The sequence below is a fragment of the Rhinolophus hipposideros genome (assembly GCF_964194185.1).
Source record: "Rhinolophus hipposideros genome assembly, chromosome: 6".
In the NCBI taxonomy this organism is placed as follows: domain Eukaryota; kingdom Metazoa; phylum Chordata; class Mammalia; order Chiroptera; family Rhinolophidae; genus Rhinolophus; species Rhinolophus hipposideros.
The window spans coordinates 57,063,136-57,124,083 of NC_138052.1; the positions used below are offsets into that span (position 1 = coordinate 57,063,136).

The 60,948-nt window shown below is 35.6% G+C and overlaps 1 protein-coding gene across 2 annotated transcripts; it reads left to right on the forward strand.

Annotated features, from left to right (window-relative positions):
- The first annotated feature begins 11,873 nt into the window (after nucleotides 1-11,873).
- DNAJC10 (DnaJ heat shock protein family (Hsp40) member C10) lies at nucleotides 11,874-60,708 on the forward strand. 2 transcript variants are annotated; one of them, XM_081050911.1, is made up of 23 exons: nucleotides 11,874-12,352; nucleotides 14,119-14,467; nucleotides 15,854-16,019; nucleotides 17,808-17,858; nucleotides 22,778-22,860; nucleotides 23,079-23,210; nucleotides 23,988-24,081; nucleotides 25,531-25,608; nucleotides 27,249-27,292; nucleotides 27,972-28,109; nucleotides 31,937-32,026; nucleotides 32,798-32,911; nucleotides 33,449-33,563; nucleotides 43,091-43,218; nucleotides 43,525-43,641; nucleotides 46,863-46,964; nucleotides 48,210-48,365; nucleotides 49,309-49,442; nucleotides 49,837-49,890; nucleotides 50,163-50,310; nucleotides 56,503-56,622; nucleotides 58,891-58,995; nucleotides 60,111-60,708. In XM_081050911.1, the coding sequence occupies exons 2-23, from the start codon at nucleotides 14,264-14,266 to the stop codon at nucleotides 60,120-60,122; spliced, it is 2,385 nt and encodes a 794-aa protein (XP_080907037.1). In that variant the 5' UTR covers nucleotides 11,874-12,352; nucleotides 14,119-14,263; the 3' UTR covers nucleotides 60,123-60,708. The 2 variants fall into 2 exon arrangements, with proteins under 2 accessions (XP_080907037.1, XP_080907038.1); XM_081050912.1 differs by having other exon boundaries at nucleotides 11,874-12,286.
- Nucleotides 60,709-60,948: the final 240 nt, after the last annotated feature.

The following is a 60,948-nucleotide window of genomic DNA, read 5'->3' on the forward strand; positions in this document are numbered from 1 at the left end:
CAAAACAAGCTTAATAAATTTAAGAAGATTGAAATTATATCAAACATCTTTTCCAACTATCATGATGTGAAACTAGAAATCAATTACAAGAACATAACTGGAAAATTCACAAATATGTGGAGATTAAACAACATGCTCCTGAACAACCAGTGAATCAAAGAAGAAATCAAAAATCAAAAAAAAATACTTAGCACAAATGAAAATAGAAACACAACATACCAAAACTTATGGGATGCCACAAAAGCAGTTCTAAGAGGGAAGTTTATAGCAATAAATGCCTACATTACGAAAAAGAAAGATCTCAAATAAATAGCCTAAGTTTATACCTCAAAAAAACTAGAAAAAGAAGAACAAATTAAGCCCAAATTTAGTAGAGGGAAGAAATAACAAAGATCAGTGTGGAAATAAATGAATGGAGACTGTAAAGATTAATGTAACTAAGAACTAATTTTTTTGAAAAGATAAAATATACAAGTCTTCAGCTAGACCTGCCAAGAAAAAAGAAAGGACTCAAATAAATAAAATTATAAATGAAAGCATTCATTACACTAACACAGAAATACAAAGTCTCATAAGAGACTACTGTAAATAATCATATGTCAACAAAATAACCTAGAAATGGATAAATTCCTAGAAACATACAACCTACCAAGACAAAATCATGAAGAAATAGAAACTCTGAACAGACCCATTACTAACAGTAAGAAAATTAAGTCAGTAATAAAAAAAAAAACTCCCAACAAAAAAAAGCCAAGGACTAGATAGATTTACAGGTGAATTCCACCAAACATTCTAAGATGAATTAACATCAGTCTTTCTCAAACTCTTCCAAAACAGTAAAGAGAAGAGAACACATCCAAACTCATTTTGCAAGGCCAGCATTAACTTCATATAAAAGCGAGATACAGACACTACAAGAAAATTACAGATCAATATTTTGATAAACATAGATGCACAAATCCTTAACAAAATATTAGCAAAACAAATTCAACAGTACCCTAAAAGGATCATACACCATGATCAAGTGGAATTTTTATCTGGGATTCATGAATGTTTCAACATATGCAAATCAAAATTTTAATATGCCACATTTTCAAAATAAAAGATAAAAAATCATGTGATCACTTCAATAGATACCAAAAAATCATTTGACAAAATTCCACATCCTTTCATGATATAAACTCTCAACAAAGTGGGTATAGAAAGAACATACCGAAACATAATAAAGGCCCACATATATGACAAGCCCACAGCTAACATCATATTTAATGGTGAAAAATCTAGAAATTTTCCCTCTAAAACCAGAAAAAAGACAAGGTTGCCCATTCTCACCACTTTTTTTCAGTACTACACTTCCTAGCCAGAGCAATTAAGCAAGAGAAAGAATAAAAGCATCCAAATTTGAAAGAAAGAATTAAAATTGTATCTATTTTCAGATGACATGTAATGTGTATATGTATATGTATATATATATATATATATATATATATATATATATATATCCCTCAAGACTCCACCAAAAAAAAAAAAAAACTATTACAACTAATACAGGAATTCAGTAAATTTGCAGAATACAAAATCAATCAATATACAAAAATTACTTGCATTACTATACACCAACAATGAAGTATTAGAAAGAGAAATTAAGGGGGATAAATTCCATTTAAAACTGCATTAAAAATAATAAAATATCTAGGAAAAAACTGAACCCGAGGTCAAAGATCTATACCCCGGGAGCTACAAAAATAGGGCCAAATTCATTGACATAAGTGCACTCACTCAGGATTTCACATTTAATATTTTGGCTTCAGCACCTGAAGTGGTGTTACTAACCTGTTAGGTTAGCTAAATAAAACAGTAATGGCTTGCAGTCAGTGAGATCAAAATGTCAGGACTTTCCTGTAATACTGTAGAGGAAGACATCTAAAGTCTCAAGGGAAAGGGTAAGTTGAAATGGATCTATTACATTCAACTTGCGCTGTCACTCCCAGATCATCCCTTTAGGAGGACCAAAGAACATTACCTTCACCACAGGACTAATAAATGCATTGGGAAGAGGGGCAGCAATCACATTAACCCAAGGGCCTCTGAGGTGGCTATCTTCTATAGACCAGAAATGGTGGTGGGGACAGTTGCAGTAGAAATGAGTTGATTGATTTCATTGGGAACAACAAGATCCCAGAATTGTAGAGACCAAGTGGTAAGGGTTCACCCAGCAGATGTAGGAGGGTGCAAGTATTATAGAGATGGAATGAAAATAAAAGTATTTTGTCTGCAATGATCTGTAACAGTAGCTAATTGACTACAGGGTCCAAAGAAATATGAGAGCTAGGCAGTTACTATGGTGCTTTTTGACATATAAAAGGAAAACTTCTAGGTCTGCTGGACAGAATAACAATAGGGAGTCACAGACTCTTAATGTAGCTCCCAGGCCTAACCAGCGCCCAGACATAGAGCCCTCAATTGAAAGAGAGTCCTGCAACATGACAACAGGAATATATTGTGAATTATCCCCTTGAGCTGTTCCCACAGGGACCAGGGCTCTTTTGACAGACTGACATTGCCCCTGGGAAACAGAAATAACCAGACCTTCTGGGAATGTTCAGATACCAGCTCTGAGTTTTTCCTGAAAACTCAAAATGCCACTATGAAACACTAAGCAGAGTAGGAGCCACGGAGTTTTGGTCTGAGTCTAATATTATAGTAGGCCCAAGAGGAGGTGGACTATTTCCCCAGTCCTAGAATGTGTAGTTTAACTAGATATGTCTAGTAACTAGCAGAATCTCAGCATAGGTTCCTTGAGAAGAAACAGGCTTTTATCATAGAAAGGGCCAAATGAAAGATTCAGAAATTGTTCCACACAGACACAAAGAAAGTAAAGGAAAAGCAAGATCACACCTTGGGGTGAATCTCAGACATCCATCCACCAGCAAAGGCCTGAGACAAACAGGGCTGGCAATTCCTAACATATCCTCATTTAACTTTCCTTTTTGCCTAGGGCAAAAGCCATTGGTTCTTGGAGAATAAAATGGTGATGCAAAAAGAAGTTACATTTTCAAATATGTTTTCTTAGCTGGAAAAATCTAGCAGTCTTTGGTACCTGCTGCATAACTATTAACCCATTAAATGCTATTTTAAGTTGGATAAGAGGAACCGGAAGCAATTTGCATGTACCTGGTATTGACAACAATGTATCTTTATTACCTTATTCCATGACTATGTCAAACGTCTTACTGTCATAATATGGTAGACCATCATACTGATCCATATATTTATGTGGAACAAATAAGAATATACCATGCCTTGCTAAAGCATACATAGGCCAGAGAATTGGAAAGAAACTTCAAGAGCCTGACAATGGTAAGGTTTCTAGAGGTCCAGTGGTCTAGGACATGTTGGAATATCTCTTTTAAAGTGGTATAACAGTATGAATTGATGTAGGTTGCAATAGAAGTGGTATAAAAGGCATAATGTATGAGTTGCTTCATCTATCTTAAAGAAAGAGGTTCAATATTTGGTGGCTTTTTGAATTTTGGAGGCAATATCTATAATATTTAGATATGCTACTCTACCTCATATGCCCAGTAATTAATGAGACTGGCCATTTTCAGATGGATCTAGATGAATGAAGAAAGGGTCTGAAATAAGTAGATCTAAGCTGTAATGCAAATGGTCTTGTTACTTGGACTTTATGACCAAAAGACCCAATGATATTGAAAGAGCCTTTGGCAGGCAGAGATACTATAAGGTGTTTCTGATGTGCCCCAATGGAAGAATCACATCCTAGACCTTTAGAGTTTTCTTATATGGCAATAGTATCCTCTTGTAACACATATTATTAACATGAAAGTGGCTCTCACCTTTCTACTAGACAGTGGCAAATACTGGATACCTGACCTGGGACTATCATGTGACTATGCAATGCAAACTGAATCATAAGCTGAACCATAAATCAATTTCCCTGGGATCTAGGACAGCCCCCGTTGCCACCACACTCTCACCCCTATCATAGAGATAAGAATGAATACACGTATTCATCAGAATGATAAACACAGCGTCCACACAACACAGTGCCTGGAAGTACAGTATTACAAGGAACAAGGTAGAGAATTGGCATGGCCCTGGTTGTGTGGCTACAACAGTGATTCAGGATATATGAGTGCCTTCAGGTTGATGTCCGACCACCCATGACACAGGATGCAGTCTAGGCTTCCTGCCTGATTGATAAGTCAGGGTAGGAGAGATTGTGGGAAGTCATATCTAGGCTTGGGTTCTGCATTGTATTTGTTCCACTCACTCCAGACACTTCCATGCCCCGCCACCCCAATTATGTGGTTGGATAAAATATGGCTAAGAACAGATAAACCCTTGAGAAGATGTACCTAGGGCAGATATAGCATTTGGAAGGAGGTTCAGCCCATCTACCAAGGGGATGGTAAGCAACAGACTGGTGAAATGTGTCTATTTTAGGGACTGTTCCAGCACTTTATTGCCACACACTGTGCCGGTGATATGTGCATGTAATACCTATAGGATCCTACGCTAGGAGGCTCAGTTTATTTTCTGGGCCATGAAGTATAGTATATAATCCAGTGTCTGAGTGGAGGGTCTCTGGACAGCCCAAAAGGAAACAGCATCATACCTCCAATGTTATACCTGCACATGTGAGCATCTGCAACTGACACCCAAAGCCTCTGCTTTAATATATGAATTATGAAATGACAGTGGGCTCATGGGGCTGTGGGGGTAGGTTGGTTAGCAACTACCCAAAGGATACCTACCTTTTCAAACAAATGATTTTATTATTTAAATGTCATAGGAGGGGATATAATTTTGGTTCCTCCTTGTTCTCATCTTCCTGATGGTCTGGCCCTCCCCTAATAGTTCCTCTATCTCACACACTAAGCACTCAGTCTGGTTATCACGGGGAGGGGCCTCTACATCCTCAGCGATCATAGTTAGGGATGCCTTCAAGGTGTCCATCGGGCTCCTTTATTTAAATGCCGTAACTACCTAGCCTTCCAAGAAGCAGCCACCCAGCAGTTCTGTCAGTTCCCTTGGTCTGATTTCAGGTTATCACCTTCATGGGAGCAGGGAGGGGAACGGTGAGCATGAGGGCCACACACTTTATACTTCTCCCTCTTCTTGCTCTACATCGTGCCCTAAGAACATTCTGTGTCTCATATTTTGTAGTGTTGACAGAACACTATATACCCTGGTATATACATGACAACCTACAATGCTCTGGTTATGAAAGTGGATAGGGGAAACAGTCCGTTTATTTGGTCTCACTTTATCTAAAACGCTCTTAACATTCAGAATATCCAACCAGCAGATTCACCTGCAGTTCCAGTTCATGCTTCCCCTTCTGCTTCATCTCCTGTACAACTCCCCCGAAGGCCTTAATAACAGCCATAGAGTGTTGGCAATCTGTATCTCCTCAGGTCTTGCCATTCTTAGCAAACGTATTGCTTAAGAAACCTGGGATTTCAAAGGCCTAGATTCTGCTACCAGTTGGTAATTATTCCTCCCAGTCCTTGAAACTAGAATTGTCTTATTTGGGCTTTTCCCAATTCCAGAGTAGGTTTTTGATCTGTGGTACCTTGGTATTCTGGGCCAGATGCCCTATTTTTTTTTAATTTATTGGGGTGACAATTGTTAGAGAAATTACATAGACTTCAGGTGTACAATTTTATATTACATCATCTATAAATCCCATTGTGTGGTCACCACCCAGAGTCAGTTCTCCTTCCATCACCATATATTTGATCTCCGTTACACTCATCTCCCACCCACCCACCCCCTTACCCTCTGGTAACCACTAAACTATTGTCTGTGTCTATGAGTTTTTCTCATTTGTTTGTCATGTTCTTTTGTTGTTTTTGGTGTATATACCACATATCAGTGAAATCATAGGGTTCTCTGCTTTTTCTGTCTGACTTATTTTGCTTAGCATTATACTCTCAAGATCCATCCATGTTGTCACAAATGTTCCTATATCATCTTTTCTTACCGCCGAATAGTATTCCATTGTGTATATGTACCACAACTTCTTTATCCATTCATCTATCGAAGGACATTTTGATTGTTTCCATGTCTTGGCCACCGTAAACAAAGCTGAAATGAACATTGGAGCACACATGTCTTTATGTATAAATGTTTTCAGATTTTTGGGGTAGATACCCAGGAGAGGGATTGCTGGGTCATATGGTAATTCTATTCGTAATTTTTTGAGGAACCTCCACACTGCCTTCCATAACGGCTGCACCAGTCTGCATTCCCACCAACAGTGTATGAGGGTTCCTTTTTCTCCACAACCTCTCCAACACTTGTTACTATTTGTCTTGTTGATGGTAGTCATTCTGACTGGGGTGAGGTGATATCTCATTGTGGTTTTTATTTGCATTTCTCTGATGATTAGTGATGTAGAGCATTTTTTCATATGTCTATTTGCCATTTGTATGTCCTCTTTGAAGAAATGTCTCTTCAGGTCCTCTGCCCATTTTTCATTTGGGTTGTTTGTTTTATTGTTGTTGAGTTTCATGAGTTCCTTGTATATTTTGGATATTAGCCCCTTATTGAAGGCACTGTTTGCAAAAATCTTCTCCCATTCAGTTGGTTGCCTCTTTATTTTGTCGATGATTTCTTTTGCTGTGCAGAAGCTTTTGAGTTTCATATAGTCCCATTCGTTTATTTTAGCTTTTACTTCCATTGCCTTTGGAGTCAAATTCATAAAATGCTCTTTGAACCCAAGGTCCATAAGTTTAGTACCTATGTTTTCTTCTGTGCAGTTTATTGCGTCAGGTCTTATGAGATGCCCTATTTTTTGTGCCAATTGTTGAGGGAACAATGTCAAGTGACCAGGCACCAAACACACCAGTCCTGTGATAAAAGTCCTGAGAATAAAGTAGTAGGTGTATGAGTTCTCCATGGCCTATCACATCCTTAGTTAGGACCCAGGCATCTACAAGCCAAACATTACACTCAAAAAGAGCATCCTGGCCTTTGTGCTGTGGGGATTTTGATCGGGAAAATACTAGCAAATCTTGGTCATGATCAGGGTTCTGGATCTAAGCCTTGTGGCTGCAGGTTTTGGACCAATCGTTTGATGTATCACTTCAGAATTCCATCCGCACTGAGGTCTTTAAAATCTCAGCTGTAGCTGACTTCCATGGAGCTCAGCAAAAGGCCTTATCGCTTCTGAGAGAATAGTCTGCAAGGAATTTGTCTTAGACAAGTTTATTCTAAACTTTCACCCTGCTTTATTTCTTTGTATATTTAAAGTCCTTCTCATGATGCTTAGATCTTCCATTTCCTCTCATGTAAAATCTTTCATTTTTGGATTTATTGGCTCTTTCCTAGGAAAAAAAAAAGTTCTTTAAATGACAAGAATGGCGCACTGTGCCTGAACTCTAAAAACAATGCGGTTTGTGCTACACATCATCTACTTTCCTTCTTGGGATCTAGAATTTTGGTGTCTGCTAAGTAGAGGATGCCTACTTGTCCAGCTCCCAGTAAAAACCTTGTCAGTTGGTCCCTAATTAGCTTCACTTGTGCACAACCCTTTGTACATCTTGTCACAACTCCAGCAACATGTCATGTGTCCTGTGAGGCTCCAAAGGGAGAGGATTCTTCAACGCTTTCACCTGATTTCCTCCAGATTCTTCCCATGCACCTTTCCCCTTTGCTGATTTTGCTTTGTATTCTTTCCTTGTAATAAATCCTAGCATGAGAACAATTATAGTCTCAGTTTGATGGGTCATTCTGGTAATCATCAAATCTGGGGATGATTTGGGGGACACCAGACATAGACGCCAACCTGCATAGCTACTCTCAATGCAATGCCTCAACCAGCAAACATCTCCAATTCCCTCATTCCCATGGCATTCTCTTCTTTCATTATAAACATGCAGAGCCATTCTCACATTTTGCAGCATTCTTCTCCTTTGTGCTTTGCTCAGTGAGTTCTTCTGTCAATCCAACATTTTCTGTCTTCCACATTTCAGGGATTCCTCAAAATTTCTGGTCCATTGAGGCCACTTGTTGTTCTGCAACAATGATGTGGATTTATTTTTTTAAAGAACAAACTTCTCTATCATCTTTAAAGATTTGGAATGTGGGTATGCTTGTAGGCACATTTTATCAATTTATAATTTGATCTCCTGGTCTTCTGTTGTTTATTCAGTAAAACAGAAAGAAAAACTATTCCACTAGGACTGTAAACATATATTTACCTTCTGTTTGCTTTGAATTCAATTTAGCAAGTATTTATTTAGGAATTAGTGCCAAGAAAAGCCAATGTATACTATATATGTATATACTATACTGTATACTATATATATAGTATATACATATATAGTATATATTGTATATATACTATACATATACAATACATATATGTGTATACATACATATGTGTTTGTGTGCATACATTCCTATGACTGCTTGATTTTTCACTTTTGTTAGTTTAAATGTTTAATTACCACATAACATTTTTGATAAAATGGTAATGTCAAAATAATTGTGATGTAGGTGAATAAGCACAAAAGAAAGGTCAGTTACAGCTAAAGGTATACCTGTGTATTGGAAATGAAAATATAAAATTACAATTATCATAGAAATATAAACCACTGCAAATTCAACTGATTTAACAGAAATTGAATGTCAATTCCATCAGTAGGTGCTGTAGGTGATTTTAAGACATCAACCAATTTGTCTTTACAAATTAAGTCTGATCTAATAAAATACTACAATTTACCACCCAAAATCAAGTACTTGTGATGGGTTGTTATATGATTGTTTTTTAAATATATGAAAATAACACCATTTATAACTTAAATACTGTCAAAAATATTTCAATTAACTGATTGTAATGTTCCTTATGGACTCTGTATCTAGACTATCCAGGTTGGAATCCAAATTCTACCATTACTAACTGTGCACCATTGGGCTAGTAGCTTACCCTCTCTTAGCCTCAGTTTCCTCATCTGTAAAATAGACATAATAATTGCAGTTATGTCATAGAGTTATGACAATTAAATGTGTTAATATAATAAAAGTGCTTGATATAATGCCTGGGAATATAAAGCATATGTAAGTTTTAGTTATTAAGTTTAGTTATTTCACACTGGCTAAGAAAACAGGAAATGAGTTATATTTCTATTTCAATCATTTACATTTGTGTGTCTTTGGGCAAGTCACTCATCAACTTCTCTGGGCCTCAGTTTTCTACTCTATGAATTTAAGAAATTAATTTCATGACTTCAAAGATTCTACCTGATTCTAAAATTTCAAGCCTATTAAGGAATTCTTTTTTTGTGTAGAAACACACATACTCTCCTCTCATTCTACTCTGAGCACTCGATCCCCAAATTGAGTCTCTATGAAACATTGTTTAAATCACTTATTCAACACTACCATATATTTCTACATGTGAATGTGTATTCTTCATGCCCCTCACCCAGGACAGACAATAAGGACTTTAGAAACAAAGGGCCATTCTTTCTTCTTTACACATAATAAATATTGATTCTTCATTCCATTGTAATGCATGTGTTGAATAGACTCCAAGTACTGTTCTAGCCAGGCATTGAGGGGAAAAGTAAATAAAATTTGATTCCTGAGCTCAAATTCATTATAGAAGACTAACCAATGAAATGTAATTACAATATGGCATGATAAATGCTATAGTAAAATATGGAGCAATCAAATATGCTTGAACGGCTCACAGAAAATTATTTTTAGGAAGAAACATGAACTGGGTCTTGACAGATGAGTTGCAATTCCTCAGATGGAATTAAAAATGAAACAAAACAGTCCCCTTGTTCTAAAATATCTCACGTATATATCTGATCAAGATGTTGTTTCAAGTTTTATTATACTGAGACTGGTAAGTCCTTGGTTTCACTGAAGTGGACATCCCTGATGTCAATTATCTGAAGTAGAGACATGACTTCAAATATCTTTGTCTTCCCCATCATGACCAATTTATCACCAAATTCTATAAATGTATTAGCTCCAACTTTTTTTCTTGAATCTGTTCATTTCTCTATATGTGAACTAACTGCACCCTAGTCCAAGCCATCATCATTACTTGGCCTATTGCAACAGTCTCCAAGCCAGTTTTCCTATATGTAGTATTGCCCTACTACAATATTCTCTTCGAAATATAGCTTAAATGATTATGAAAAAATAATCATGGCCCATCCCCATCCTGAATAATTCAGATCAAAAGCCATTAGGTGGGGCTGGCACTGTCAGAGTCCAACCAAGGTGAGGAGTGTATCCATATTGGGCTGGGGGTGAAGGTGTTGGGGAGGAGAAGTATGAGTGACTGCACATTGGAGCCTTCTCAGGTTGTGTGTCCTTGTGCGAGGGCAGCCTGACATAGGTTGGAACCTGAGTAAATAAAAAACCTGAGTGGAGCATCTGCTCAGGAGAGCAGCCCAGTACAAACTGCACAGCAATTGGAGATTGATTACATATGGGGATTGAAAGTTAAGTACATATATATGTCAAGGATAAGGGGAACCACGTATCTCGTTGTCAAGAAAGGAGCTAGACATGTAAAGAAGAAAAGTAGAATAAAATGACTCCTTTGGGGACAAATTCCCAGAGAGCAGTTTACAAGCTCTCGGCCTCATGTGGAAAGGTGCTGGCTGAGGTAGTAGATGGACATCAGCTGTGACTGGTTGGCCATCAGCTGTGACTGGTTGGCCATCAGCTGTAACCAGTTAGCCAATTAGCCACTGATATAACTGCCATGACTGCGTTGGTTGGTTGATTGGTAGACAGAAAAGTGGACGGCAGATTGCGGATCATGTGGATCCTACTTCCTGTGTGCGTCTCGCCCGGCTGCCAGAGATACTGGGGTGCAGAAAGACCCCTTGTTGGGCTACTGGAGGATATTTGCTCCCTGTGTCTCCAACCCAGCCACCAGCGAGAATATAGTGGTAAGATCTCACCATATCCTGTGTTCTTGTGCAGGGAGTGGGAGCTGAAACTCTGCATGACACCCTGCATGACAACTCCTGAGGCATTATATTGGAATTGGAAGTTTTGGTGTAAGTGCTTAGTTTTATATATGTAAATGTGAACGCGTGTGTACATGTGTATTTCCTTTCTAACCCTTGAAAAGGCCTAGAAGTAACAGCATCCCTAAAGCACAGAACATGTCCAGCACCTAGATCTTGCTATGTAAATATCATTCTCCAAAAGATCCAGGGCTTCTTATAGAAATGGCTGAATCAGGGCTGAGATGGGAAAAGTTGTGGGGACAGAGTCCCAGAGCAGTTTCTAGGATCTCGGCCTCACGTGGAAAGGTACTGGCTCAGGTAGTAGATGGGCATCAACTGTAACGAGTTAGTCACTAGCCACTGATAGAACTGCCATGGCTGAGCTAACAAGCACGGACTGCAATTAGCACAGCGGATTGGGAGGATTGCTGTTAACAAGTGGGGTTGGTTGGCAGAGAAGTGGACGGTAGGTTTCGGATCGTGTGGCTCTTGCTTCCTGTGTCTCCAACCCAGCCACCAGCGAGAATATAGTGGTATAACTCCCCTATCTGTGGCTCCGTGGGTGTTGTTCCCTTTTGGCCTCACCAAATCCTACATTCTCATGCCAGGAGCAGGAGCAGAGACCCCCGCATGACAAAACTACTACCTCTTCAACCTTCTAGTCTCACACTGAAATCAGTATCACTTCATTCCAGCTTTCCTTTTTCCACAAAATTTCCCGCTTTGTGTCCCACGCACCAACCAACCAGAAAAATCCTGTATAGCCCTCCCTTCCCTCTAAGAAGAGGGTCACAGGAAAATCGCAAGCCTAAACCCGCCCTCCGGGTTTCCCCGTCACCATAGCAACGGGAGCAGGAAGGGGCGGGCCTTGTCGTCCTGCCTTCCGCCCAGGGCTTAGCCCAGCTCCAGAAGGGCGAGGCGTGGACTTTGCTGTTAAAGCATGTCCCTCAGCTCCGGGTTGAAACCGGAGCCGGATTTCGCGGGGACGGCCACGTCAACCTAAACCTACACCGTCTTCCCCACCCCGCTGCACCCGCAAGGCCTGCGGCCGTTCCTCCCGGGTGGTGCCATCCACGCCTTTCCCACAGTGCCCCGCGCCAGACCCCGCCCCGGCTCGCCCTGGAGACCGGCGTGCGAGGACCCGACCGGAGGTGGCCTCACGCCCTGCTGCGGGCGCTGCTCGTCCTCCCCGCTTCCCGAGTGCGGCGGCCCGGCCCGGTGGTCTGAGAGTGCGTGCTTCCCTGCCGCACGCACAGCTTGCGCTCGGCGGGGTAGGGTACACCGCCGGGGATCGAGGATGGGGGAGTAGCTGCAGGAGGCGATCCCGCAACACCGAGGTGGGCTTGGGCCGGGGCTCTAATGGAGCCGGCGACGTCCCTGGGCCCTCCGAAAAGGCAGGGCCGAACTAGCATACGCCTGAATTGGCCCTCTTCTCCGCTCGGCGGCTGGTTTACCGTGTCCTGGCTCCCCGTCTTCCTCCCTGTTAACTTGTACCACCCTATCTCCGGCCAGCGGTTCCCCCGTTTCTTGCTCCAGTTTCCCATTTTAGCCTCAGTTGCTCGGGCTTCTTGTTCCCTCTTCCGGCCTGAGACTTCACACACCGACAGCACTTGACCATGTCTTTCATCCAGTGTGTCCACCTCTACCCTCTCCCTGCTTCCCGTTCTAGAGCGCTGGCTGCAAGAAGGCGTTCGTGTTGCCTTTACCTGCAGCGTCTCGCCACCTGCCCGCGCAGCTCAGCACAGAGCAAGGCAGTCACACCCACGCGGAGAACAACTGCTAGGCAGAGAACCCACTTGTCCCAAAGTGGTGTTTGAGAATACCACTTATCTGTTATCTGTTTTTCCCCAATCATTTTCTAGTCTGGAGATTAATATCCATCACTATATTTTACAAAGGTGTTTTGTTTTGGTTTTTTTTTTTTTTTTTTTTTTGGTGGCATGAAAAAGGGATTAGAAATGAGCCCAAGACCACAGGTAAGGAGGAAAAAAAAATTAGACATTTAGAATTAAATGAAGAAAGCAGAAACAGGATGCTAGAAAGGTTAGATTTTTCAGAGCATTGAGATCTTTGGAAGTATGCAAGTTTAAATGTCATCAGATAAAGTGGAGCTCAGTTTTTCCCTACACAGTTGAGCATGTCTAAATAACTGACTCCGTTTTTCTGTATTTATACCAAATGTAAACTGTGCAATAAAATTACACTGTTAACTTGCAGTTATTATTCTGGTAGTCTCTACTTAGATATAATGTAATCAATCACCTGAGAAAAAACTCGGGTAAAAAAATGGCCTTTGTAAGTTGTCTACTGTAACAATATAAATTCACTGTCATTTTTGGAAGGGTTATATGAAAAATAACCTTTGGAACGATGCTGTGCTTCCCTCTAGTCCTTTCAAAGGATATTTCCTGAAGTGAAATCTGATTAAAATGAAAACCGGATAGCTTTAAAGATTTTATTGGGGAAGGGGAACAGGACTTTATTGGGGAACAGTGTGTACTTCCAGGCCTTTTTCCAAGTCAAGTTGCTGTTCTTTCAATCTTAGTTGTGGAGGGTGCCACAACTAAGCTCCCTCTGTTCAGCTCTAGGTCCAGTTGCCGTTGTTAGTTGCAGGGGGCACAGCCCACCATCCCTTGTGGGAGCTGAACCGGCAACCTAGTGGTTGAGAGGACACACTCCAACGAACTGAGCCATCCGGGAGCTCTAAAACCGGATAGCTTTAAAGCGGTGAAGAAGTGGCCCAAAAGGAAGCCAGTGGAAACGGAATGCTTAAGTTGGGTAGAAAAAGGAAGGAAACCCCTCCCTTGTGTTCTGGTGCTGATCAGAACAAATTGCTGACTTTGTTTTTAAAGTGTTCTAGCTAGCTATAACACAACCACACACTCACTACCTTTTGCTTGCTACCCTGAGTGATTTCCCAAATCTGGATACCTGGGTATGGAAGAAGTGAAAGGGGCCCTCAAAAAATAAGAGCCTGAAGCACTCACCCTGATTTGACATTTGGTGGATATTGTACTGCTGACCGTGTTATTTAATAAATAGTGTTATTACTGGATTTGTGATTTTTGAAATGTACTTTAACTACTTGGTTTTCTCTCTTTAGATTAACACTTGGGAGAAAGTTTCATGATGTTCAAGTCACCATTGGAGTAATGTGGACAGAAATTCTCAAAGTTGCATATTACATCAACTGGAACCCGTGGTGTATCTTAATGTTCACTTAAATCAGATCTCCTATAAGAAAAAGAATGGGTGTCTGGTTAAATAAAGATGACTATATCAGAGACTTGAAGAGGGTCATTCTTTGTTTTCTAATAGTGTCTATGGCCATTTTTGTCGGCACAGATCAGGATTTTTACAGTTTACTTGGCGTATCCAAAACTGCAAGCAGTAGAGAAATTAGACAAGCTTTCAAGAAATTGGCATTGAAGCTTCATCCTGATAAAAACCCGGTAGGTAAAAATTTATTTTTAAACATATCTGATTAATGTTTTAGTAATTTTTGATATCTGTTTCAGTTATTTTAAAGTTAAGTGCTCAAAATGTTTAAGAACAATCACATCAAAAATTGTAATTTAATTTCTGTACTAAAAACAGAAGAGCAAAAGGTTCTGGTTTAGAACAGTATGAATGAATGTCAGTACCAAAAATTCAATTCCCTCTTAATCTGAAAACTAATTTCCAACAGTTCTGTTACAGATGTTATTCCCAAAGTAGACAGTTACTTTGTGTCTGAAGTAGTTGAAGTAGTTTTCTTAGTAAAGTAATTTGAGATCAAGTATTTGGAATAGTAACAAAAATTATTTCCTTAGATCTTAGAGAATATGGCTTCCTACAAATGGCAGTAATAGCATGCTAATAATAGAGTGCTTCAATTTTCACCAATGCACAAGTCTAAGATCAGGGTCAGGAAATATTATAAACTTGAGTGTGGCCAAATGCAGTTACTTCCACTTATAAATAGTATGTACACAATAATAAAAATTTTCAAAACTAAATTAGTTTTAATTCTTACAGTATTTTTATAATTTATCTAATTTTTTCATATTGAGATTTGATACTTGTCAAGGAGAAAGATATGGTTATAATTTTCTATTTTCTAGGTAGAATTTTTAAAATAGGATTATTTAATTTTGAATGCATAAAGCTAAGCACTAGAATCAAAATTTTTCTAAGAGTCTTGTTGATGATCTTTCCTTGAAATCTACATTCTGTTGTTTTTAGGGTTTTTTTTTCTTTAAATTTTAGAATGTGATTTTTTTAAGTTTCCATATGAAAGTTGTAGACCTTGTACAACTAGATGTTATTTAGATGAAAGCATTCTTCAAAAAACCAATTCTTTGAAACAGTAATAAATAAGTATTTCCAATGCAGTTTTGGTTATTAGTATGATACTAGTTCTTATGTAATTATCTGATAGATTGAGACACACACTTTTGTGTTAATATGTTAGTTTTGCCTCAGATAGAAAAATAACATACAAATTTCTTTGTATTTGTTTTATGGGTAACAATACTTAACAATATTGAGGTTTTCCAATTATAAGTTTTTTCTCAGTTGTATTTCTTAGAAGGAATGACTTATGTTGTATGACCACATTTGTCAGCCTTTTGTGTCATCAATTCTCATTCCTCTGTTACTTTTCTTATTTTTTTTAAGATTGTAGTTCTTTAAAAATCCTTTTTTATTTCAACCCATGATAACCTACTTCATATTTTACTACTGCTCCTTATCGTGATTCTCCCAGAATATCAGGAATAAGTTAACTCTACATATAGGTTCTAAAGAGACTTGATTGTGTATCTGAAACAGATGTTATATCTAATGTTTTTTAATAGAATAATCCAAATGCACATAGTGAATTTTTAAAAATAAATAGAGCATATGAAGTACTCAAAGATGAAGATCTGCGGAAAAAGTATGACAAATACGGAGAAAAGGGACTTGCAGATAATCAAGAAGGAGGCCAGTATGAAAGCTGGAATTATTATCGTTATGATTTTGGTGAGATATGATATTCCTTATGAAATTCTTCTTTTTTATTTAGGTAAATTTAGAAAATTGTGTTTTACCACTTAGCTCATGTAGTTAATATGTGCCACCTTAACTCTTTAACATGGGAGTGGAATTCAAAAGGAAAGTCAGGTGGTATGTAGATATTATCTGCACAGATGTGAAGGTGTTTTGGTTATAATCTTGTTAAATACTTTCAAAATTTAATTTAAAAATATTTAATTAAAAATATTTGCATTAGAAGTTAAATATTAAAGCCTTTCAATATATTTAGAGCATCATGTTTTCCAAGAAAGGCTAAAATTTAATCCTTTAAGTTTAATAGCGGTCACTTCAGTAGAAATGCCATCCTTAATGGTTTAAGGTATTGACAGGAATAAGAAATGAGGCGAGAGCAGGAGTAAACTAAACCAAGGGAGGGGTAAAGTAAACACATGTACCTAGGTAAAAGGGAGCATTCAGGTACCTACTATTTCTCTTAAGTCATTAATTAACCTTAAATACAAGATAATAACTGAAGTATGCTTTTATGTTAGACTGAATAAAATATTTTCAATTTATAACTGGAGTTATTTGTTTCTCAAGACTGACTTGCTTTTCAAAGAAGTATTTTCAAGTATATTCACTACACCTTGATAGTCTGTATAAGGTATCAGCAATCTGCATTTCACAGCTTAAATCTAGCCTGCCATCTGTTTTTTTGTAAAAAAGTTTTGTTGGATACAGGCGCACCTTATCTCATTTTATTGCACTTCACAGATAGGGGTTTTTTTTTGTTTGTTTGGTTGGGTTTTTTTTTACAAATTGGAGGCAAAACCTCCACCAGAAAAAAGATTACAACTTGCTGTATTACAATACTGGCTTTATTGCGATGGTCTGAAACCAGACTCACAGTATATCTGAGGTATGCCCATAGAGTTATGTTCATTTATTTACATATTGTCTATGGCTTCTTTCACACTTTAGGAGCTAAGTTAAGTAGTTGTGACAGAAACCGTATGTCCCACAATACCTAAAATATTTACTAACTGGCCTCCACAGAAAAAGTTTGCTGACCCCGGGTCTATATCTATCATTAATATTATTTGGGTATTTTATATAGTAATGAGAGAGAAATTGTCTCACGTTGATTTTCATTATTATGAAAGTAAAATTTATATTTACTTAATAAATTTGTCTCTACCTCTGCAAATATTCTAGGATTTGTGGCCATAGAAAATAATTTTGAATAATACAATTTACTAAAAACATAAATGAAAAGTGAATGAGGTTTGTAGTCTAGTTGTGTAATGTACCAGTCCTAGTTTCCTGGTTTGTTTATTGTACTGAAACTATATAACATGTCACCATTAGGGGAAACTGGATAAAAGGTACATGGGAATCTGTACTATTTTTACAACTTCCTGTGTAATTCTATAATTATTTCAAAATAAAAAGATTTAAAAAATTATAGAAATTTTCGTGGAGATGAAATTATGTGAACATTAGGAATCCCACAAATACACCTATGATGGTCCATATAGAAAATAAAAATCTTTCGATTATTCTTTAAATATATCACCAATGGTTTTATGTACTGTTAGCTTTATTCTTAGTTTGTTGCATATTTTTCAACTATGAGATTTAGCATAGTAATCTGATTTTTGATGATTAAAACAGGAGTGAGTAACCTATTTTTAGGTAAATTATTTTTATGATAAAAATAATTTTTATGATTATTTTTATGGTAATTTTTATGTTGTTTTTAATTTTATAATTTTTACATACTTTTAAAATTAGGTATTTATGATGATGATCCTGAAATCATAACATTGGATAGAAGAGAATTTGGTAAGTCTGTGGGCATACAATTTTCCAATACTAATCTGATACCAATCTCTTATATAAAACACTTGAGGACAGATGTATTTAAAATTTAGAAATTTTTTGGATTTTTGCAAAGTTTATGGTATATATTATATATTAAATAATGTTCTACAACCATAATTAAGATTTTCACAGTTTCTTTTATCATCATCAACTTTCCTTCCATTGTCTTAATGAACTTTTATGATTTTCCTGACCACAATTATTCCTCACATTTTGCAGATGAAGAAATTAAATCTCCTCATCTAAGCAACATCCTCAGGAAGGGCTAAGCAACATCCTCAGCATTCTGTGCATGTGTGTTTGTGTATGACTGACAAGTTTGAAATTATAATGAACCAATATTTGTTTTTTTCTATATATTTTCCACATTATTAAAAAATTTTTACATTTAAGAGTATGTTAAATGAAAAAAGCCTAATACAAAATTGTACATGCAGTATAATACGAACTGTGCAAAAGGAATACAAATATATGCATAGAGGATAAAAGCTGGATGAGAAGAAAATAAAAATATCAGCACTGACAAAAAATAAAGTTCTTAGCACAATGTGGGGCAGTAAAATATTCAAAACATTAGTATTTCTGCAGCAAAATGTATAAGTATACATACTAAATTAAAGCATCTATAATTATACATAGCCCCATATCAGTTCAGGCTAGGTTTACATGCCAGGTTAGCTGCTGCAAACTTAAAAAATTTCTTTCAGTCTCAGAATTTTTGGATTTTAGAGTTTTAGATAAGTATGTGGTTATTTTGGAAGTAAATTTTACTTGTGATTTGTATGAAATTGGATATAAAACACAATTCTGCATTTCCCACTGCATTCTAGAAAACTTTAAATATTGGATTAGATTCTTACACTTTCAAACTTTGTATAATAAAATAGATTTATTCTTCCTTTTCTACTTCAAACCAATATATTTTACCGCAGATCAAATTTCAGTTTTATTTTGCTCCATTACAATCTCATTTAATTTAGAAAACTAAAATAGCATAGTAGCTACAAAACATATATATGTAACTTATCATATATTATCTTTATAAAAGATGTATTACAGTCACTTGATTTTACAGTTCCTCCTAAGCAAGGATTACATTTTATTCTTATTTATGTTGGTGAGCTCAGGCCTACAAGTAGCTATTTAGTACATTACTTTGTTAAAAGTCTTGTATGTGAACACTTGAATAAGTTCTAAGGCAAATGAATCGAAAACGTATCTTCCCTACAAAGGAAGTGGAAGAAAATTGAATTCATTTTTATTGTGGGTACTCAGAACTGATATCCTAGTCACAAGCTGGCAGAATCATGACTTTTCTCCATGTAGTTACATGAACCTATTGCTTTTCTTGTAGTTATTATTGTCTCTCATCTCCTAGGTTGTCAGTGTTTTGTGGTCCAATGGGGCAGAAAACTTTAGAATTAGAGATAGAATTGGAGGAACTGAACAAAACTTGCAAGCTCACTAACAAATGAGTTCACCCAGAATGAAAGACTTTCCTGATGGTTATGTTACACACAGATTCACTTTTTCCAATATGTCACTTTAAAGAAGACATTAAGAACTGCTAATAGTTCATATAGGACCCCAAAATAATAGTTAAAAATAAATTACAGGCACAAACCCTTAGAGATAATTTTTCAGAAATAATTAATACTGATAAGCTCAATGCAAAGCTGCCCCCCTTCCATTAGATCTCTAATGCTAGGCTACATATTACGAGGCTAAGACAAGGTGATCCTGAAGTTAAAGAAACCAAGGAAGATAGCAAGCATGGATAGTAGTATTATGTTGTACTTACGTAAATGTCACATTAGCCTACTTTGTGTTTGTGGGTCTCTTTCCATTACCAATTGTTTCTATTGGTTTGAGTTGCTAGTCTTGTCTCTTGTATAACTAATTATGTAAATAATGGTGGAGTTAAAGTTATGTATGTTCTCTTCCTCCAGAGAGGATTTGTGCTTTCTTCTGGCTAGGGTCACTAACAATTTCAGATCAGCTTTGCCAAACAGATTGAAATGATTCGAAAGCTGAGCTTTGGACTTTGAGAGGACTGGTCACTTTCCAGTTCAGCCTTATTTACAGGATGCTTCCTTATATGTACCCTGAACTCAACTTTTCTCCCTCTAGCTTGAATTTCTTGAAAGCTTTGCTCAGTTTCTTACCTATAAACTACCTCTTCTAGAGGTGACAAATGTTGGCCCTCTGATTTCCACCTCCACCCACACCTTGGCCCCCTAATTCTTCACTGCATTGGTAACTCAGATGCTTTCCACAGAAAAACTGTTGAAAATGAAATCTGTTGAACAAAATCTGTATTTTATTTAGTTCTGTAGTTGTAGTGGGAGAGTTAGTGCAAATTATATAGTTCACTTTTATCAGGAGTGCTACTCTAGAATGTTCAACTACAGTACAGAAGAGAAAATGTGATTAATAAACTCCGCTTTGAAAGCTTTAGAAATGTTCTGGTTGAACTTCCGGTCAAGATGGCATAGTAGATAAACACTGTGCTCCCCTCCCGTGACCATATCAAAATTACAATTAAATTATAGAACAACCACTCTTGAGAACCAGCTGAAGACTAACTGAACATATCTCCTATAACTAAGGATATAAAGAAAAGGCCACATTGGCTGGTAGGAGAGGTGGAGATGCAAAACAGGCTAGTCCCACACCCACATGTGGCAGTTAAGAATCGGGAGGGACATTTCAGCTTCAGAGGTCCACATTGAGGAGTGAGGGGTTCCAGCCCACACTGGGCTCCCCAGCCCAGGGTTGGCAGTTAAAAAATAGAGGGATGTAAAGTACAGCTTGGGGAAGACAGTCAATAACATTGTAATAGCTACATATGTTGTCAGGTCGGTGTGAGACTTATCTGACAGATCACTTTGTAAGGTATATAAACGTCTAACCACTGCTGTACACCTGAAACTAATATGTTGTACATCAATTGTACTTGAAAACTTTTTACAATTTTTTTTAATGTTCTCATACTTCCCATTAGACATGGTGCATATTATTTTTATATGTCAGAAAAGTATATGCATATTTGTACGCATATATATACACATATATGTATACGTACACGTATATAAAAGTATATAATCAGTCTTTATAAACCAGTTCTAGATAGTATCTGCAAAACAACATCTCGCACTTAAACTAATCATTCTGAATAGTACCCACATAATAAAGGCATCCTTTTGCAGACAAGCTCAAGAAGTTAAAGAGGAACTCAAAGCACCTCTGCCATTTTTTAAAAAGCTATTAATTATAGTCCCATAGATATTAATAGACATCAGCTGTAGTTGTGTAGTTTAGAGGCAAAATTTGCATTTTGAAATACACTGTGTTCTGGGTTACTGAATATGTAAAAACATCCCATTGAGCTTTTATAATACAGTATTAAAAACATTTTTAACCTTATTCAACAACAGTGGGAACTGGGCAAATATGTTAGAACTGCTGTATGAAAACAAAGTACCAAGATAGGAGACATTTGTACTGCAGATAAGGTTTTATGCTGAATTTAGATGCCATTCAGATTTGTTGTGCGTCGTATTTTTATTTATGACTTACAAACAGTAATACTTGTCTAATTATTGCTCTTTCTATACGTAAATAACCGCCTCATTACTTGTTTATTGCTAATGAAATAGCCCATTTCTATTAAAGTTTGCACTAAGTCTATTAAGATTTTACCTAAATTAGTACCAGTTGGTGGACTAAGTCAACATAGCAATCATTTTTACCAACTAGATAGAGTGGTCTGTTTGTCAGATTTTCTAAATGCTGCCAAAAAACACCTGATAAAATCCTAAATTACACACTTTGTAATGTATGGTTAACTGTTCTTCCCATAGATTTGTGTGTATAATTGAAATGTAGATGAACATTAAGCCCTGCATATGTTACTGATTAATCTGAATCAGTTACACATATTTAGAATAGTATGTGTGTTTTGACGTCTTAATGTAATTTACTCATATAACTTATGAACATTTTTTTTAAAAATTGATGTGATTTTGGTATGGAATTATATGGAAACCCTTTAACCAAAAGCAAATTGTCTTCACTTTTTTACCTTACATGTTAGAGCACATATAGTGTTAAGGTTTTTAAATGAATAAATTTCATGGATTTATATTATGTCATCCTATAGAGATTATAATGTATTCTTGACTGGATGTTATGTGCTATTCAGATCTATTATTTTAGTAGATATGTATTTATGTTTTGACTCGTTAAAAAAACCTTGATCTAATACTTTTTAAATAAGACAGTTTTCCAAGGCAAATATCTTAAGGGCAAATATTAAATTTAATTTTCAGAGTCCTTATTATATCATGTAATTCTCTTATTTTATTCTTTCAGAACTTGAAGTAGCTGTCAGAATTGATTGACCACATTTAACCTATACTCTGTAGAAGAGCTTAAATCTCTCTCTCTCTCTCTCTCTCTCTCTCTCTTTCTCTCTCTCTCTCTCTCCTCTCTCTTTTTCTCTCTCCCTCCACCCTTCCCTCTTTCCCCCTCCTCCACCTGCCTTTCATTTCTCTCATCCACACAAACTCTTACATGAGGTTTGACTGTTGCTTCCTTTTTACAAGCTTCATGGTGACATATATCAAGCAGTTCAAGGCTGTTTCTTATTCAAGTATGAGTTTAGAAGAGTTTTTTTTTAAGATACTACTTAGTTTGACAATTGAAATAATGTTTTCTTCTTTTAGAAAAACTGTACAGAAAATAATAAAAGCAGTATGAAAGATGTATGGCTAACCGTATTTATTTCATTCTGACCTCAACAGAAATTTTTTAACTAAAATATGCAAAAATCTTTTAGTAAATCATTTTGAGTTGTTTCCATTTTTATGTACTTTTAGATGCTGCTGTTAATTCTGGAGAACTGTGGTTTGTGAACTTTTATTCTCCAGGATGTTCACACTGCCATGACTTAGCTCCCACGGTATGTATGTTTCACATCCTGATTAATCAGTTATTTGAGTTTGTTTGAACATACTAGAATTTTTTTTATTAATAGTAGTTATAACTACCACAAATATATAATTTCACATATGGTTTTATTTGCTAAAAATATCCTCTTTTAAGAATGTATAGCTTGAAGAGTATTCAAGGGAAGAAAAATGATCTTATCAGAGAAATACTTATGTTTTTTCCTCATAGTGGAGAGACTTTGCTAAAGAAGTGGATGGATTACTTCGAATTGGAGCCGTTAACTGTGGTGATGATAGAATGCTTTGCCGAATGAAAGGAGTCAATAGTTATCCCAGCCTCTTCATTTTTAGGTCTGGAATGGTAAGGGATCAAGTTAGCATTTTTTAAGCTTTATGAAACTTTATAACAAGGAAAATACTAAAGAAAACAATATGAATTTGTAGGATGTTTCAATTCTTAAATCTTATTTTAGGTGCTATCTGATTAGGCTCTAGTCATAATAAACATTTTGGATTATATTATGAATACATAATGATGCCATTACAGTTGACCCTTGAATAATAACGTATGGGTTAGAGGCGCCAACTCCCTGTACAATTGAAAAACCACGTCTTAAGTCGGCCCTCTACATACATGGATTCCCAACCTCCAGTTGGTCCTTCAACAACGTGGGTTTGAATTGCAGGCAGTTGAACAAATCCCAGTGTAAGTGGGCCAGCACAGTTCAAATCCACGTTGTTAAAGGGTCTATACTGTGCTTTATTTCAAAATTAAATGTTTGTCAGTTTCAGTTTCTGTCTTAATGTAACCAGTATGCATATTCTGCTTTATAGTTTATGAAGTATTTTACAGGTATTGTCTCATTGAATATAAAGTTCTGGTATCCCTTCTTTCCAGTTTTAAGTGATAAAACTGAAACTAAAATTATTATAAATAGTATTACTAAAATGTCTTCCATGAAATCTATACAATCCAGAGTCTCAACATATCATTTGGAAATACACTGTACATTTGAGAGACCGTTCTTATTGTATTAGTGAAAATAATGTAGTGTCAAAATTATTTGTTGTTATTTCTAGTGTATTTTAAAAAGAAAAAGTAAAAGATGTTTCTCTCTTTATAAAAAAAAAAACATAGGCTGCAGTGAAATACCATGGTGACAGATCAAAGGAAAGTTTAGTGAGTTTCGCCATGCAGCATGTTAGAAGTACAGTGACAGAATTATGGACAGGTAATTTTATTTTCTTAATTTGCTTGATTTTCAAGGATACTGTGAAATTGGTATTTTAAATTTTTCAGTGGCAGTATTAATATTTTGATCATAGTAAAGGATTTTTCCCATGCTGCTTAGGAGATAATCGTGCCTTTTGTTCTGACCTCTACTACACAATAGGCATTTAACAAATGAATTATATGTGTAAAGAAACTAAAACAATTAAGATGTGGGGAATGGATATGAGATAGGACTAGATGAAAAAGCAACTTTCAAAGTACAACTAAATGTTTAGTAAACCAAGTGCTTTATTGCTTTAATAAGTACATTATATCAGGGAGTAAATTCATGCCTATCTTGTTTAATTTTAAAGTTTAAAAACGCTAATCTTAGGCTTTTAATTCATCAAGTGACTCTAGGTGGGTTATTTAATTACTCTATACGACCCATGAAATGATAGTAGTCACATCAAAGTGATGCTGTTATCATTCATTGAATACCAGTTATGTCTCTAAAGCCGTGTTAAATGATAAGGCTGCAGTAATAAAATACATAATTCATGCCTGGAGGGACCTCATTATTTTAGGAAGACATTCATAAACCATTAAAATTAAATGTAGTGGGTGACTGGTTAGCTCAGTTGGTTAGAGCTTGGTGCTAATAACAACAAGGTTGCTGATTTGATCCCTGCGTGGGCCACTGTGACCTGCGTCCTCCTTTAAAAAAAAAAAAAAAAAACTAAACGTACTGTTTCCCTGAAAATAAGACATAGCCTGACAATCAGCTCTAATGCATGTTTTGGAGTGAAAATTAATACAAGACCCGGTCTTTAATATAATATATCATATCATATCATACCATACCATGTCTTATATTAATTTTTGCTCCAAAAGACACATTAGAGCTGATTGTCCAGGTAGGTCTTGTTTTCAGGGAAACTTGGTAGTAACTATTATGCTAGAGGTAAACTTAGGGAAGGATGAAGGCTATGGAAGAACTCAGGGAAAAGAAAAAAAGGTTAGAAAATACTTCTTGAACGAGGTCAGACCCAATCTGTCATGAAAGTGAAGAGGAAGCATTAAAAGATTACTGTGTATTTGGGAAACTGGCAACACTTCACGAATCTAACAAAAAGATGAATATTGCAATGGAGTGTCATGGGGAAAATTATAGCTGGCTGAATGGGTAGACAAAGTTCAGATCACAAACAGCTTTACTTAGCAGTTTGAGTTTCTTAATGAAATAATGAATTTAGATTTTATAGGATGAAGAAATTGAGAGCCAGTGAAGGAATTTGACATGTTAAAAGGATTTTTAGGAAATTCTAAATATTAAAGGAGATTGGAAGAGGGTGAGATTAGAAGGAAAAAAAACATTTAGAAAACTGTTTTTATTATCTAGTAATAACTGGTCAGAAATTTGCTTTATTTTGTTCATTTATTTTATTGTTTTGCGGTTTTTTTAAAGGAAATTTTGTGAATGCCATACAAACTGCTTTTGCTGCTGGTATTGGCTGGCTGATCACTTTTTGTTCCAAAGGAGGAGGTAATTTTATTATTTTGTTATGATAGACTATGACATTTAATTTTTTTTCAGCTTTATTGGGATATAATTGACATAACATTGTAACTTTAAGGTGTACAACATATTGATTTGCTACACTTACAAAATGATTATCACCGTAGCATTAGCTTACCTCATCCTGTCAAATACTATTTCTTTTTCACGGTGAGAACATTTAAGATGTTCTCTTTGCAGCTTTCAAGTATATAATATACTTTTATTAGTTATAATCACTGTATGCTGTACATTAGATCCCCAGAACTTGTTAATCTTATAACTGGAAGTGTATACTCTTAGACTAGGTGACAATCTTAAGTATGCTACTAAAATTGATTATTTGGTACTTCAAACTATAATTTATACCCAAGATTACAGTTTTTTATTCAATGAATATTTACCTTTTTTGTTATTTTACACATCAGAGGTTTTAAAATTATTTCTTAAAGTATCATTTATAGTTTCTGTTCGGTGAGCAAGTTTTTCAGCTTAATCATACTCATGATAAATTGTACTTTCAGATAGCCACAGATGTATTTGACAGTTTGCAAAAACAATTAGTTGTTGACAGATATGATCCTCCCAAAATAATAATTTTTTGGAGTTACTGACTTGCGTCATACATACATATCAAAAATGTATACATATTTTTGCCTCATAAATTACATATTTGAAGATGACAACTTTCTGTTTCTAGGAATCTTTCCCCTAGTAGATTAAATTGAAAATTCAATACGCTATATACGAAAACACAAAATGAAAACTGTATTCAAGCAATGAGATGGTTAAAAAATTGGTCCCAGTATTACAGCATATCCTAATTAATTAATACATTTTCATACGTTTAATCCCAGCATGGATTTCCCCCCATACTTCACCTCTCAGGCTTTTTGCTGATATGTTGAGAAGGTACTTCCTTGAAACTAAAATCAACCATCCACCCTATCTTAGGAACGTATTGCCTTGCAACAAAAATCACCCTTAAACTTAGTCTGTCCTTGAGGAATTTGTCATTTTGGCCTAATGCACAGATTGTTGTCCACACATGAGGAAAACTTTTTTAAATTTCTGATGTTCTTTTACTTTTATCCCAAGTAGATTGATTTTACCTATCTCTATAGGCTCTGTGATGCTCAACTCTCTTTCTTCTAAATCTATCTCATTTTGTCTTAGTTTCATATTTACAGAACTTTCCTAAAAATAGTGACAACGCTATTTTAAAACTATTTCAGTTTAAAGATTCTTTGCATATCTTTATCAAATAGGTTCATTACATCTCATTTCCCCCAAATCATGAGATCTCTTAGATAAAGGGAATTGTTGATAAGAGGAAAGATTGGAGAGTAAGGTCCTAATGGGAACTTGAGAGAAAATTACTCCTATTTTCTTTAGCTAGAAATCCTAGGAAATAAGGGGAGGGCGTAAAAGAGCGAGTGCGAGAGAACGAATGTATGCGTTGTGAATTCAGTGAGACTGACCTCAGTATCTGCTGAGTAAATAAAGGTTTCAATATTTACCAGTAGAGCTCAATTGCCTTAGAATCAACATGGTAGTTTGGGAGAAAGGCAAATGAAAGTGTAGACTTAACAAAACTGAAATTGCTTCCTTGTTTTTTGTACCTCTAGATTGTTTGACTTCACAGACACGTCTCAGGCTTAGTGGCATGTTGGTAAGCATCAATTATATTGCCGTATTAAAAAACACATTTAAAAACTGATTCCAGATATTTTCTTTGGTAGTTTCTTGAACACTTAACTCACTTATTTGTAATCTTTTTTTGTTTTTTGAGAAATGTATTCATGAGTTTCTAACTAGCTGTGTTCAATACATTTTGACACGTGATGCTTTTGCTGTCATTCACTTCTAAGTATTCTGTAATTTAATTATGAAATGCTCTATAACCAAAATTATATATTAGTGTGTTTGTCATTTCCAAACTTTATTTTTGATTGTTTTGTTTTGTTATTCTAGCTCTCATCATATTACGGTTTGGTAATAGTTTTTGTTGTTGATACTTTAACATTGTTGAAGCTCCCTTTGTGGGTTGGGAGTTTACCAGTTAACAAAAATTATCAAGTTCTAGGTGTGCTCAAAAATAATATATTTTTGAATGTAGTGTTATAATTAATAAATTTGAAACAAAATTAAGAAAATAACACATTTTCTGTATATGGTTAATGTAATTTTTATGTCTACAGATCAAATTTATTAATCATGTTATTCAAATCTGCATCATTTCTGAATGTTTTTAAAAAACAGTTTAATTTACAATAGAAAAGTTGTTGTTTTGCTAAATAAAGCTTTTTCTTCCACTTGCCCCACGATCTATTTTTTTGTTTCCATTTCAGGATGGTCTTGTTAATGTAGGATGGATGGACTGTGCCACCCAGGACAACCTTTGTACAAGTCTGGATATTACAACAAGTACTACTGCCTATTTTCCTCCTGGAGCCACTTTAAATAATAAAGAAAAAAGCAATATTTTGGTATGAATCATTTTAATTTCTTTAAATGCACACACATATTCACATACAAATACATTGTTTTTTAAACAGTGAGCAAGAAGATGAATCAGTTTACATCATCTGAATGTGGAATATTTAATTATTTAGGACAAATATTTAATCTCTGGGATTCTATTTAATACATACTTCAGCTTGTAAAGTCTGCTATAAGAATTATTTTTAAACTGGCATAAACTATTATACTTTTAAACCCCAAACATATGGAATACATTCTTAGGTTAAGTGAATTTTCATTTATTTGTATATTTTCTAATGTTACAATATACATCATTGGTAGGTATGGTTGAAGCCCAGTATCTATTTTTTCATAGTACCCTGTTAGATTCTGTTACAAACTCTGTTTGGTGATCTACTGGTCTGTTTTATCTCCCTAATTTTATGAATAAGGAAACTGAGGTTCAACCTAGTTGTCAAGGAGTTGATATGAATAATGGGATATAAGACGGGTCTCTAGGGAGCCCCAAAAGAAAAGACTAATAAAGGACAAACTTCCTTTAGTTTTCTGTATTTTAATTCAGGTTTTTTTGTTTTGTTTTTTTTGGTTTTCTTTGGTGTTGAGAAAGATACATATTCATTATAGAAATTCATATGTGGTATAGAAATGTTTAAAGAAAGATGCACAATTTACTAAAATCAAAACAGACCAGCACCATCAAATTTTGGTAAATACCCTTCTACTTCTTTACTTAGGTATACATCCAATTATCACTTTGTGCTGCAACTCTCCAGTATGATCTGTGGCCTAGGTCTCTGCCCTCTACTCCAGGCATGTACATATCCTACTGCCTGTTCATTTCCACTGAGATATCAATTAATTTCTCAAACTTAGATTCTGTGACTAGACTCTTAATAATCCTTCATAGATCTGCTCTATCCACAGCTTTCCCCATCTCAGTTGATGAAAATTCCATCCTTTATCATTCAAACCATACACTGCGGAGTCATTCTTGACTGCTCTGTTTCTCATACCCTGTAATCAATTCATCACAAAACTCTGTGGCTGTCTTTAAAAATCTTCCCATAATCCACCTCCAGTGTTGTCAGAGCACTTATCACCTTATAACTACACTATAGTTTACTTACTTACTCCTTCATTATTTTTCTCCTGACATAAATTCTAAGTTTGGATTTTTCTCTACTACTATGTTTCCCCGAAAATAAGACCTTGCTGGACCATCACTTCTATGCGTCTTTTGGAGCAAAAATTAATATAAAACCCAGTCTTATTTTACTATAAGACCGAGTCTTATATAACATAACATAACAATATAAATACCAGGTCTTATATTAATTTTTTTTAAAGATTTTTTTTTTATTAGGGAGGGGGTACAGGACTTTATTAGGAAACAGTGTACTTCCAGAACTTTTTTCCAAGTCAAGTTGTCCTTTCAGTCTTAGTTGTGGAGGGCGCAGCTCAGCTCCAGGTCCAGTTGCCGTTGCTAGTTGCAGGGGGTGCAGCCCACCATCCCTTGTAGGAGTTGAACAGGCAACCTTGTGGTTGAGAGCCCGTACTCCAACAAACAGCCATCTGGGAGGCAGCTCAGCTCAAGGTGACTGTTCAATTTTAGTTGCAGGGGGCGGAGCCCACCATCCCTTGCAGGACTCGAGGAATTGAACTGGCAACCTTGTGGTTGAGAGCCCACTGGCCCATGTGGGAATCGAACCAGCAGCCTTCGGAGTTAGGAGCATGGAGCTCTAACCGCCTGAGCCACCGGGCCGGCCCCTGTATTAATTTTTGCTCCAAAAGACACATTAGAGCTGATGGTCCAGCTAGGTCTTAATTTTGGGGAAACACAGTATATCCCGAAGGTCTAGAAGAGTATCTGGCTCATAAGTACTGCATATAGTATATTAAGTGTGTGTGTGTATATTTATGTGTGTATATATATACACATATCTATATCTATAGTAATATAGATAGATATAGATATGTATATATAAAATAGTAATCGACAATTCCTGAATAGTAATTCATTGACTAAATGTAACATACTTAGTTTAATCAGTCCTCTCCTAATAGATATTCAGGTTATTTCTATTTTATGATTGTAAGCAGTATTGTAATGAACAATGCTGTTCCTCTTTTTGCACTTCTTTGGTTACCTATTTAGAATGAGATAGCTGCGGCAGTTTTAAATTCCATCTCGTGGCCAGACTGCCATAGAGAAGTTAGGTTTATTGACCCTGTGCCAACAGTTCAGGATTGCCTGTACCCTGGCCAACACTTAGTACAGGCTCTTGCCTTCAATAAACTACTCCCTCATATTTTATTGAGATCTTCAGGCTCTTTGGTATAAAACTGCAAGCTTAGATGCGATCTGATCATATACCATTTTTGTTTAGGAAACATAAATGAGTGATGCTGGAAATACAATAACCAGGAGTGATGGACTAAACAGTCCTTGTCCCACATAAAAACATTCAAGTTTAAAGAAATGTAAAATACTATGCTAGCTAAATATGTCTAGAAGGTGAAACTTAGAAACTGGACAAGTATCCTTTATAGATGTAGCTACCAAGTTTTACACTGAGACAAACAGGTTTGTAATGAGATTCTAGAGGATTCATCACTTCCATATTTATATAAGCTGCTGTAAGAGTATTTTTAGTAAAATCTTCATAATGAATGTGACTAAAGTGAATGAGTTGTGCTACTGAGGCATGAAAAGAATTCTGTTTGGGCGTCTTAAGCCCTTTGGTAACAAAATACCTATTTCACGTAGAGCTTTAAGAATATTTTAAAAACAGAAAAACAAGTTTTAAGAAAAAAACTTAGGAAAAACTGAGTTTCCTGTTCTTATTTCCATTGTTTCTGTCCATATGATGAGTCTCATGTCGAGCACACTTACGCTGTAAATACAGTGGTAGTTCCTACAAGTTTTTCATGGAGTTTTAGATCTTTTCAAGTAACATTTGAATTGTCAAACATGGATGGTTCCTAATTAAAGCTATGTATGAAACTCTGTTTTGTTAACCCCATATACATTTTCTTGATATAACCATTGCTGCACTCTTTGTAGTGACAGCTGCTTCATCAAGAATTAGGCCAGCAGCAATAGTTCTATAAGAAAAATATGCTCAGGATAAAATATGGACAGAAGTGAAGGAGATTTGTTAAGAGGGAGGTGTGCTTTTTGCAGCTGTTCATTTGTTTTTAATAAGACACCTAGACCTAAAACATATTTAAGATACAACCTTTATTAGTGTATTTTACTCTGCAACGCTCATAGGTGGTTTGGTTTTTGGACATTAAAAACTTCTATAATAAACAAGGTCCATTCCAATTTTACAGTTATACATTCTTAATTTGTAGTAATTATTGGTTGGGGTATGAAGTGTTTCGGCTCATCAAATATTCTAGTGTTTTATCAATACTTAAAGGATTGTAAAGTGTTGGCATTCTTTAAAATATGGTTAACATTAAAACTTAACTGAGTATAATATAGCATTTTCCTGATGACTCAGAAGTCACTCCAGGTTATTATGAGGATTATTTTAGAATACACAGCACAGTTAATAGAAAGTTCCAGGTAATAAAATACCTAATAATGGAATTTGTTTTACATCACCTATTTTTAAGAAAAAGCCCACTTATACAATTTTTAATAACTGCCAAAATATGATATACTTTATGGAGGTGGGAGCAACATTTAGAATAAGTAGCTTGAAAACTGTTTAACTTCTGTGATTTTTTTTCTTATAAGTTCTTCTATGGAAACTGAAAAAAACAAAGACGAAAACAAATGGATGTTGATTTAAAAGATTACAATATGATTCTCTTATTCTAGTTTCTTAATTCATTGGATGCTAAAGAAATATATTTGGAAATAATGCATAACCTTCCAGATTTTGAACTACTTTCGGCAAACACACTAGAGGTAATAATTTTATAATAATAATAATAATAGTAATAAATGTTGGTAATATTTCAAGTCTTAACGTTTTAAAATCAGCATTTGTTTCATCACTACAGAGAAGGTAGCAATGTCAAAGGATTACATATCAATCAATTCTCAGTTAAACTCTAATTGCTGGAGTTGCTGGTAGGATGGGGAGGATCGGTAGTTTTGTTAACCCTAACCAGTCCTCAAGGGCATTAGGAGAAGTATCAGAAAAGGCAAGATTTTGATCACAAAGAAGCTTTGGGTCTGATACGGAACTTTAGGTTCTTGCTTGCAGAACCATATATATTGTTCACTGAGAATTAAAAAGCAGCTTTAGAAATACTCAGTTTGTAGTAGAATGAATTATTTTTTTCTACTTATCGATCCCAAAGCTTTTTCTAAGTCTATATTCCTACCAAACTTTTTATTGAACTTGAAAAAGCTAACTTCCCCCACCTTCCTACTTCTTAGCTATAGGTTGTTAAAAAAAACGTATTTTTTTTCTTCGCACAGTCATGTAGAAATTTTATAATTTAGTGACTTTTATCCTTCTGTAATCTTACATAATTGATTTACATAGCATTTTTCTAAACTACAAAATAAGAATATGATTGGCTCTGAATTTTTTTAGACAATATTTTAAAGTAATAGATAGGATGGTTAAAATTAACTTTATATCAATGAAAGAAAGATTAGAATGCTTAGAATTTCCTGTCTCTAACATTTCTTTTTCTTTATCACTTTTTTTTCTTAAATCACTTTAAGGATCGTTTGGCTCATCATCGGTGGCTCGTATTTTTCCATTTTGGAAAAAATGAAAATTCAAATGATCCTGAATTGAAGAAACTAAAAAGTCTCCTTAAAAATGAACATATTCAAGTAAGAAAAATACTTTCTGCTAGTGTGCTTTTTTATTTAATACATAAAATTATATTTTAAATAACTAGTTTTCTTCACAATATATGAAAATATTAACCTTTTTATTCTTTCTGCTTCTGGGTTTCATTTAAAAAGTTCTCATTCTCTTCCTTCCCAAGATTATATCTTCTATTTTTAGAAGGGTGGATTTATTAAACAACTTTATATTGTCTTGGAAATTTCTTCTCAGGGTTTTGAATTCTCTAGGAGGCGTTTTTGTTCTTGATTTGGAAAGAAACACAGGTTTATTCCAAAATGCCAGCATTAAAGGAAGACAGTGGACTTCTTGTCCACTGCCTTCGGCCCTTCTTTTTTTAACTAAATTGAGTTTCAGTGTTAAATGTAAATTATTTCTATATCTTATATTTATGACCCACTAACTTCTGTTTAGAAACTGTGTTGTTAGAGTATTGTCATTTTTGGATCATCTTTATGAATATTTAACTGAGTGGGTAAGATTTTATTTTCATCAAATTGAACCTTCTCTTTCTATCTTAGGTTGGCAAGTTTGACTGTTCCTCTGCACCAGACATCTGCAGTAATATCTATGTTTTTCAGCCATGTCTAGCAGTATTTAAAGGACAAGGAACCAAAGAATATGAAATTCACCATGGTAAGGAAGGAAAAGTGATAGTAATGTATCTTCCTTTTCAGGTAATACAGGCACACCTCAGAAATACTGCAAGTTCCTCAGAGATACTTCCAGACCACCACAATAAAGCGAGTCATAATTGTTTACTGTTAGAGAGCTTTGCCTTCAATTTGGAAAAAACTGCAGTATCTGTGGTGTGCAATAAAACAAAGCACAATAAAACAAGTTATGCCTACAATTTTAAATTTTACTTTTTACCTTGTATACTTACAAATAATACTTACAAATAATTTTTTATAATTTATTAGTAAATTTGTTTCCTGTGGGGAAAGTTATTTTTAATTATATAGTTATTTTATACTCTTTATTCTTTTTAAAATAAACCTTTTTCTTTTCAGTTTTTTTTTGTTTTTCAATTACAGTTAACATTCAATATTCTATTAGTTTCAGGTGTACAGCATAGTGGCGAAACATTCATGTAACTTACAAAGTGGTCCCCCCAATAAGTCTAGCACCAACCTGACACCTTGTATAGTATATCCCCAGGACTATTTTATAACTGCCAATTTGTACTTTTTTTTTTAATTAAATTTATTGGGGTGACAATTGTTAGTAAATTTACATAGATTTCAGGTGTATAATTCTGTATTACATCATCTATAAATCCCATTGTGTGTTCACCACCCAGAGTCAGTTCTCCTTCCATCACCATATATTTGATCCCCCTTACCCTCATCTCCCACCCCCCAATGCCCTTACCCTCTCGTAACAACTAAACTACTGTCTGTGTCTATGAGTTTTTGTTTCTCATTTGTTTGTCTTGTTCTTTTGTTGTTTTTGGTTTACATACCACGTATCAGTGAAATCATATGGTTCTCTCTGCTGTCTGACATATTTCGCTTAGCATTATACTCTCAAGATCCTTCCATGTTGTCACAAATGTTCCCATATCATCTTTTCTTATTGCCAAATAGTATTCCGTTGTGTATATATACCACAACTTCTTTATCCATTCATCTATCAAAGGACATTTTGGTTGTTTCCATGTCTTGGCCACCATAAACAAAGCTGCAATGAACATTGGAGCACACGTGTCGTTATGTATAAATGTTTTCAGATTTTTTGGGTAGATACCCAGGAGAGGGATTGCTGGGTCATAATGGTTTTTCTATTCGTAAGTTTGGTAGAATTCACTAATAAAGCCATCTGGTACCGGACTTTTGCTTTTGGGAAGGTTTTAGATGACTGATTCAATTTCGTTACTGGTGATCGATCTGTTTAGATTTTCCAGTTCTTCATTGTTCAGCCTAGGAAGGCTACATGTTTCTAAGAACTTGTCCACTTCTTCTAAGTTATTGAACTTGGTGGCATGTAGTCCTTCATAGTATTCTTAGATGATCCTTTGTATTTCTGTGGTGTCCGTGATAACTTCCCCTTTTTCATTTCTGATTTTGTTAATTAGTGTCTTCTCTCTTCTTATCTTAGTGAGTCTACCCAAGGGTTCGTCAGTCTTGTTAATCTTTTCAAAGAACCAGCTCTTTGTCACATTAATTTTTTCTATTGTCTTTTTGTTCTCTATTTCATTTAGTTCTGCTCTGATTTTTGTTATTTCCTTTCTTCTGCTGACCTTGGGTTTCACTTGTTCTTCTTTTTCTAGTTCTTTAAAGTGTAACATGAGGTTATTTATTTGGGATTTTTCCTGTTTCTTGAGATAGGCCTGTAATGATATAAATTTCCCTCTTAAAACTGCTTTCGCTGCATCCCAAAAATTTCGGTAGGATGTATTTTCATTGTCATTTGTTTCTATGTATCTTTTGAGCTCTCCTCTAATTTCTTCTTTGACCCAGTCGTTCTTTAAAAGTATGTTGTTGAATCTCCATGTATTTGTGTTTTTTCCTGCTTTCTTTATGCAGTTGATATCCAATTTCAAAGCCTGTGATCAGAGAAAATGCTTGGTATGATTTCAATCTTCTTACATTTGCTGAGGCTGATTTTATGTCCCAATATATGGTCTATCCTTGAGAATGTTCCATGTACTCTAGAAAAAAATGTATAGTCTGATGTTTTAGGATGAAGTGCTCTATAAATGTCAATGATGTCCATTTCATCTAATGTGCCATTTAGGGCTGCTATTTCGTTACTTATTTTGTGTTCGGATGATCTATCCATAGCTGTCAATGATGTATTTAAGTCCCCTAGTGTAATTGTGTTTTGGTCAGTTTCTCCCTTTAGTTCTGTTAGTAGTTGCTTGGTATATTTCAGTGCTCCCTGATTGGGGGCATAACTATTGATAACTGTTATGTCTTCTTGTTGTATAGTCCGTTTTACCATTATGAAATGTCCATCTTTGTCTTTTGTTACCTTTTTCACCTTGAAGTCTGTTTCATCTGATATCAGTATGACTATACCTGATTTTCTCTGGGTACCATTTGTTTGGAGTGTCAATTTCCACCCTTTCACTTTGAGTCTATGCTTGTCCTTGTAGGTGAGATGTGTCTCTTGGAGACAGCAGATAGTTGGCTTTAGTTCTTTGATCGAGTCTGCTACTCTGTGCCTTTTTATTGGTGAGTTCAGTCCATTTACATTTAGGGTGATTATTGATACGTGAGGATTTCCTGTTATTCTATCTTTAGTTTTCTGGTAAGGCTGTGTCTCCATTGTTTCTTTGCCTTTATGTTGTTGTTTATTATTTCTGTGTGGTGGTATTCTATGATGTTTCCCTCTGTTTCTTCTTTTATTACAGTATATATTTCAGTTCTGGATTTTTTTTTGAGTGGTTAGCCTTAAGTTTATGTAAAAGAAAGCTTGATATTTAGAGTATTCCATTTTCTTCAGCACGCTTACTTTCTCCATTCCCATATTCCGGTTCAGGCCTTTAGTCTCTCCCTTTTTATGTTTTGGTTGCCACAAATTGTCCCTGTTGATGGTGGTCGACTAGCCTCCTTTAGTATTTCTTGTAGTTTAGGTCGTGTATTAGAAAATTCCCTCAGCTTCTGTATATCTGGAAAGGTCTTTATTCCTCCTTCATATCTAAAGGATATCTTTGCTGGATATATTATTCTTGGCTCATAATTTCTCTCTTTCAATAGTTTGAATATTTGGTTCCACTCCCTCCTGGCTTGTAGAGTTTCTGCTGAAAAATCTGATGATAATCTAATGGGCTTTCCTTTGTAGGATACTGTCTTCTTTTCCCTGGCTTTCTTGAGGTTTCTTTCTTTGTCATTGATTTTAGACAGCTTCAGTATAATGTGCCTTGGAGAAGGCCTGTTGGGATTTAGGTAATTAGGTGTTCTATTTGCTTCTTGGATTCGAGGATCCAGTTCTGTCCACAATTTCGGCAAGTTCTCATCGACAATTTGTTTGAATATATTCTTGTTCCCTTCTCTCTTTCTTCTCCTTCTGGTATGCCCATTATTCTTATATTGCTCTTTCTGATGGAGTCAGAAAGTTCTTGTAGAGTTCTTTCATTTCTTTTAAGTCTCAAGTCTTTCTTCTTCCATCCATGTCATTTCCAGGTTTCTATCTTCGATGTCACTGATTCTTTCCTCCATCTGGTCAACTCTACTACCTAAGCTAGCCATTTCATTCTTAATTTCTTCTATTGAGTTCTTAATCTCCAGAAATTCTATTTGGTTCTCTTTTAAAATTTCAATCTCTTTCATAAAATGCTCATGTTGTTCTTTGATTGTGTTTCTGAGTTCATTAAACTGCCTTTCTGTGTTTTCTTGCATCTCGTTGAGTTTTTTCAGAACTGCAATCTTGAATTCTCTGTCATTTAAGTCACATATTTCCATATCTTTAAGTTCCTTTTCAGGAGACTTTTCACTCTTTCTGAGCTGTCTTGTTGCCTTGGTTATTCATGGCAATTACTGATTTATTATTTCTCTTCCTAGACATCTACAGGAGTGGCTTCTGCAACAGGTTGATAGGAAGAGGTCTTTTGTTTTCCAGTACTTGTTGGTAGAATGTTTTATTTTCTCTCCGACTGCAGCCTCTTTTCCCTCTCTCACACGGTAGTGCTATGTTTTCTCTGCACTATTCCAGCTTCTCACACAATGGGGGGGATTCCCTGGGAGACAGGCTTCTCCTCTGTTAATAGTTCGCCTGGGTCACAGGGCCCAGTGTCTGTGTGGGGATGCGGAGGGTTTTGAAGTTCCAAAGCTCTTCCTGCACCAGATTCAGAGCCCGTATGTTTCAGCAGATGTTTCCTCTTGCAGGGATCCGCCCAGATAGGTGGGGCCAGGGGCGGGTGAGTTGTAAGAGGTGGCCCAGAGCAACTACCACTACAGCGGGTCCTGCTTCCACAGCTCCCTCCCCTTTGCCGGAACTAATTGGACTGCGAATCTGTCTGTGGTCCACAGTTCTCAGAACAGCAAATATTCTGTTCTTTTGATCTGACACTGCTACTGTTCCGCTTCTAGCACTGGGCAAGTGGGGCGGGGACGAGCTCTGGGAAGGTAGGGAAGGGGCGGCTAGTCTCAGTGCCTAAGGCTTCCGTTCTCTGCTCGGCAGTGAGGGCTTAAACCACCGTTTTCAGCCTTCTTCCCTCAGTCTGTTCTCCGAGTTCTCTGCCGTGAGCGTTGAGTTCAGCCGTGTTCTGTGCTGCCCCTCAGCCCTGTGGGCCATAAGCGGAGCCCTAGCAGTCCGAGTCCTTCCCTCTCCCGCAGCTGCGGTAGTTCCGGGATGCAGTGAGCTCGGAGCACTGAGATAGGTCTGCGTCCTGCGCCCGCGTGGCTTGTCTCCACACTTCTCCCTTCCCTCCTCCCCCACTCGCGCAATTTGCCCACCTTTAGGTGAATTCAGTTGTGGGCCTCTTCGTCTTGCTTGTCTGCTGTGCAGGGAGTCCTTTGTGGAGTCATTGTTATTCGATTAGTTGTAAATTCCAGGGGAGCTTTACAGAGACTCACCTCACATCTCCATTTTGATGACCGCCCATTTGTGTTTTGACTGGAGCATTTAACCATTTACATTTAAAGTAGTGATTGATAGGTATGTATTTATTGCCATTTTAATTGTTTTTTGATTGTTTCTGTAATTCTCCGTTCCTTTCTTAATCTCTTACTCTCTTCTCGTGTATGTTGATCTCTTTCTGTAGTGTTGTCTTTGGATTCCTTTTTATTTCTTGTATATCTCTTATAGATTTTTAGTTTGTAATTACCATGTGTTTCATATATACCAAACTATGTTTATAGGAGTCTATTTTAAGTTGATGGTCGCTTAAGTACTGGCACATTCTAAGATCACTACCAGTTTTACTCATCCCGTCCACGTTTATGTTTTGGTCATTATTTTTTACTTTTGTGTCTGTGTATTTGTGTGCATCCTTTAGTTTACTGTAGTAATTACATATGGTCTTGCTGCTTTTGCCTTTTAACCTTTGTACTAACTTTAATGTTGATTGATCCACTGCTTTTATTATGTGCTTGCCTTTGTCAATGAGAATTTTATTTTCTTTGAGATATTTTCTTATATTTTTTATTTTTCTTATAGAAGTCCCTTTTTACATTTCTTACAATACTGATTTGGTGGTGATGAACTCCTTCAGCTTTTTCTTGTCTGGGAAAATTTCTGCTGAATATTTTGATCAGTGTTTGAGCAGGAACTATGGTTATATGTCAGGCTAGTGAGGAATTTAAGGGTCTTGCTTGTTGATCAAAGTAACACCTACAGTTTCCATTTCAATTTGCTAAATGTAGCATCTTGACCATTATGGGCAATTCCCAGACATTCTTTCAGATTTTTCCTCCATTAGACTACCACACATCTCCATTAACTGCTTTGTCATCTCTCTTGAATTTATAATTACAGTTCTACATTTCAACTTTTTTGGGACTTTAGCTCTGCATTCATGGCCATTATGTATAATTCACAAGATCAAATAAAGAGACTTCTGCATAGTATAGGTCGGGGTAATGTTTGAATTGAGGTGACATTTGAATGCTCAGTTTCCCAAAGCAAAAACAGAAAACAAGAAGTTAGTCCCTCTCGGCCACAGAATCTGTGTGAGCAAAGCTAAACCTAACAATAATTACTTTTTACTCAGTACTTTCTCAGTCTGACATTTTTCTAAAGGCTTTGCATACTTTTGCATTTCCATTTTTTTGTCTTCACAACAATCCAGCAAGGGAAAAAATTGAGACTCGGAAAGGTTGAGTATCTTGTTAACCCATGACAAAATAACTAGTAACTGGTCAAAGTAGATTTTTGTATCAAATATGTCTGACTCCAAAGCCTAGACTTACCGCCGTACTAAATGCCACACCTTTAAAGTGCTAGAAATGACCAACTTTTAATAATGGAATTCTGTTCTTTTTACCTCTGAAATAGTTATCCGATTGCCCTCTTTATTCTTGATGCCTTATTTTAGGTCCATCATCTCCTTCATGTACTGTAATTTCTTGTGATACAGTTATCCATTTCATAGCCTTTCTTTACAGTTGGTTACTTATTCTATTTTTATTTATTGCCCTAGAGCATCTTGAACAATCTCATCACTTTTAACTCTCCTGATTTCTTTTAAAATAAACTTCATATTTCTTAGCATAGGAGCAATGACTGTCTATTTTGCTCACCAGTGTATCTTTAGCACTTAGAATGGTGCCTGTGCATAGTAGGAACTCAGTTGTTAAGGAACTCATAGTAGGAATATAGCTGTTAAATTAATAGGGTACATTTATAGTCTGCCTCTGCTGGTTTTTCCAGCCTCATCTCTCACCTCTGTCCCTCCAAATAATCTTAGCTATATCTACTTGTGGATCCTTGAAAATACCATGTTTTTTTCACTACTCTGAGCCTTCTAAAAAGATTTTTCTTTCTGCATTGTAGTCATTTCTTCTTACTCCTCAAAATATTTAGCAAACTTCAAATCACCCTTCAAAACTTAAAGCATTTCCCACCCTGGGAAATACACCATGAGTCCTCAAGTACTTCCTTTATAGCATAACTATATTGTTTCTTTGGATTTAATTAGGTATTGAGCATAGCATATGCAGTCACAATATGACGGAGAGGAAAAAAAGTGAGGTATACTTAATCTCTACCTCAAAGAATATTATAAACTATTAGGGAAAACAGACAAGTGGGCGATTTTTTAAATGTCTGAAGTGAGGAGTATTGCCTATTTCTGAGTAGTAAATTACCCCAAAACTTAGTGGCTTAACCAACAAATATTCATTAACTCACACAGTTGCTGGTGTTCAGGAATCTGAGAACAGCTTAACTGAGTGGTTCTGGCCTAGGTTTTTTTCATGAGGTTGCAGTCAAGGTTAGTGAGGGCTATAGTCATCTGAAGGCTGACTATAGACTGTGGGTAAAGGATTTGGTTCTCAGCTGACTTGTGGGATAGGCAGGAGGCCTCAGTGCGTCACTACAGGAACCTCTCTGTAGGGCTGCTCACAATATGGCAGCTTGCTTCTCCCAAAATGAATGATCAGAGAGAGAGAGACACATATACACAGAAGCCGTAATATATTTTATAATCCGATCTCAGATGAGAAAACCCATCACGTCCACCATATTTTATTGGCCACATATCCTGGTACGACAGTGGTATGGAGTCCATGAGGTGTAGATCACTGGGGCCTATCTTGGAGACTGACCACAAGAGATAAGCATGGGTTACATTTATGAAGAACACTTAGGAATAATTTTCTGAGTTTAAAGGAAGCAATCTCTTTATTGAAATATAAAGCATAAGTAATAGTTACCCAAATAAACAGGTAACAAACACATTCTAAGCAAAGGAACCAGCAGTTGTATATTCATAGACTCTTAAGAGAGAGCCTCATTCATTCTTAAAAAGCAAGAATTCCAGGATACCTAGAATATTGAATGTTGGAAAAGAATGAACTCAAGGCTGGAGAGGCCACCAGGGGTCCAAATTATGTGTTTGTTCTCTCAGGTAGAAGAATTTGAACTCTTCACTAAGGGCAAAGCAGCAGAGGCATTCATGGATTTAAGCAGAGATGTGATTTAACTAGTTTTACTTTCTAGAAAGGTGACTGGCTGCCTAGAATGGATGGAAGCATGATTGGAGGAAGGGAGAGCAGGTAGAAACCTGATGCAGTCATATATGTAAGAGAAGATGGCTGCGAAAAAGAAGTGGGCAGGTTTTTTAAATACCAAGAATACAAAATCAATATAACTTGATGATTATTGTTTAGATGTGAGAGAATAAAAGAAGGAGGCCTATGTTTCTAAGTTGGTGAATTGGCAGTGAGTGACTGACTGCATCACTGAGTGAGGAAAAGAACTCTGGGCGAGGGGTTGATATGGAGTTCACAATTCACAACTGAGTATAGGCCTGGGCCTCAAGAAGAGGAATTTGGGCTAAAAATGTAGATACAAATAATCATTTCAATTGTAATTGAAACCTTGAATGAGGGCGAGCTTGTCTAAGAGTGAATAGGGAGACAAGATCAGGGCCCTAAGGATCCCTTTTAAGGGACAAAGATAGAAGAATTCATTAAACAATTCAAGAAGCAGCACCTGAAGAGTAAGAAAAAAAGCAGAGGAATGTGGTGTCATTTGTCACTTTATTTAAATATTTGTGAAAATGTCTTTCTTCTACTGGGCTGTGAGCTCCTTAAGGAGAAGGACTATATCTTTTTAATTTTGCATGTCTTACGACATTTAAAACAGGGTCTGACACAAAATAGGTTCTTGACGATTGAATGAATAAGTCAAAGGGCACATGGGAAAATGGACTCTGTGCTAGTTGAGAAAGCCATTATTTGCCAAACCAAGAAATATAATCTTTAGACAATGGCACATCACCAGAGGTCTTTAAGCAAAGGAACAACATGATCATATTGATGTTTTTGTAATCAATTGTGGTAGCAATGTAGAAAATATATAAGAAAGACCAGCTTGGTTATTGCAGTAGGCCAGAGTGAATTTAGGCAGCAGCCTAAATTGGGGTTGAGATGGTAAGAAACAGAATCGATGGAGTTATGAGACAAGGGCAAAGAAAGAAGGCTAGAATTACTCCAGGAAATCTTGTTTCCGCATCTAATAGATAATTATGCCATTACCAAGATAGGGAAGCTGAGAAAAGGAACAAGTTGGTGGGGCGGGGAGGGGGGCAGAAATAACTTCAATTTGGATATAGTATTATGTTTGAAATGTTTATATGACATCCAGGTAAATTTTCACTGGGTAGTTGGTAATACAGTAGTTAATTTACGAGAAAAGTGTAGGTTGAAGAAAAAGATTTAGGAGTTAGGCCATAGTAGTAGTTCAGTAAGCATAAAGAACTCAAAGAACATTGCAAGGAAGTTATAATTCTGCCTCTGAGGATGAGGAACAGTTCAAAGAGATCTTGACATTTTAACTGGTCCTCCAAGAAACGGAAGAATAAGAGAACGAGTACTCTTGGCAGAGCAAGCCTATGTAGACACAGTATACAGAACACTAAAACCTCACCAAAATCAGGTTGTTCAGAAGTTTATCTTCTTTTCCTTAATATTTTACGTATAAAAACTTTGAAGTGTTTCTATGGATAAAAGGCAGAATGTGGATTTTAACTTTTCTCTTACTTGATTTCAAAGGAAAGAAGATTCTGTATGATATACTTGCCTTTGCCAAAGAAAGTGTTCATTCTCATGTTACCACACTTGGACCTCAAAATTTTCCTGCCAATGACAAAGAACCGTGGCTTGTTGATTTTTTTGCCCCTGTAAGTTATTTTCATCTGTCAAAATTCGTTATTGTCAATTTTCTCTTGTCACAGCAAAAAGACATTTTCTAGATGACTTGGAACCATGAGTACTAGAATTGTGTTCTTCAGTTTTGGCCACATACTGCATCTAAGAGAGCTCTGATGTTCTTGACCCCTCTAAGGATTAAGTATATACTAGTGCATGCATACAATTTGCAACTAAGTGTAGTTTGTCTTACTTAGCATACTGTTTATTATAACAACGTGTATTTTTTTGTTGTTTCTTTTGGCTAAGTGCTTATGAATATTTTTTTTCTTTTGTAGTGGTGTCCACCATGTCGAGCTTTATTGCCAGAGTTACGAAAAGCATCGAAGCATCTTTATGGTCAGCTTAAGTTTGGTACATTAGATTGTACAGTTCATGAGGGACTCTGTAACATGGTAAGGCAAAGTATAAAAAAACTTATTCTAATTATTCTAACTTAATACTAAAATAATAAAATAACTTCAAACATACAGCTACATTTAGAATAGCAACCAATTATTTAAACAACTTCAACAAAATAATACAAAATTATGATGGATTAAAACATGGATAATGTATGTAGTTAAATGTAGATAGGGTTCTATTTATTATCAAGCTCAGGAAAATATTTAGTTGACTTGATAAAATACACGATTTTTCAATTATTAAAGATCTTTATTTTTTTATCTTAATACTACTTTTTTGTCGTTTTCATTCTTTGGCTTTCCTCATAATAGTATTATAGAAGGAATTTAAAACAAAAAATAAGCTCTTTGTTTACATAAAAATATGTGTACTTTATTAGGTTAATTAATATTTACTCTTCAGTTCTAAGAAGTACTAGAAATTATCTGCCTCATGATGAAAGTATATAATACCATTTGTAAAATATAGGAGAAAAAATATTGGGGGGAAAAATCAAATCTAAATCAAATCAAGCCTCCAGGTCTATAGTGTATAGGAAACCCAGCGACATAGAGGAACATGTTAATGATACCAGGGGCATGCAATCTGTGGATCCCAGCATGTAGGGGACTTTACAGGACAGACACTCAGTTTATTGGACAGATACATTGAAAGGGGGAAGAAGAGATTGAAGAATTGAAAGATATCATTCAAATGCAGGTTTAGGCCTTGTTTGGGTGCAATTCAAACAAACCAACTTCAAAAATAAAGACAGAATTTGGAAAATTTGAACACGGACAGGATACCTAATGATTTTCAGCAATTGTTAATTTTTAGGTATGGAAATGATAGTGTGTTTATATTTTGTGGAAAGTCCCTATACTTTAAATGTACTGAAATATTTAAGGATGAAATGATAAATTACGTGGGAATTGCTTTAAAATAATCTTGGAGTAGGAGTAGAAGAGGATGTAGACGAAATAAGAGTAGCCATGAGTAGATGATTGTTGTAGCTACAAGAGTACATGAGAATGTATTGTTCTCTGCTTTTATTGCTCTGTGTGTATTTTCAGTTAAAAACCCTAATTATTAAAACTTTTTAAAAAGATGAATGAAAAAGAGGTAGAGAGAAAAGACACGGAGAAAGGAATGGGGAAAACAAGAAAGAAATCAGTTTTAAAAACGCAATGGAAATAAATGTAGGCCGAAACATTTATGGTATTTGTGTGGAATAATTTCTCACTACACACACACCCCGACAAAAACAAACCAAGCATAAAAATTAATGAATGTGAATGAATATGGCTACATTAAATGTTAAAACTGTTGCCAAAGAAAGAGACACTAAAGTTAATCAACGGAGTGAAGTTTTTGTAGACAAAACTTTCCTGTCCAGAATATTTAGACTATAAATCATTTTAGGAAAAAGGAAAGTTTACAGACATTTCTTTAAAAAGGAAATCCAATAAATGGGGAAAATGTTCGACTTCACTAGTCAAGAAAGTACAAATTACAACAATAGTCCTAGACCCTCCCCATCTATCAAATTAACAAAAATTTAGAAATCTCACAACAGCAAGTGTATGGATAAATGATCCAGTCACTCAGTGGAATACCAGAGAGCATTTAAAACTAGAGGTATCTTTAGCAGCATGGGTAAATCTCAAAAGTACAATGTAAAATGAAGAAAGCAGAGTGGAGGATAGTCTATAGAATATAATTACAGAAAGCTTTTAAATGCTCATACATTACAGTATACTTCTTAGGGATACATATGCATGTAGCAAAAATACAAAAACATCAAAACGTTTTTTTAGGATACTGGTTTATTGGTTGCTCCTAGTGTCAGGAAGGGAAGGAAATGGGATCAAGAAAGAGTACTTCCAACAATCTGCCAGTGTGGCAAAAAAGTTAATCTTCCTCAAATGTAGGGGAGGGATATGTGGGTATTTGTTAGATTATTCTTTTTTCATTATATTTGAAATTTCATTTTAAAAAGTTTAAAAACTAAAAGCCCTTTGGTTTTGGATGTCTTGTAAAGATGCTAAGCAAAAATACAATGTTAATTAAGATACCCGATACTTACCCTAACTTGAATTCTAGTTTTTCTACTTTTTAATCTCAACTAGGTATTAAGTAGCCTGTAGGCAACTGCGTAAAATGTAAGGATTTAAAACCATGGCATCACTTCACCTGGAACAGGCCAGGACTGACTACTGACTGGTGGGTCTTAACCAAGTCACTTAGCCTCTCAGAACCTGTTTCCTCCTCCATGAAGCTGATTTAGTAATTTTAGCTGCTGAATAGAATTGTGGGGAGGAAAGATAGAAACTGCATGTTCAAGTGCTAAAAGGGCGCTGGCCACATAGTAAGCACTTGTTAAGTGTTAGGTTTAATTGTTTTATTAACATAATGAATTACTGAAATTTGCACTTATTTTAACAAAAGTTTGATAAATGCTTCCATTGTTTTCTCAAATTATTTTTGAATCTTAGTCAAAGATTCCAATTTGCTAATAAGTAGTGCTTGTCAACTTTTAAAGGTGTGAAGTTCAGCTACAGCAAATACACAGGGATCTCTTTATTACTTTTTAAAGAATAAATAAAAATTAAATCTTTAGAGAACTGTTTCCTAAGCTAGTAGTGTTCATGTTAATTCTGAGGAGATTATAGTATTTTGTACCATAAAAGCTATCATGACTATAAAGAGTAAAAAGTGATCACATTCTTGGGGTCTGATTCATAATTTTAACCTAAAATATGTTTGATTACACATTAATTATTAATATATTTCTTTATTCTTGCTAGTCTATTTTCTTGATTTTCTTCTACTTCTAGACAAATTTGAATATTATGGTTTCAAAAAAAGACTTAAGCTAGAGATTAGCCTGCTATTTACAGCCTCATGCATCTGGGTTCAGGAGAGTAAAAAGTGACCACCAAGCTCAAGCTCATAATTACCCATGCTCACTTTTCGGTGTTTCTTGCCTATGGATTATATGCATAATGGAGTAGCTATAAATAAGGGTGAGGTATTCATCAGTGTATCTGTGAGTCCGTTTTCTGTGCTGAGTTTGTCCAGACTAAAATCTTTTAGTCACCAGTAATTTAGCAATAGGTTTTTTAAATTTTGTTGTTATTGTTACTTAAATAAAGGCAAGCTGGTTATAAATGTGAAACAAATAGGTAAAATGCATAAAATCTTGTTTAATTTGTATTCTCATTCTTAACAGTATAACATTCAAGCTTATCCAACGACAGTGGTGTTCAACCAGTCCAACATTCATGAATATGAGGGACATCACTCTGCTGAACAGATCTTGGAGTTCATAGAGGTATTTTAAGCTAATTTAACTATATAACATTATAAGTTATGGAGATAACTTAAATTATTTTAAGTTCATAGCTATAAATCTTTCTGTGTATTTGCACACTTTGTATATTTAATAATGTTTAATAACAGGATTTATTCTTTTCTTGCCAAAATGTTATTTTCTGACAAGAAAATGAATTACTTAATTTTTTCTAATGTTTTACTCTTATTATATACTTACTTTAAACTCTGAGAATAAGTCTGTGTTTTTGTTTGTTACCTAGTTCAGTGTCGTGTACTTAGTAGACAACTATTTATTGAATACATGAAATTACACTTTCGCATAAAGCTTTGCCACGCCCTTTTCCTGTTTTCTCTGGTAGAACAACCACAGATTACTTCTTTTAGGTCCCAGATAGATGGGATAGGAGTGAGCGCAATACGATCCAGGAAATGTGTGGGTAAGGGTAGTCTTACCCGTCCCCCCAGTGAAGGGCCTCTTTCAAGCCTGGGCAGCTATGCCAAGCCTGTGTTACTAGCACAGAAATACCCTACATCTATAGCATCTCCTGTTGTTGTTTTTTCCACCAGTGCTCGTAATTGACTATAACAGTTAACAGGGGCTTCCTAAGCATGAAAAATTTTAGCTTATTTATGTAATGACCATTCTACTCTCTGTCCTACTGATCTCTCTCTCCTCTTCTAGAATAATAGTTTTTGGTTTTGTATTTTGGTTTTGATTGTTTCCCCCAGTGAAACTAACATCTTCATTAATATTACCCAGTGATGATAGACTAAAACATTTGGAGTAAGTGACCTGTAGAGAGGTTGTGTAGTATCTCCAGTCAGAATGTCAGAAAAAGAGAATAGTAGGCTATCCATTATTAATTAAAGGGCCATTTCCAAACAAGAATTATATGGTTTATGTAGACATCTGGGCAGTTCTTGGAGATCTTGCCTCATCTACCCATAATCTTAAAGTTACCTCTTTTCCCTACCTAAGATGATTTTAATGATACGAGGAATAGGAAGAAGTACACCTTGATTTAAGAAGTCTAATGGTCAAAATCCAAACTGAAAAAATAAATTAGGGATCATTTCTTCCTTTTCAAATCATTCACTATAAATTCTCTTTAAAATATCCTTAAGTTATCTTTCTATTTTTCAAAAACAAATTTTTCTAAATGACAAATACTAACAATTTGCTGAGAATATATGAACAACTCTTTTTTTATATCTTTTATAATGAAAGCTGTGTTGTCTTTAGGATCTGATGAATCCTTCAGTGATCACCCTGACACCCACCACTTTCAATGAACTAGTTAAACAAAGAAAACATGATGAAGTCTGGATGGTTGATTTCTATTCTCCATGGTGTCATCCATGTCAAGTTTTAATGCCAGAATGGAAAAGAATGGCCCGGGTATGATAAAGTAGTTTATTTTAAATCGAACATTTACTAAGAATATTTATTTAACAGAGTTATTTTGAAACAGATGAGTGAACCCACTTCCAGATTGTAACTTAACAATTCTAATCATACCACTTAGATTTAAATTTAGTTTGTCTGATATGTGAATGGTTTAGAATAATCTACCCTTTTTTGTGTGTCACCCCATACATATTTGACCAAATTTCTGCCAAAGTCAACCCAAAGCTCTTTTATTTTCTAATAAAATTTTGTATTTGTTTTTAGAGCTTAAATTATGTAGTTTCTTCACAATATTATAGGACTTAACAGTAAGAAAAAAATAGCCTTGATCAATAAAACATTTGAATTTTAAATTTTTATATAAATACATGTGTTATAAATCATGAATGAATAGAAAGAAATTATTTAAATACAAGAGTGGAAAATGTAGCTATTTTATATTTGTAAGATTTAAAAAAATTGAACAAAGCTAAGAGTTACAGTGATTTCTAGTATCAACATTTAAGATAATACAATTTTGTGCTCTTTTCAATTTTTTTTAATTCAGTTATGAGTCAATGTGCTACCTGCAACCCACATCTACATTTGAAAAAGGAACTCTTGAAATACCATTGGAAAGACCTTCATTAGTTCTTGGTTTCTAACACTTTGAATTTTAGAAATAAATTATTTTCCCCATATAATAGATAAATGAAATCAATTGTTTAATATATAGTAATTGTAGTAAGTTCTTGACTACAAAATTAGTTTCCAGTTAATTACTATAAATATGTTGTAAGCCCTTTACCCATTTATATTTGATGAAAATCACGGATAAATAACATAACTGTCTCATAGTGACAGTTTCTCTATTGTAAACATATATAAAATAGTTATGGAGGTAATTTTATTCTAATCACCTTGATCTATTTATCTCCTCTTTGCTCTTTTATAGACACTAACTGGACTGATCAATGTGGGCAGCATAGATTGCCAACAGTATCACTCTTTTTGTGCTGAAGAAAATGTTCGGAGATATCCTGAGATAAGATTTTTTCCCCCAAAATCAAATAAAGCTTATCAATATCAGTAAGTATTGTCTAAAATTTGAAGAAATTTATTACAGTAATTTGGCATAGCTCATAAAAAGTCGATAGGAATTTCACAGACAGTGGTAACTGGAGTAAAGGTTCAGAAACTAAAGACTTGGCTATTTTGAGTTTTGTTGTTCCCATGGGTCTGTAGGAGATGTCCAGTAGGCAGCTAGACATTCAGATCTGGAGCACAAAAATACATTAAGACTAAAGAAAAAAATATTTGGGAAGCCATGTAAGCAGTGTTCGAAGCTGAGAATACCTGAGTAGAGAGAGGCTAGATGAAATCATTCAACTAAACTTATCTTTTAAATTGCTATGATATTGGTTTTTGAACATATCTACTAATGGAAAATATTTACAACTTACGTGTTTTTTTCTTTTTTCAGTAGTTACAGTGGTTGGAATAGGGATGCCTATTCCCTAAGAATCTGGGGTCTGGGGTGAGTAATTAAAATATGTATCATTATATAAAATAGAGTCAGTGCTGTTTGCCTTTCTCTTGTATCTCTAATTAAGTTTACTGTGAGTTGGTTAAAGATTCTAACATTTTAATGTACTTAGTAAAGAATAATTATTTATCAAGATAAGCTTGGGCTTTATTACATTGTCATTCTTTCAAGTCATTTTTAACTTAGAAAGTATTGCAATATTATATTTTAGAAGTTTGCTTTGCTCTTATTTAATGAAAAATAATTTTGTTTCCTTGCCACAGATTTTTACCTCAAGCATCCATAGATCTCACACCGCAGACCTTCAATGAAAAAGTTTTACAAGGGAAAAATCATTGGGTGGTTGATTTCTATGCTCCTTGGTGTGGACCTTGCCAAAATTTTGCTCCAGAGTTTGAGCTCCTGGCTAGGGTAAGTCTTGTCTATCTACTTAAATAAGTTGTAGTTACATGCAGGTTTTAATAATTAGATAAAACATTTTAAATACAATTTTTATTTTTTTCTTAAACGTTTCTTCTGAATTTTAAAAATTCCATTTTATTTCATTGACTATAATCTCTGCAGTAGATTTCATCCTTTAAAACTTTTAGCTAACATCTTCTCTGCCTTGGCTGACATCATCATCTACCTAACCTTAACTGCCAGAAGCCTCACTGCTGCTGCTTCCCTATTTCCTTCCTCTGCCACCATTACTCTGTTGCCATCCAGGCAATCACAGATCCTACTTAACAGTTCTATCCTAAGTGCCTTTCAAATCTGTCATCTCTCCATGGCCTCTCCTAGCCGCTTTGGTCAAGCCATCATCATTGCTCGCCACCTTATCACCCGTGCCTCTTAACTAGTCTCAGGTTACCAGTCTACCTTCTTCAGTTCTGCCCCAGTGATCTTTTTAAAATATCATCTTCTCTGGCTTCCGGTTAACCAAGTTTCTTGATATGCATCTTTGACTACACGTCGCTGATCTGATTCTTTCTGCCTGTTCAGCTTTCTCTCTCTCCCCTACCCTACACTTTACACTCCAGGCACAACAAAGTATAATACTCCGCTGAATAAGAACTCCTATGCACATGCTGTTTCCTCTCTCTAAAATGGCTTTTCCTTACTGTAGTCATCTGGATTTTTTTTTCTCCTTATCCTTGAAAACCAGCTCCAGTGGCACTCCTGTGTTCTCTGCCCTTTTTAGTTAAACAGTGTCACCTTGATGTCTTATACTCCATCATCACACTTATTCAATGCCTGTTAATTATTTATCTAGATATCTGTCTCCTCCATAAGACTGTGAGCTTCTTGAGGGCAATGTACATGTCTTCTCTATATCCCAAGTATTTAATTCAGTAAATGTCTATAAAATTAAACTGAATATATAAACTGAATGTAGTCTTAAGTTTTTGGTGTTTCTTTCATAACAGTTGTATTAATGACCTAATCCGGAATAATAGGCTCCTTGCCTCTATACTCGAGAAACTTTGCCAAGGCCTACAGAATACCCGTTAAAGTGAGAAAGTCAGTTCCAGTTCCACCAGTCTAAACAGCTGAACATCTCTCATGCAAAGTGATTTCAAAGCTTCTATGAGTCATAAAAGATTATTTTAGTTATTGAGTGGTCCTTCAAATAGAGATTATTCATTTTTACCATGTATACTTTCTTTTCCTCTTCAGCTTCCTTTTCCTTCAACAATTCTTTTTGGTTGTTAAATTTATTGAGGTAACCTTGGTTAATAACATTATATAAATTTCAGGTGTACAATTTCATAATAGCACATCTGTAAACTCTTCTGTGCTCACCACCCGAAGTCTAGTCTCCGTCTATCACCATGTATTTGATCCCCTTTACCCTCTTCGTCCTCCTCTCACCTCCCTTCCCCTCTGGTGACCACCATTCTGTTGTCTGTAGCTATGAATCTTTTTTTTTATTTGTTCATTTGTTGCTTTTTGTTTTGTATCCCACATGAGTGAAATCATATAGTTCTTTTCCTTTTCCATTTAGCATAATACTCTCAAGATCCATCCATGTTGTCACAAATAACAATATTTTGTCTTTTTTATGGCTGAGTAGTATTGCATTGTATATATGTACTACATCATCTTTATCCAGGTATCCATCAAAGGACTTAGGTTATTTCCATGTCTTGGCTGCATATATATTGATGAACTGTTCCCTTTATCATTATAAAATGTGCATCTTTGTCTCATGTTACCTTTTTTTTTAATCTTGAAATCTATTTTGTCTGATATAAGTACTACTACCCCAGTTTCTTTCTACGTAACATTTGCTTGGAGTATCATCTTCCACCCTCTTCACTTTCAGCCTATGTTTGTCTTTGGTGCTGAGTCATGTCTCCTGCAGGCAACATAGTTGGATCTTGTCTTTTATTCCATCCTGCTACTCTGTGCCTTTTCATTGGTGAGTTTAGTGCATGTAAATTTAGGGTGATTATTGATATATGAGTACTTATTACAGCCATTTTATCTTTTATTTTCTGGTTGCTCAGCTCCATTGTTTCTTTTTCCTTCTGATTCTGACTGCTATTTTAGTTCTGTGGTTTTCTATAATTTTTTGTTCCTTTCCTCTCTTTTTTATGGTTCATGTCTCACTTCTGGATTTTTGTTTTGTGGTTACAACTAAGGTTCTGTAAGATGTTTCATACACACAAAATTTTTTTTTTTCTGATTGCCTCTTCATTCACCTGTACCTGTTTAGTCCTTTTCTTCCTCCCCTTTTATGATGTTAGTTGTTACAAATTACCCCTTTTTATGTTGTGCATTTGTTACCAAAATGTTGTAGTTACAGTTAATACCCTTTTTCCCCCTTTAACCTTTGTGCTATAACTGTTTAGTAACCTATTCTGAAATATATTTGCAGTTTTCTGCTTCTGTTAATTATCTTACTCAAAGTTTTGTATACTTTTGTCTTTTGGTTTCCAGTAGAATATCTTCTTTCAACATTTATCGTAAAGACGTCTTGTGGTAGCAGATTCTCTCAGCTTTTGTCTGTCTGGGAAAGCCTTTATTTCTCCTTCACATGTAAAGGATAACTTTGATGGATATAATTATCCTTGGCTGATGGTTGCTCTCTTTCAGTATTTTGAATGTTTCCTTCCCCTTTCCATCTTGTAATATTTCTTATAAATCTGATTATAATCTAATATGCTTTCCTTTGTAGGCTACAGTCTTTTTTTCCCCTGGCTGCCTTGAGAATTCTTCCAGTGTAGTCAGATAGTTCTTGTAGTGTTCTTTCTTTCTTTCCTTCTCTTTCTTTCCTTCCTTCTTTCCTTCTTTATCTTCCTTCCTTCCTTTTCTTCTTTCCTTCTTTGTTTCCTCTGAGTTCTCTCTTCTTCTTCCTGAGTCATTTCTCAATTTCTGTCATCGAGTGTACTAATTCTTCCATCTGGGCTGCTTTGTTTCCACTGCTGTCTAGGATTTCTGTTTGGTTCTTTTTTATGGTTTCAATCTGTTTAATAAATAAAGTGGTACTTTACCAATTTTATTTCTGAGTTCATCGAACTGCCTTTCTGAGTTTTCTTGTGTATTGCTGAGTTTCTTCATAACTGCAATCTTATATTCTGAGTCATTCAAATAATAGTCTTCCATGACTTTGAGTTTGGTTTCTGGAGACTTTTTTTTCCTGTGCTCCCAAGTTACCTTGGTTGTTCATGGTATTTGATAAATTTGAGGTAGTGTAGGACACTGCTTTTACTTAGATGCTATTTTGCTCTCGACAGACAGTTCAGTAGGTGGATAAGTAGGATACTTTCTTTGGATTTCCAGTAAGTGGTGCGATAGTACAGTTACTTTTTGTTTGTTACTTGAAATATTTGTGCCTCTGGGATCGTGGTGGAGCCGCGTCACTTTGGTTCAGGTGCTACTGGTGGGTGTCTGCTCTGTGACCATCTTGCCTCACTGATGGGGCACTACCATTGTAGTGGGGAGATGTGGCAGGTAGTGGAGACCAGTTTTGTAAGCTCCCAGAATGGCTTCTGTTTTCCATTGTGTTTTGGCTTTACTGGGCCGTGCTGGGGCTTGTGCGGGCGGGGAGGCAGGTTTGCTATCCTGCGGGCCCACCCACCTGCTAATAATGGCTGCTGGCTGCTGTTTTGTTGAAAGTCTCCCAGCTACCTCTACCCAGTTCTGCCACCATGGGGAGGGCGCAAGGGAGATGTCTTTTCCCGGAGGGAAACTGCTTCTGTCCCTCTTAGACCTCAGGCCTGTAGTATGAAGGCTAAGACCAAATCCTCCGCTGCTGCTGTGCTTGCTGGAGTCACTGTGGCCGTCAGACTGCATCTGTGGCTCTGTCCCTGCCCGTCCCCTGTCCTGCCTCCCCTACTTGTTCCAAAACCCACCTTCACAGGTCCTGACGTGTGGATATTTGAGGCATGTTTGTGGGTTAAGCAGGGGATCCTTATTGAGTTACAATTCAGCTTATTGTAGATTTAAATGGTGCCTTCTCACTCCACCATGATGTTGATGTTGTTCTCAAACAGTTCTAACAAAATGTTTGAATATAGCAGAAAATTATTAAATATAGAAAAGATCATTATTCGACAGATCTTAAGCACCAAGTGAAAAGCATTATGCTAAATACTGGGCTACAAAAATAGAAAGACAAAACTTCCATGTCTTTAAAATTTTACACTAGTGGGAAAATAAAATGCAAATAAATATACATGTAATGCAACAGGATCATTGCTGTAGTGAAATTAGAGTGAGGCAGGAACACAGGAAGAAGAATGACAGAGTCATGCTAGGAGGAGGCAAAGGGCTCCACAAAAAAGGTAATATTTGAGATGAAAATTACAACGTGACTAGGAGTGTGGCACTTACAAGGCTAGAAAGTACTGTAAGCAGAGAAGAGAATATTTGCAAAGATGGCAGGGATACGAGAGAGTGGGGCATGTTCAGGGATCTTTATTGTTGGTCCAGTGTTACCAGAATATAAATGCAGAAGGGGAATGGCAAAAATGGGGGCTCAAGAAATAGGCAAGGAGGAGGAAGTTTAGTCCACTTCCTCATGCTATTCATGTTGCACACTCTTCTGAATGATCGTGTGTTGTTCAGAATGTGTTCTATCTAAGCATTAGAGGACAGTTATTGGCTATAGCAGAACCCATTTTACATTTTAGGCAGATCAACTGGGGGGGCGACTGAACATAGGCCAATAAGGTCTGAGAAAGATATTGAGAGTACCCAAAACAATATGGTGTCCTCCTTTAAGTAATTGAAAATACAAGTCAACTAATACATAAAATAAACATTTTGGACATGATGTAAATCTTAAATTTCTAGTTTTATCTGGATTCCTCTGACCTTCAGTATGAATGTGTGCATACATGTTTCTGTATGCAGCTTTGCTGGTGCCCTAACACAGGTTAGTCTGCCTATTGAGTTACTCCAGCCTTGGGAACAAAACTAAAGGCAGAAAAGATATTTTAATTGTCCCAAAGTGAGAGATGATAACTTGAACCAGTGTTAAGGCTGTGGGTGTTAGAAAGAATACGAAAATACAGGAAAGATATAAGAGTACAATTTAATGTTTGATGATAATAATTGTGGGAAAGAAAGGTATCTAGAATGGCACTAGTTTCTGGCTTGAACTAAGTGAGTAATACGACAGAAGAAAGACTACCTTAATGGGGAAGGATTCATTTTAGAAATGTTGTGTTTAAGGTGCTTCCTTCACTGAAGCAAGCCAGTACATAACTGAAGTGAAATTGAGGGAAGACGTTGGGGTTTAGCAGCATGTAGGTGTATAAAACCTCCCTTGAGAGAGTGTTCACAGTGAAAAAATTGTTGACCAAAGATAGATCTGTAATTGGATATTATAATTTAAGGGGCAGGTATAGAAGGAAGCCCCCTTTCTAGAAATGAAGAACAGCCATAGTGTAGGAAAGCTAAGAGAAAATACCGATAAATACCAAGAAAGAAAAGAGTAAAGGAAGGAGTGGTCAGCAATATCAGGTATTAAAAAGACTAAGTAATGTCCATTTGGTTGGGCAAAGCGGAGTCATTGGTGAACTTACAGCAGTTTCAGCGGAGGAACCAGCAAGAACAGAAGTGAGACAAAAATCTGTTGATAAATAAGTAAATAATGAGAAAAGTGGTAAAAGAGTCAACTGCCCAAAAAAGAGAGAAGCAGGGTGGTACTGGAGGAACCAGTGCAGTTATGGAGGAAATCCTTTTTTGATCGTATGTGTATATGCTGACGAGAGTAAGAAATCTGACAGGGAGGGACTGGACAGTGGCTGCAGTAGTGATGAAGAGTGCAACCTCAGTACCTGAGACCTGAGAAAGATGGGGTGAACACAGAATCTGAGGTGGGGTGAAGACAGGTGTGGGTACTAGAAGTTAAGATAGGTCAGGGTCAGGCTTCTCAATTTTCTTGATAAGGCAAAGGAGAGTTTTTGCTATTGGAGAGGAAGTGCTGGACAAATAGGACTTTAAGAATTTGGACGCAATTTAGTTTGAATGGAAAGGATTAAAACTAAGTTTTTTTAAATAACAAATCCTTAGATTTATGGATTTGAAATTTTTAGTATCATATTGGTTTGTGGTTGCCAAAATACTTTATGCCAAAGAGAATGGCAAAGAATATTTTTCTTTTTTCAGATGATTAAAGGAAAAGTGAAAGCTGGAAAAGTAGACTGTCAGGCTTATGCTCAAATATGCCACAAAGCTGGTATCAGAGCCTATCCAACCGTTAAATTTTATCCCTACGAAAGAGCAAAGGTATGTACAGGCTTTTCCTTGATGATCCTTTCCTTTAGCAAGCTAACCTCAAAAGATTTGTTTTTAGTCTGAGTAATGCTTTTTTCTAGTTTCGTCTCCCTTTGTCGTTATCTTATTGCATATTACTGAAACAAGCTCCTTCATACATATACACTAAGTGATTTTAAAAGTTCTCTTTTTTTGTCTCACAGTTGATAATGATCTCCATTGCCTTAAAACTTTTATACTCAATGAATAGTAAAACTGTTAAAGAAACATACCAAAATACTAATAGTGGTTTTCTATGGGTGGTAGAATTCAAGGTAATTACTTACTTTCTGTGAAGATTTGTATTTCCTACTTTCGTAGAATTAACATATATTACCTTTATAATTTTTTCCATGAAAGGATAATATACTATTATAATACTTTTGAAACAGCCTTAGTACTCAAGCATTTATGTTGAGGAATATTGATTAATGGTTTAGACTACAAAATAAAAGTTAGAGTCCCTTGGTTCTGTCATAATTCCTTTTTTGGTCACTGACAATATGCTTTTTTTTTAAAACAAGAAAACTAAACATCTACCAATGGGTCTTAAAATTCGGGTGATAACTTCTAGGATTATTGATACAAAAGCATGTGTCTTTCACCCAGTATAATTGCTAACTGAAAGTACTATTGACCTTTGCCATTTTCCCAAGTAAAAGAATGTCATTTTTGACAATAGAACTGTGATAAAATAAATATTGCCATGTATTATATTCATGTTTTCTGGTGAAACATTTGAAATAAATAAAATATCTTAATGTATACTTTTTGAGAAAGAATATCAGATTAAGATCTCATGTTATTTATTGGTAATTATAATACATGTTGAAATAGAGTTAAGTAAAGAAATTAAATGATGGATTTCAGAAGTCTAGAATTGTCTGACATCCAGATTTTTCAGTGAAGGATTTTTGATTAGCTTAAGAGACTAACTCTATCTTAAAACAGTTTAGAGTAAGCAGAACTTGAGGGTAAAGGAGCTTGTACCAGACAGAGCCTGAATCTTTATTCCTTTGGAATCACTAGCTCTACTTCCCAATTCTCAGAACAGTTGAGACATGGATGACATAAATAGGGGCCTTTTCAGGTAAAAAGATGTTCGGAAAATATCGATACAATGAGCAGTCACAGAATTTACCAGGCCATAGAGGAAGTGTTTGAAAAGGTGATGTTACTATGTGTCCAGAGGACAGATTAGGACCCAAAATTACCCTGTCCAAACTGAAAGATGGGGTGACAACCAGAAGTCTAGGCCAGATGAGAAGTCCAATGCCCAGAACACAAGGCACTGGGATGGTTTTCCAGAGCCAAAAAACACTGTGCTTCTTACCCTGCCAAGCAAAACCCATCTGGTTCCTAGATCTCTATGCTTAACTAGAACTGAAAAGAGAGTCTTCTCCTATCACCACAGGGGTCCACCTGTCATCCACGGCTATGCTGGTACCATGATGGGGATGGGGTGTCCTCTTTGACCTCTAGAGCAGGAAGGGGGAGTGTTTCTTGCTATCATGTGCCATTAGTCAACTTTAGTCATTTTTTAAAAGGGCGAGAAAGAGACATAAAAATATTCGCAGGTTTTTAAATGTTTAATTAAAAGCAACTTATTTAATGAATACAAGGTAATATTTCAAAATATTTTTATGTCGTATTGTTGAAATGAGGAGGGAGCATGATAAGGAAGGAAAAATTGGAGTAAACAAATGCAAACCTTGGTGGGCAGTTAGTTAACACAAAGAAACAAAATCCTAGCATACAAGCTAGGAAGAATGAAACGGGTAGCTCCAGATCCAAAATACACAGAGTATATTGAGTATATCGACCTCTCCCCCTGGCTTTTCAGCCGCCTTCCTGCAGTGGGCAGGTGAGAACCGGAAAGTATACGTTGCTCTTCATTATTGTAGTTAGTCAAGGTTTTGTCTGTGCCAATGATTGTATTAGATTAGACTGATTTGAGTCCTCCGGGGTATCTTTTCTTACACAATTAGATGTTTTGAGGCATGTGAAGTTAGCAATGCATTTTCCACAAGGAATTATTTTACATGTTCCCATAACAGTATTGTTAGTATTTACTTCAGGTAAATAATGGGTTACCTGTGCTTTTGCAGCATTATTTCCTTGAAGAAATTTGAGTTTCAAACACTTGGAACTTTAAGGAATATTTAGTCAGGTTTCTTAGATGGAAATGTCATGTTTTGGTTAGAAGCTTAAAGATTATAAGAAAAGTGTTTTTAATTTTAGAGAACTATTTGGGGAGAGCAAATAGATACCAGAGATGCAAAAGAGATTGCTACCTTAATACATGAAAAATTGGAAAATCTCCAAAAACACGGAAAGAGAAATAAGGTAAGGACTGAGTCTAGAGCTGACTTTGGCAAACATTATCTAAAGTTATTCTTTCTATACATTATATGTACCAATACACAGGTAAAATTAAGCATGAAAAATAGTAAATAGTTGGAAATGTGTTCTTTCAAAATATGAGAATCAGAATGTAGCCTCTAGACACTGAAATGCTTAGAAATTTGGACAGGTGAAACCATTTAACAAAAAACAGTGACTGTGGCCATAAGGTATTTAAATTTGGTTCAAATGTATATAAATCATTGACTTGTTAGGAATAAATATACTAGAGCCTCATAACACATTTTCAGGAGCAAATTTTCTTTTGTTCTTGGTATAATCAGGCCTTATTTATCTTGGCCTCTCCTTGAATTTTTAATCAATCAAAAAGCAGTACAACCTTTTTCCTGCTGTTCTTCAGAAGAGCGGTTTATTGTTTTTCTTCTTTAAATTATTGTCATTCTAGGACATACTTAAACATACTTAGGAACAGACCAAAGAGTCCATGAATGCTAGAGTACTTTTCTGAATGGAATTTAGTACAATCACATATGAGGTTTCTTGGATTTTTTTGCCTATAAAGTGAAAGGACAAAAGAACAGTACAGTTTCTGGAGGGGGCTAGCGACATCTTGCTTTATAGAACAATAATAGAACTACAGATGCCAATATAGACAACCTGCTTCAAGAATCATATTTTATCCAAATCTTAAAGACAGAAAAGAGATACTTCTGTATCTTTATTTTCTTGGTTTTAGTAAACAAAAATGTTTTTCTGATGGTTTAGCTATGTTAGTTTTCTCAAGATATTTTGTTTTTTAAATTGTGCCTTTTTTCTCATTAAACATTTGAAATAGAAAACACTGTTGGTCATAAACCAGAATGTCATAACTGAATTTAAGTTAAGAGTATATCAGATACGACTTTGAAAGTATATAAAACTGTAATGGGTAGTATCTGCCATAGGCAAGTAAGAACTATGTGGTATCCTTTTCATGTGATCCATTAAATAAGAATATTGAGTATTTATTTTTGAGAAGGTAAGATTTTGGTTAAAGTACATTGTTTTAACTTGTTTTAATATTATAAACTCATACTTCCTTTCTCTTTCAATTGTAGGATGAACTTTAATGATATTGAAGATGAAGAAAAAACTGAAAAATTCTGACAGAAGACATCTTTTTTTAGACTGTTACTACATTCTTGATAGGAATAAATGAACATTATATTGGACTTGTAATTGCACTGTCTGAATTCTGTATAGCATTGGGATGAATGAACGGTCTGCAGACTTTCTGTAGAGGACCAGATCATAAATATTTCAGGCTTGTAGTCCAGATACAGTTCTTCATCATCTATGCTGTATTTTGTTTTGTTTTCAACCCTTTAAAAAAATGTAAAAACCATTCTTAGCTGAGGGCCATACAGAAATAGGCCACAAGCCATATTCAGTCCACGGGCCATAGATTTGCTGCCTCCTGGAAATGATGTGTAGGCTTGCTGGCTGGAGTCATGAGCCTGCTCTGTTGATATACATGTACATGTCTAACTTGTACAAAGTAGACCGTCACTTAAAGTTTTGTGGCTTGACTAAAAAGAGAGAACTTGGTTTTCAGTCACCCGTTCTAAAAAGTCTCTGAAACTGATTCCCTAATCATATTCCATTTAAAAACATGATGTGGATAAATAAACAGCCTATTATGCTATGTTAATTATAGTGAAGAGATTCTTCATTTTCTTTCCTTTCTTAAAGGTTAAACAATTTATTTGAATTTTCACAATTGAGAAAAATTTTCTGTAACAGTAAGTAAAATTCTGTAGGTTTCTACAGCATTCAGAAATACCTGAGGAAACAATTATTTATAGCAATTAATTGCCAATTGTAGAGTATCCCAAATATATCAAGTATTGAAGGTTCCATATTTTAAAGACGTATTAATTTATTTTCTGAATATTT

Bases quoted from the DNA above. Each gene is read 5' to 3' on its own strand.
- DNAJC10 (XM_081050911.1), top strand. From the start codon at position 14,264: ATGGGTGTCTGGTTAAATAAAGATGACTATATCAGAGACTTGAAGAGG. The intron at 28,110-31,936 runs GTATGAATCATT...CTCTTATTCTAG, and splicing joins AAGAAAAAAGCAATATTTTG to TTTCTTAATTCATTGGATGC. The intron at 56,623-58,890 runs GTATGTACAGGC...TTTTAATTTTAG, and splicing joins ATCCCTACGAAAGAGCAAAG to AGAACTATTTGGGGAGAGCA.